The sequence below is a fragment of the Dysidea avara genome, chromosome 9 (genome assembly GCF_963678975.1).
Source record: "Dysidea avara chromosome 9, odDysAvar1.4, whole genome shotgun sequence".
Lineage (NCBI taxonomy): Eukaryota > Metazoa > Porifera > Demospongiae > Dictyoceratida > Dysideidae > Dysidea > Dysidea avara.
This window is the reverse complement of record NC_089280.1, coordinates 3,758,824-3,830,912: the sequence shown is the minus strand read 5'-3', so window position 1 is coordinate 3,830,912 and position 72,089 is coordinate 3,758,824. Positions and strand designations below refer to the sequence as shown.

Below are 72,089 nucleotides of genomic sequence, written 5' to 3'. Positions count from 1 at the left end.
GATGGACATCATGAAACAGGACCAGTTAAATAATTTATTGACATGTAAATAGTTTAAATAGCAATCAACTGTAGCAACCATATTAGGTGATGGTTAGGTAATGCATACTCAACAGTACGATACATAATCAATTTATGCATTCGTATGGCCTAATATTTAACCCATCAAAATAAATCAATTTTGTGCAAATACAAATCTGGTAAGCCTACTAGTCTTTGGAAGTCAAGAAAAAAAGAAATAGAGCATGAAGCAACTACATACCCTTAAGTCCCTCAATGTCTTGGCAATAGATGATACTCCACCATGACATACTGTCGGCAGTCCATTATATATATACAATTGGTTCAGAAAAAAAATGTACCGGATTTGTAAAAGTGGGCTTTCAACACACATACAATATACTGACTCAAGGGTGGGGCAGAGGAGGCATCTACAAGTTGGGTGGGCAACTGTGAGATTATACTTCTATGACCACCACCAGCATCATAGTTGTGCAAGCACAATCAGCATTTGCAGCATGCTTAGCAGAATTTTTTCACAAAATTGCTTTCTGAGTTGAATCTGGAGACAAATTCACATCTATAAAAATAATATGATAGCTAACTGCTAAAATATACTCTAACGGAATAAATAGTCACTGACTGCTCTATTAGGGTATTGCTGACTGTTCTATTAGAGTATCTTGAGTGATGATATCCAAAAGTGATCCTGGAAAACCAGACTACTTTCTATGGACTTGGTCAATAGCTACCACTAAAAGTTGGGTAGGCAAATCTGTTCCGTCACCCCTGTGACTGATGATTAGAAATAGATACTGACTTGAAATTTGGTCAGTAGTAAGTACCAACACAACTTAATAGATGGAGGAAATTTCAGGTTCATATGTTTCTTGATCACTAAGTTACGGTCTTCCCAACTCGTAGAATTGTATGTGTGTGAAAGACCCCTTTTTGCAAATCTGGTCACAATTATTATTATTCTGGTTTGGGCCACTTATTGTTGATCATGTGGCTCAGATCCCCACCCTCATTGTTATGTTTCACCATCTAAATTTTCATGACATCATGCAATATTTCATTACATCAATGCTTAAAGCTAGATTGTATGGGTGTAATGGAAATAATAAAAGCTTGTGTACATATACAGGCATAAAAGAAGGGCTAGATTTGCTGAAGAACCACCTCGATGTCAAAAATGTCTGCTTAAGGTCATATTGAATACTCAGTATGTGTATTAAAAAGGCAAACAACAAAAATCAAACCAGTATAGCATTCACAGGTATAAACGACTGTTCTATTAGAGTAGTTTGTCAGTAATTGTAGCTCTATTAGAGTAATTGAACTTTGCTCTGTATATAATCAGTAGGTTCACTACTCTGAACAAATTCACTAATCTGAACAGACTTTTGTCAACTTGAGAACAGAGCTGTCCGGATTACTGAGGATTCATTGTAGAGCATTCAGCTTACTTGTATATGCTTGCATTATGCTCCTTCCTACAAACATTTCAACCAGTGAATGTTCTATTAAAGTATTTCACTACAAAGCGACTGTTCTATTAGAGAGTATCGATTTATGGAGCTACATATGTACAATGCAATTGAGTGGTCTATTGCAGTTCGTATTTTCACTGACTGCTCTATTAGGGCGTATTAAAGAAAATAAGCTTGATAGTTTGAAATATTTACCTAATATGGTTATTATGCTGGCATATTTGAAGTAGTTGTAGCAGTGGTGGCAGCCTTGATCCACCTACGCATTATACCACAATTAAATCAATGTGTTTACTTTACTCCAATAAGTGAAAAAATTCTCCATGCAATCACAAAACACCTTCGCTGTAACTAAGGGTACGTCCATCATGAAAGCAAAAGTAACTGGTAACCTAAAGAGCTGATATCAAGATAGCTAACTGTAATAAGGCCATTATTTGGGTTTTTTGTCAAAATATCTCAAGTGTAGAGTGTGGGCACATTATCCATAGTACTTGCCACAATACAGCTAGCTAGGCTTATCAATTATCTGGATTGCCAGAAGTTAGCAAACTGGATAACTCTGCATATATTTTAGCATAATAATTATAGTCTAGCGACAAGATTCTGGTCCACTTCAAATGTAGCTATTCTTCATGACAGTTCAGTTCATTTCTTTACTTGTAAAATTCTGTGTATGCTTCATCGAGTTCACTGCATAAATTCTTACAATTCAATTTCTTGACTACAGTGGTTGAGATAACTACTGTACAAGTGTGGCAAATTTTGAAAACTGAACTGCACATACAGTGTAATTATTATTAACCAGACAAATAATGGTTAAATCTTTAATATTGGGGAAATACATGTGGCAATGAAAATACCGTGGCGTACAGATGAAAAACAGAATCGTTTGACTTCTATCATTGACTTGTGTTCTACATTCAGTCCTGTTATATTCCTAACTAAGTGAGAAATAATTTGGCGCTGAGGGGAATGGGCAGGCAAATTACTAGCCAATTAGGAATGCAATAAGATTGAATGTAGAATACCTGTCCATGGATAGATAGATAGAGAGAGCTAATGCTTACTGTATTAGCATCAGGAGCTTATAAGCAGCAAAGTTAGCATCCATTCTTAGCCGCTTCTGATATCAGTCAGCTCTTCACCTTTACTTTCATGGACATGCCCTTTTTACAGCCAAGCTGTTTTGCAGGGAGGGGGATGGGTAAAACTGGGAGTGGGAGCAGGGATAAAATCAGAAGAGTTAATTTCACTCTTACGAAGGGAAAGTGGAGCACTAGAGAGTGAAAACAGGAAATGAAGTTTGTCATATGTATCAAAATACTGTTTTGGCAGTCCTCCTACCAATACTCTAGTAAAACAGTCACTGAATCATTCTCCGTCACAAGACAAAGTTTCTGACTATTTCATTACTGACTTTCTGCAAAAATCACAGTAACTTGAAGCTAACTAACACACTGACTGCTCTATTAGAGAGTATCTTGATTATATTGACAGAAGCGTAAATTGCCAAAGGGTGCTTTGATGATGTAAAATCCAGCTATATCTGATTTCACTCCCTACTCCTTTCTTGCATGCTAACAGTGAACTAAACTCGTGTGGTATTCCACTATCCCACTCTCACTCCGGTTTTTACAAATCTGCATGGAGAATATGTTTAACAATATTTATTAGTAATCAGTAAAGCCCTAAATGAGGGTATCACACTGATTACAAAAATAAAATAAAACAAATTATTGAACCAAAACTCTTTAAATTCTTATTCAAAGATTGTTCCAACCTGATCGGAGAAATAAGTTATGATAAATGTTTGTCAGGCTTTGACAATGGAACTGAAGGTAGCTGGCTCTGGTAGTAGTTTATTACCATGTGGTGTGTAAACTCTAAACATTAACAATAAACGTGCTTGTATTCATCTGGTCTCAAATTGGCACCACTTTAAATTACAGCGGAACCTTGAACTAAATGGGGGAAAGGTATTTGTATAATATTCCATTCTTATATATACAAGGTGTTAAAGCATATATTTATTGACAAAATACTAATCAAGCAGTCAATTTGATGTTAAGATAATCGACTGTTCGGATAATAAGTGCTTGAATAATCGAGGCTCCACTGTACGTATGTAGCAATTCTGAAATATACTATCAGAAAAACTTCTCAACCATTGATAATTTAGCACAAAATGTGCTGCCTTATGCTGTACCATTTCTAACTGGTGGATTGGGCTTGTTTGTGTAGGTTCCAATCTCTAGGCCTGCTATTTTAGGTTAGGAGAACTGATTCTAGTACATTACCATTCATATTGTAAGAGGAGACACCTTTAAAACGTAATGAAATATGCATCACACCAGTGCAATGATGATTCATCACTCACATCGAATCCTGCAGTTTCTATGAGGATCCAAAATCGACAAACGACCGTTGCTAGGGAACTAAATTATAAATCTTTTTACGGAGATTTTGCGATGTTCCACCATTTCCGATAAAAACAGTTAGACAGCAATGTAAGACAGTAAAGAATAAGGCTGTAGTTGGTCGAGTCACGTCCTGTGCCTTAATTGCCGTCGCGCATGCGCACTCGCAAAGTGACGTCAAGTAGCGTTACCCACGCTATCTACATTTTGCTAGAGAGTCTTTAGCGAAAGTTGTGCTCTTTGTGAAAGCGATATTAACAGTGTTTAAAGCGAACCCATGGATCGTCCTTACAGCTCTAAAGTTAGGAAAAGTCAAGAACACCCTAACGACAAATTTGAAGCGTCTGGAGAGGCAAAAGCAAGTCTTTTCGGACAATCCAAGAAGCGTACCACGTCCTCATTCGCGGGAAATGCCTTGAAGAAGAATGGAGAAATCACCAAACGCAAAACACTTGTGTCCGGTGTTGATGAAGCCAGTTATGACAACACGTGTCGTGAGGTAAATCCCCTTAAGAAGATTGGAGTAAGACCAGCTGCTGATCACACAGAAAAGAGGGACAATTCGACTACTCCTGCCAACAAGAAGCCTCTTACACCATCAATAAAGACGCCGATTTATCCCTGTTCCCTTCTTCAACACCGGATCACTTCCTGTTCAGTGCGTCGGAAGCCATTATCCGAGCCTCTGGTGAAGACTCTACCACGCAGTCTTCCTGTTCGTGCGGCACCTGTTGGAACAGTAGTGAAAGCAAGTACCAAAGGGGACAGCCGACCCTCTACTACTAAGCGTAGTAGCAACACCAAAGTGAAGAGTTTGCCACCATCAAGTAGTGACACCAAGAAGCAGTCTTCTCAGAACAAGACAATCCAACTGTCTATCAATGCCACTGTTAAGAACACCAAGAAGATCACTGTTATTCAAGAGACTCCATTACTTCAGGAGAATTCCTCTACCATCACCGATGATACAACACTCATCCAGCCCCACCCTAAAATTGACGATGTAAGTTCTCGCGTCATAAATGCTAACAGTTAACATGTCTATTGTTTTACAGGTCAGTGAAGATAATGAGAAGACAATAACTGTAGAGGAGAAGTGTGTGCAACCAATTTTGTCCTCATCAGTTGTGAAGCGTATCTGTAGTGCTCGTGGTAGGGGTATTGTCAATCCCCCATCTAAACATGATGACACCTGTGATGATGAAGACAGTGATAATGAGTATGAAGAAGACTATGAGGATGAGAGTGATGGTTCACTTTCTGAGTCAGAAGGAGAAGAGAAGGATCAGCGAAGTCAAGCAGCATCTTCAGCTGATGATGACCAACACTCCAGCCCTGTTAGCATAGGCCAGCAACACAGTTCACAATCACCAGAGGGTACTGATGATGAATGCCAGTCTGCTGTAGAGGAAAATGAGACTAACAGTCCACAAGAAGAAGTACCATCACCTGTTAACTGTTCCTCTAGTACTAACATGGCTGCTTGTAACTCAGCAGCTGGTGGGGTAGTAAAGAGAAAGATACCACTGTACCGAAGAAAATCTGTTTTCCCCTTGTTTAGTTCAATAATGGATATGCCAAATCTCTGTTCTCTTCAGAAGCTGTCAAGGGAAACACCAGTACACACTGCAGCCCCACCCACAGAATCTACAAACGATGAAGATAAGCAGACAACTCTTGCAGCCCTGGATGAGATGCGTGAACAGCTAAAGGTGATAGCATCTGCCAGTGCACCAGGTGATGACCCAGATGATCAGCCAAATGTGTCATCTTCAAAGAAAGACAAAATAGATATCTACTATGACATGATCTGTCGATTTGACTATACACCTCTTAAACCAATAGCTGATGACCTGATACTGCTACACACTGACTTGCCACCTACTGAAGTCTGCCCCACACTGAACAGGTCTCCTTCCTTCATTGGTGTACAAAACCAAGATGATGGGTTATTGTCTGGACGTAATAGTCCCAAACTGGACATCCCCCACAACAGATACTGTGGTTATAAGATCCGTCAACACCCTCTAGCCAAGTACACACTGAAGATGGAGAAACCTGTTAAGGAAGAGCAGAAGTGTTCCACCATCAGTGGTGAAGGAGGTGTGGCTGCACAAGTTGCAATCAAGCAGACAAAGATAACTGAGCACCAACAAGTAGGAGAACAAGTTGAGGATCATCCATCGGTATCTGGTGAGGAGGAAGTATACAGTTGTAGTAGTAGCAACAGCGATGAAACTAGTGTTGGGAATGAAAAACAAGATAATGTGGAGACTGAGCAGCAACAAGTCGGGGAACAAGTTGAGGACCATCCAGTGATATCTGGTGATGAGGAAGTAACCAACAGTTGTAGTAGCAGCAACAAAGAGACCAGCGATGGGAGTGGAAGTCAAGATAGCATGGATGATAGTGGAAGTCAAGGTAGCAAGGATGATAGTGGGAGCCAAGATAGCAAGGATGATGTGGAGGTGTATACTCCAGAGGCTCTAGCCACTAAGTTTGGCAATAGTGTCAAGATGGAAAGTGAAACAAGTTCAAAGAAGGAGAAGAAACACAAAGTTGTATCCAAGTATAACTCATATGAGAAATGGTATGCTAAGAAGGTGGCACAGGAAAAGGCAGCACCTCAGCCATTGCCAGTCTTGAGGCATAGCAGTTACATGGATGCATATAGGAAGAAGATTTATTTGGAGAAGGTTCATAAATGTTATAGTGCTCCATTGAAGCTTCCTGTTCGATACAAGACTAGTTACACCCAGTTTTCAAAGAAATCAGCTCTTCCACCGATCAAAGTTAACCAGCAGCAGCAACAGCAGCACACAGTCTGCCGAGTACCCACACCACCAACAGAAGCTCCACCAACCAGTGGACCACTGATGGCAGCAAGAAATGTACGCAGGAAACAATACCAGAAGAAAAGTGTGCAGGAAGCAGTCAAGTTGGTACCAGCACATTTAAATTACATGCTAGATTCCCCACAGAAATGTTTAGATTATGTTGAGAATGTGAGTTGATTCTTATTATAGTGTTGACCATTAATTTATTATTACTGTACACAGTTAGAAAAGGTGAAACGTAAGCAGCAATACTCTGAGTCACTAAGGCAGAAGCAGTTGATGATATGGGCTAGCAAGGTTTGTTATTAAATATAAACTTCATTTACACATATTTCTTCACACACAGAGGCAACATTGTGCCAAAGCTCAGCCATGATGGGGTGGTGGTGATGGTGACATACTGGGTGGATGTGATCAAGCTGAGGTGGGAGGGATGATAATAGGGCAGCGGTAATCACGATGAGGTGGCATTTATCATGAGACTGGCCCCTATCATGATCATGTTGGCTTGTCCTGATCATCATTGCCCTACCATGATCACTCCCATCTTATCTTGATCACATCCACCCTGCATGTCACCTTTACTGCTACCACCATTGATCATCTGGTCACTGATCAGTGTGTTTTACTTTGACTACTATTGATCACAACTTGATCCTCTGCTGCTGTACTCCTTGATTGCTGCTTTTGCTTACAGTTGACCATTTTGACTAATGCTACTAATAATACAATTACAGAGATCACTGTCAAGCTGCCCTTACACATTAACTTGTACAATTACTGGTGGACTAGCTGCCAGTGCACAGAAACTGTACATGTATATCACTTGAGCTGCCAGTACACAGAAACTGTACATGTATATCACTTGTATTGACATGAAGATTTATTATTAAAGTTATTTATTGCATAATTTCTTGGAGTGCTAGCTGCTGGTGTAGGTTGGCACATGACATGGTTGATGTTTTGTATACAAATACCATTAGCTATGTAATCTTGTTGTGGAATGCAAACCTAATGATAATTTAGTGATGGCAATCAGACAAAAACAAAACATGGTGAAGTATACTGAATTGCCCATTTGTGAGTGTTGCTGGTAGCACAAAAGAGCAGTTAAATTGTCTATAATGCTGTTGGAAAGCAACCGTGACAGTTTTCAGTTTCAGGAAATGTCACTGCTAAACAGCTGGTCATTCTCGAATGATGTAATATATTAAAAAGATCAGGCAATAATACAGCTGCATGGGCCAAGGTGACAGATCTATCTACATAATAGGCAACTGTGAGATCATACTTCTATGACCACCACCAGCATCATAGTTTTGCTAGCACAATCAGCATTTGCAGCATGCTTAGCAGAATTTTTTCACAAAATTGTTTTCTGAGTTGAATCTGGAGACAATTTCACATCTATAAAAATAATATGATAGCTAACTGCTAATATATACTCTAATGGAATAAATAGTCACTGACTGCTCTATTAGGGTATCGCTGACTATTACAGTATCTTGAGTGATGATATCCAAAAGCGATCCTGGAAAACCAGAGCAACCAGACTGCTTTCTATGGACTTGGAACATGGAACATGTATGGCTCAATAGCTACCACTAAAAGTTGGGTAGGCATTTGCCTACCCTGTTCCGTTGCCCCTGTGACTGATGATTAGAAATAGATACTGACTTGAAATTTGGTCAGTAGTAAGTACCAACACAACTTAATAGATGGAGAAAATTTCAGGTTCATATGTTTCTTGATCACTAAGTTACGGTCTTCCCAACTCATAAATTGTATGTGTGTGAAAGGCCCCTTTTTGCAAATCCAGTCACAATTATTATTATTCTGGTTTGGGCCACTTATTGTTGATCATGTGGCTCAGATCCCCACCCTCATTGTTATGTTTCACCATCTAAATTTTCATGACATCATGCAATATTTCATTACATCAATGCTTAAAGCTAGATTGTATGGGTGTAATGGAAATAGTAAAAACTTGTGTACATATATAGGCATAGAAGAAGGGCTAGATTTGCTGAAGAACCACCTCGATGTCAAAAATGTCTGCTTAAGGTCATATTGAATACTCAGTATGTGTATTAAAAAGAAAAATCAAACCTGTATAGCATTCACAGGTATAAACGACTGTTCTATTAGAGTAGTTTGTCAATAATTGTAGCTCTATTAGAGTATTTGAACTTTGCTCTGTATATAATCAATAGGTTCACTACTCTCACTAATCTGAACAGACTTTTTTCAACTTGAGAACAGAGCTGTCCGGATTACTGAGGATTCATTGTAGAGCATTCAGCTTACTTGTATATGCTTGCATTATGCTCCTTCCTACAAACATTTCAATCAGTGAATGCTCTATTAAAGTATTTCACTACAAAGCGACTGTTCTATTAGAGAGTATCGATTTATGGAGCTATATATGTACAATGCAATTGAGTGGTCTATTGCAGTTCGTATTTTCACTGACTGCTCTATCAGGGCGTATTAAAGAAAATAAGCTTGATAGTTTGAAATGTTTACCTAATATGGTTATTATGCTGGCATATTTGAAGTAGTTGTAGCAGTGGTGGCAGCCTTATCCACCTACGCATTATACCACAATTAAATCAATGTGTTTACTTTACTCCAATAAGTGAAAAAATTCTCCATGCAATCACAAAACACCTTCGCTGTAACAAAGGGCACGTCCATCATGAAAGCAAAAGTAACTGGTAACCTAAAGAGCTGATATCAAGATAGCTAACTGTAATAAGGCCATTATTTGGGGTTTTTGTCAAAAAATCTCAAGTGTAGAGTGTGGGCAGGTCATTACCATTATCCATAGCACTTGCTACGGTACAGCTAGCTAGGCTTATCAACTATCTGGATTGCCAGAAGTTAGCAAACAGGATAACTCTGCATATATTTTAGCATAATAATTATAGTCTAGCCACAAGATTCTGGTTCACTTCAAATGTAGCTATTCTTCATGACAGCTCAGTTCATTTCCTTACTTGTAAAATTCTGTGTATGCTTCATCGAGTTCACTGCATAAATTCTTACAATTCAATTTCTGACTACAGTGGTTGAGATAACTACTGTACAAGTGTGGCAATTTTGAAAACTGAACTGCACATACAGTGTAATTATTATTAACCAGACAAAGAATGGTCAAATCTTTAATATTGGGGAAATACATGTGGCAATGAAAATACCGTGGGGTACAGATGAAAAACAGAATCGTTTGACTTCTATCATTGACTTGTGTTCTACATTCAGTCCTGTTATATTCCTAACTAAGTGAGAAATAATTTGGTGCTGAGGGGAATGGGCAGGCAAATTACTAGCCAATTAGGAATGCAATAAGATTGAATGTAGAATACCTGTCCATGGATAGAGAGCTAATGCTTACTGTATTAGCATCAGGAGCTTATAAGCGGCAAAGTTAGCATCCATTCTTAGCTGCTTCTGATATCAGTCAGCTCTTCACCTTTACTTTCATGGATATGCCCTTTTTACAGCCAAGCTGTTTTTGCAGGGAGGGGGGTGGGTAAAACTGGGAGTGGGAGCAGGGATAAAACCAGAAGAGTTCATTTCACTCTTACGAAGGGCAAGTGGAGCTCTAGAGAGTGAAAACAGGCTAATGAAGTTTGTCATATGTATCAAAATACTGTTTTGGCAGTCCTCCTACCAATACTCTAGTAAAACAGTCACTAAATCATTCTGACACAAGACAAAGTTTATATTTCTTTAATGACTTTCTGCAAAAATCACAGTAACTTGAAGCTAACTAACACACTGACTGCTCTATTAGAGAGTATCTTGATTGTATTGACAGAAGCATAAATTGCCAAAGGGTGCTTTGATGATGTAAAAATCCAGCTATATCTGTTTTCACTCTCTACTCCTTTCTTGTATGCTAACAGTGAACTAAACTTGTGTGGTATCCCACTATCCCACTCTCACTCCGGTTTTTACAAATCTGCACGGAGAATATGTTTAACAATATTTATTAGTAATCACCGTACTGAGGGTAACACACTGATTACAAAAATAAAATAAAACAAATTATTGAATCACAACTCTTTAAATTCTTATTCAAACAACCTGATGGGAGGAATAAGTTATGATAAGCGTTTGTCAGGCTTTGACAATGGAACTGAAGGTAGCTGGCTCTGGTAGTAGTTTATTACCATGTGGTGTGTAAAGTTTAAACATTAACAATAAACGTGCTTGTACTCATCTGGTCTCAAATTGGTACCACTTTAGATTACAGCAGAACCTTGAACTAAATGGGGGAAAGGTATTTGTATAATATTCCATTCTTATATATACAAGGTGTTAAAGCATATATTTATTGACAAAATACTAATCAAGCAGTCAATTTGATGTTAAGATAATCGACTGTTCGGATAATAAGTGCTTGAATAATCGAGGCTCCACTGTACGTATGTAGCAATTCTGAAATATACTATCAGAAGAACTTCTCAACCATTGATAATTTAGCACAAAACGTGCTGCCTTATGCTGTACCATTTCTAACTGGTGGATCGGGCTTGTTTGTGTAGGTTCCAATCTCTAGGCCTGCTATTTTAGGTTAGGAGAACTGATTCTAGTACATTACCATTCATATTGTAAGAGTAGACACCAATGAAATATGCATCACACCAGTGCAATGATGATTCATCACTCACATCAAATCCTGCAGTTTCTATGAGGATCCAAAATCGACAAACGACCGTTGCTAGGGAACTAAATTATAAATCTTTTTACGGAGATTTTGCGATGTTCCACCATTTCCGATAAAAACAGTTAGACAGCAATGTAAGACAGTAAAGAATAAGGCTGTAGTTGGTCGAGTCACGTCCTGTGCCTTAATTGCCGTCGCGCATGCGCACCCGAAAAGTGACGTCAAGTAGCGTTACCCACGCTATCTACATTTTGCTAGAGAGTCTTTAGCGAAAGTTGTGCTCTTTGTGAAAGCGATATTCACAGTGTTTAAAGCGAACCCATGGATCGTCCTTACAGCTCTAAAGTTAGGAAAAGTCAAGAACACCCTAACGACAAATTTGAAGCGTCTGGAGAGGCAAAAGCAAGTCTTTTCGGACAATCCAAGAAGCGTACCACGTCCTCATTCGCGGGAAATGCCTTGAAGAAGAATGGAGAAATCACCAAACGCAAAACACTTGTGTCCGGTGTTGATGAAGCCAGTTATGACAACACGTGTGGTGAGGTAAATCCCCTTAAGAAGATTGGAGTAAGACCAGCTGCTGATCACACAGAAAAGAGGGACAATTCGACTACTCCTGCCAACAAGAAGCCTCTTACACCATCAATAAAGACGCCGATTTATCCCTGTTCCCTTCTTCAACACCGGATCACTTCCTGTTCGGTGCGTCGGAAGCCATTATCCGAGCCTCTGGTGAAGACTCTACCACGCAGTCTTCCTGTTCGTGCGCCACCTGTTGGAGCAGTAGTGAAAGCAAGTACCAAAGGGGACAGCCGACCCTCTACTACTAAGCGTAGTAGCAACACCAAAGTGAAGAGTTTGCCACCATCCAGTAGTGACACCAAGAAGCAGTCTTCTCAGAACAAGACAGTCCAACAGTCTATCAATGCCACTGTTAAGAACACCAAGAAGGTCACTGTTACTCAAGAGACTCCATTACTTCAGGAGAATTCCTCTACCATCACCAATGATACAACACTCATCCAGCCCCATCCTAAAATTGACGATGTAAGTTCTCGCATCATAAATGCTAACAGTTAACATGTCTATTGTTTTACAGATCAGTGAAGATAATGAGAAGACAATAACTGTAGAGGAGAAGTGTGTGCAACCAATTTTGTCCTCATCAGTTGTGAAGCGTATCTGTAGTGCTCGTGGTAGGGGTATTGTCAATCCCCCATCTAAACATGATGACACCTGTGATGATGAAGACAGTGTTAATGAGTATGAAGAAGACTATGAGGATGAGAGTGATGGTTCACTTTCTGAGTCAGAAGGAGAAGAGAAGGATCAGCGAAGTCAAGCAGCATCTTCAGCTGATGATGACCAACACTCCAGCCCTGTTAGCATAGGCCAGCAACACAGTTCACAATCACCAGAGGGTACTGATGATGAATGCCAGTCTGCTGTAGAGGAAAATGAGACTAACAGTCCACAAGAAGAAGTACCATCACCTGTTAACTGTTCCTCTAGTACTAACATGGTTGCTTGTAACTCAGCAGCTGGTGGGGCAGTAAAGAGAAAGATACCACTGTACCGAAGAAAATCTGTTTTCCCCTTGTTTAGTTCAATAATGGATATGCCAAATCTCTGTTCTCTTCAGAAGCTGTCAAGGGAAACACCAGTACACACTGCAGCCCCACCCACAGAATCTACAAACGATGCAGATAAGCAGACAACTCTTGCAGCCCTGGATGAGATGCGTGAACAGCTAAAGGTGATAGCATCTGCCAGTGCACCAGGTGATGACCCAGATGATCAGCCAAATGTGTCATCTTCAAAGAAAGACAAAATAGATATCTACTATGACATGATCTGTCGATTTGACTATACACCTCTTAAACCAATAGCTGATGACCTGATACTGCTACACACTGACTTGCCACCTACTGAAGTCTGCCCCACACTGAACAGGTCTCCTTCCTTCATTGGTGTACAAAACCAAGATGATGGGTTATTGTCTGGACGTAATAGTCCCAAGCTGGACATCCCCCACAACAGATACTGTGGTTATAAGATCCGTCAACACCCTCTAGCCAAGTACACACTGAAGATGGAGAAACCTGTTAAGGAAGAGCAGAAGTGTTCCACCATCAGTGGTGAAGGAGGTGTGGCTGCACAAGTTGCAATCAAGCAGACAAAGATAACTGAGCACCAACAAGTAGGAGAACAAGTTGAGGATCATCCATCGGTATCTGGTGAGGAGGAAGTATACAGTTGTAGTAGTAGCAACAGCGATGAAACTAGTGTTGGGAATGAAAAACAAGATAATGTGGAGACTGAGCAGCAACAAGTCGGGGAACAAGTTGAGGACCATCCAGTGATATCTGGTGATGAGGAAGTAACCAACAGTTGTAGTAGCAGCAACAAAGAGACCAGCGATGGGAGTGGAAGTCAAGATAGCATGGATGATAGTGGAAGTCAAGGTAGCAAGGATGATAGTGGGAGCCAAGATAGCAAGGATGATGTGGAGGTGTATACTCCAGAGGCTCTAGCCACTAAGTTTGGCAATAGTGTCAAGATGGAAAGTGAAACAAGTTCAAAGAAGGAGAAGAAACACAAAGTTGTATCCAAGTATAACTCATATGAGAAATGGTATGCTAAGAAGGTGGCACAGGAAAAGGCAGCACCTCAGCCATTGCCAGTCTTGAGGCATAGCAGTTACATGGATGCATATAGGAAGAAGATTTATTTGGAGAAGGTTCATAAATGTTATAGTGCTCCATTGAAGCTTCCTGTTCGATACAAGACTAGTTACACCCAGTTTTCAAAGAAATCAGCTCTTCCACCGATCAAAGTTAACCAGCAGCAGCAACAGCAGCACACAGTCTGCCGAGTACCCACACCACCAACAGAAGCTCCACCAACCAGTGGACCACTGATGGCAGCAAGAAATGTACGCAGGAAACAATACCAGAAGAAAAGTGTGCAGGAAGCAGTCAAGTTGGTACCAGCACATTTAAATTACATGCTAGATTCCCCACAGAAATGTTTAGATTATGTTGAGAATGTGAGTTGATTCTTATTATAGTGTTGACCATTAATTTATTATTACTGTACACAGTTAGAAAAGGTGAAACGTAAGCAGCAATACTCTGAGTCACTAAGGCAGAAGCAGTTGATGATATGGGCTAGCAAGGTTTGTTATTAAATATAAACTTCATTTACACATATTTCTTCACACACAGAGGCAACATTGTGCCAAAGCTCAGCCATGATGGGGTGGTGGTGATGGTGACATACTGGGTGGATGTGATCAAGCTGAGGTGGGAGGGATGATAATAGGGCAGCGGTAATCACGATGAGGTGGCATTTATCATGAGACTGGCCCCTATCATGATCATGTTGGCTTGTCCTGATCATCATTGCCCTACCATGATCACTCCCATCTTATCTTGATCACATCCACCCTGCATGTCACCTTTACTGCTACCACCATTGATCATCTGGTCACTGATCAGTGTGTTTTACTTTGACTACTATTGATCACAACTTGATCCTCTGCTGCTGTACTCCTTGATTGCTGCTTTTGCTTACAGTTGACCATTTTGACTAATGCTACTAATAATACAATTACAGAGATCACTGTCAAGCTGCCCTTACACATTAACTTGTACAATTACTGGTGGACTAGCTGCCAGTGCACAGAAACTGTACATGTATATCACTTGAGCTGCCAGTACACAGAAACTGTACATGTATATCACTTGTATTGACATGAAGATTTATTATTAAAGTTATTTATTGCATAATTTCTTGGAGTGCTAGCTGCTGGTGTAGGTTGGCACATGACATGGTTGATGTTTTGTATACAAATACCATTAGCTATGTAATCTTGTTGTGGAATGCAAACCTAATGATAATTTAGTGATGGCAATCAGACAAAAACAAAACATGGTGAAGTATACTGAATTGCCCATTTGTGAGTGTTGCTGGTAGCACAAAAGAGCAGTTAAATTGTCTATAATGCTGTTGGAAAGCAACCGTGACAGTTTTCAGTTTCAGGAAATGTCACTGCTAAACAGCTGGTCATTCTCGAATGATGTAATATATTAAAAAGATCAGGCAATAATACAGCTGCATGGGCCAAGGTGACAGATCTATCTACATAATAGGCAACTGTGAGATCATACTTCTATGACCACCACCAGCATCATAGTTTTGCTAGCACAATCAGCATTTGCAGCATGCTTAGCAGAATTTTTTCACAAAATTGTTTTCTGAGTTGAATCTGGAGACAATTTCACATCTATAAAAATAATATGATAGCTAACTGCTAATATATACTCTAATGGAATAAATAGTCACTGACTGCTCTATTAGGGTATCGCTGACTATTACAGTATCTTGAGTGATGATATCCAAAAGCGATCCTGGAAAACCAGAGCAACCAGACTGCTTTCTATGGACTTGGAACATGGAACATGTATGGCTCAATAGCTACCACTAAAAGTTGGGTAGGCATTTGCCTACCCTGTTCCGTTGCCCCTGTGACTGATGATTAGAAATAGATACTGACTTGAAATTTGGTCAGTAGTAAGTACCAACACAACTTAATAGATGGAGAAAATTTCAGGTTCATATGTTTCTTGATCACTAAGTTACGGTCTTCCCAACTCATAAATTGTATGTGTGTGAAAGGCCCCTTTTTGCAAATCCAGTCACAATTATTATTATTCTGGTTTGGGCCACTTATTGTTGATCATGTGGCTCAGATCCCCACCCTCATTGTTATGTTTCACCATCTAAATTTTCATGACATCATGCAATATTTCATTACATCAATGCTTAAAGCTAGATTGTATGGGTGTAATGGAAATAGTAAAAACTTGTGTACATATATAGGCATAGAAGAAGGGCTAGATTTGCTGAAGAACCACCTCGATGTCAAAAATGTCTGCTTAAGGTCATATTGAATACTCAGTATGTGTATTAAAAAGAAAAATCAAACCTGTATAGCATTCACAGGTATAAACGACTGTTCTATTAGAGTAGTTTGTCAATAATTGTAGCTCTATTAGAGTATTTGAACTTTGCTCTGTATATAATCAATAGGTTCACTACTCTCACTAATCTGAACAGACTTTTTTCAACTTGAGAACAGAGCTGTCCGGATTACTGAGGATTCATTGTAGAGCATTCAGCTTACTTGTATATGCTTGCATTATGCTCCTTCCTACAAACATTTCAATCAGTGAATGCTCTATTAAAGTATTTCACTACAAAGCGACTGTTCTATTAGAGAGTATCGATTTATGGAGCTATATATGTACAATGCAATTGAGTGGTCTATTGCAGTTCGTATTTTCACTGACTGCTCTATCAGGGCGTATTAAAGAAAATAAGCTTGATAGTTTGAAATGTTTACCTAATATGGTTATTATGCTGGCATATTTGAAGTAGTTGTAGCAGTGGTGGCAGCCTTATCCACCTACGCATTATACCACAATTAAATCAATGTGTTTACTTTACTCCAATAAGTGAAAAAATTCTCCATGCAATCACAAAACACCTTCGCTGTAACAAAGGGCACGTCCATCATGAAAGCAAAAGTAACTGGTAACCTAAAGAGCTGATATCAAGATAGCTAACTGTAATAAGGCCATTATTTGGGGTTTTTGTCAAAAAATCTCAAGTGTAGAGTGTGGGCAGGTCATTACCATTATCCATAGCACTTGCTACGGTACAGCTAGCTAGGCTTATCAACTATCTGGATTGCCAGAAGTTAGCAAACAGGATAACTCTGCATATATTTTAGCATAATAATTATAGTCTAGCCACAAGATTCTGGTTCACTTCAAATGTAGCTATTCTTCATGACAGCTCAGTTCATTTCCTTACTTGTAAAATTCTGTGTATGCTTCATCGAGTTCACTGCATAAATTCTTACAATTCAATTTCTGACTACAGTGGTTGAGATAACTACTGTACAAGTGTGGCAATTTTGAAAACTGAACTGCACATACAGTGTAATTATTATTAACCAGACAAAGAATGGTCAAATCTTTAATATTGGGGAAATACATGTGGCAATGAAAATACCGTGGGGTACAGATGAAAAACAGAATCGTTTGACTTCTATCATTGACTTGTGTTCTACATTCAGTCCTGTTATATTCCTAACTAAGTGAGAAATAATTTGGTGCTGAGGGGAATGGGCAGGCAAATTACTAGCCAATTAGGAATGCAATAAGATTGAATGTAGAATACCTGTCCATGGATAGAGAGCTAATGCTTACTGTATTAGCATCAGGAGCTTATAAGCGGCAAAGTTAGCATCCATTCTTAGCTGCTTCTGATATCAGTCAGCTCTTCACCTTTACTTTCATGGATATGCCCTTTTTACAGCCAAGTTGTTTTTGCAGGGAGGGGGGTGGGTAAAACTGGGAGTGGGAGCAGGGATAAAACCAGAAGAGTTCATTTCACTCTTACGAAGGGCAAGTGGAGCTCTAGAGAGTGAAAACAGGCTAATGAAGCTTGTCATATGTATCAAAATACTGTTTTGGCAGTCCTCCTACCAATACTCTAGTAAAACAGTCACTAAATCATTCTGACACAAGACAAAGTTTATATTTCTTTAATGACTTTCTGCAAAAATCACAGTAACTTGAAGCTAACTAACACACTGACTGCTCTATTAGAGAGTATCTTGATTGTATTGACAGAAGCATAAATTGCCAAAGGGTGCTTTGATGATGTAAAAATCCAGCTATATCTGTTTTCACTCTCTACTCCTTTCTTGTATGCTAACAGTGAACTAAACTTGTGTGGTATCCCACTATCCCACTCTCACTCCGGTTTTTACAAATCTGCACGGAGAATATGTTTAACAATATTTATTAGTAATCACCGTACTGAGGGTAACACACTGATTACAAAAATAAAATAAAACAAATTATTGAATCACAACTCTTTAAATTCTTATTCAAACAACCTGATGGGAGGAATAAGTTATGATAAGCGTTTGTCAGGCTTTGACAATGGAACTGAAGGTAGCTGGCTCTGGTAGTAGTTTATTACCATGTGGTGTGTAAAGTTTAAACATTAACAATAAACGTGCTTGTACTCATCTGGTCTCAAATTGGTACCACTTTAGATTACAGCAGAACCTTGAACTAAATGGGGGAAAGGTATTTGTATAATATTCCATTCTTATATATACAAGGTGTTAAAGCATATATTTATTGACAAAATACTAATCAAGCAGTCAATTTGATGTTAAGATAATCGACTGTTCGGATAATAAGTGCTTGAATAATCGAGGCTCCACTGTACGTATGTAGCAATTCTGAAATATACTATCAGAAGAACTTCTCAACCATTGATAATTTAGCACAAAACGTGCTGCCTTATGCTGTACCATTTCTAACTGGTGGATCGGGCTTGTTTGTGTAGGTTCCAATCTCTAGGCCTGCTATTTTAGGTTAGGAGAACTGATTCTAGTACATTACCATTCATATTGTAAGAGTAGACACCAATGAAATATGCATCACACCAGTGCAATGATGATTCATCACTCACATCAAATCCTGCAGTTTCTATGAGGATCCAAAATCGACAAACGACCGTTGCTAGGGAACTAAATTATAAATCTTTTTACGGAGATTTTGCGATGTTCCACCATTTCCGATAAAAACAGTTAGACAGCAATGTAAGACAGTAAAGAATAAGGCTGTAGTTGGTCGAGTCACGTCCTGTGCCTTAATTGCCGTCGCGCATGCGCACCCGCAAAGTGACGTCAAGTAGCGTTACCCACGCTATCTACATTTTGCTAGAGAGTCTTTAGCGAAAGTTGTGCTCTTTGTGAAAGCGATATTAACAGTGTTTAAAGCGAACCCATGGATCGTCCTTACAGCTCTAAAGTTAGGAAAAGTCAAGAACACCCTAACGACAAATTTGAAGCGTCTGGAGAGGCAAAAGCAAGTCTTTTCGGACAATCCAAGAAGCGTACCACGTCCTCATTCGCGGGAAATGCCTTGAAGAAGAATGGAGAAATCACCAAACGCAAAACACTTGTGTCCGGTGTTGATGAAGCCAGTTATGACAACACGTGTGGTGAGGTAAATCCCCTTCAGAAGATTGGAGTAAGACCAGCTGCTGATCACACAGAAAAGAGGGACAATTCGACTACTCCTGCCAACAAGAAGCCTCTTACACCATCAATAAAGACGCCGATTTATCTCTGTTCCCTTCTTCAACACCGGATCACTTCCTGTTCGGTGCGTCGGAAGCCATTATCCGAGCCTCTGGTGAAGACTCTACCACGCAGTCTTCCTGTTCGTGCGCCACCTGTTGGAGCAGTAGTGAAAGCAAGTACCAAAGGGGACAGCCGACCCTCTACTACTAAGCGTAGTAGCAACACCAAAGTGAAGAGTTTGCCACCATCCAGTAGTGACACCAAGAAGCAGTCTTCTCAGAACAAGACAGTCCAACAGTCTATCAATGCCACTGTTAAGAACACCAAGAAGGTCACTGTTACTCAAGAGACTCCATTACTTCAGGAGAATTCCTCTACCATCACCAATGATACAACACTCATCCAGCCCCATCCTAAAATTGACGATGTAAGTTCTCGCATCATAAATGCTAACAGTTAACATGTCTATTGTTTTACAGATCAGTGAAGATAATGAGAAGACAATAACTGTAGAGGAGAAGTGTGTGCAACCAATTTTGTCCTCATCAGTTGTGAAGCGTATCTGTAGTGCTCGTGGTAGGGGTATTGTCAATCCCCCATCTAAACATGATGACACCTGTGATGATGAAGACAGTGTTAATGAGTATGAAGAAGACTATGAGGATGAGAGTGATGGTTCACTTTCTGAGTCAGAAGGAGAAGAGAAGGATCAGCGAAGTCAAGCAGCATCTTCAGCTGATGATGACCAACACTCCAGCCCTGTTAGCATAGGCCAGCAACACAGTTCACAATCACCAGAGGGTACTGATGATGAATGCCAGTCTGCTGTAGAGGAAAATGAGACTAACAGTCCACAAGAAGAAGTACCATCACCTGTTAACTGTTCCTCTAGTACTAACATGGTTGCTTGTAACTCAGCAGCTGGTGGGGCAGTAAAGAGAAAGATACCACTGTACCGAAGAAAATCTGTTTTCCCCTTGTTTAGTTCAATAATGGATATGCCAAATCTCTGTTCTCTTCAGAAGCTGTCAAGGGAAACACCAGTACACACTGCAGCCCCACCCACAGAATCTACAAACGATGCAGATAAGCAGACAACTCTTGCAGCCCTGGATGAGATGCGTGAACAGCTAAAGGTGATAGCATCTGCCAGTGCACCAGGTGATGACCCAGATGATCAGCCAAATGTGTCATCTTCAAAGAAAGACAAAGTAGATATCTACTATGACATGATCTGTCGATTTGACTATACACCTCTTAAACCAATAGCTGATGACCTGATACTGCTACACACTGACTTGCCACCTACTGAAGTCTGCCCCACACTGAACAGGTCTCCTTCCTTCATTGGTGTACAAAACCAAGATGATGGGTTATTGTCTGGACGTAATAGTCCCAAGCTGGACATCCCCCACAACAGATACTGTGGTTATAAGATCCGTCAACACCCTCTAGCCAAGTACACACTGAAGATGGAGAAACCTGTTAAGGAAGAGCAGAAGTATTCTGTGGCTGCACAAGTTGCAATCAAGCAGACAAAGATAACTGAGCACCAACAAGTAGGAGAACAAGTTGAGGATCATCCATCAGTATCTGGTGAGGAGGAAGTATACAGTTGTAGTAGTAGCAACAGCGATGAAACTAGTGTTGGGAATGAAAAACAAGATAATGTGGAGACTGAGCACCAACAAGTCGGGGAACAAGTTGAGGACCATCCAGTGATATCTGGTGATGAGGAAGTAACCAATAGTTGTAGTAGCAGCAACAAAGAGACCAGTGATGGGAGTGGAAGTCAAGATAGCATGGATGATAGTGGAAGTCAAGGTAGCAAGGATGATAGTGGGAGCCAAGATAGCAAGGATGATGTGGAGGTGTATACTCCAGAGGCTCTAGCCACTAAGTTTGGCAATAGTGTCAAGATGGAAAATGAAACAAGTTTAAAGAAGGAGAAGAAACGCAAAGTTGTATCCAAGTACAACTCATATGAGAAATGGTATGCTAAGAATGTGGCACAGGAAAAGGCAGCACCTCAACCATTGCCAGTCTTGAGGCATAGCAGTTACATGGATGCATACAGGAAGAAGATTTATTTGGAGAAGGTTCATAAATGTTATAGTGCTCCATTGAAGCTTCCTGTTCGATACAAGACTAGTCACACCCAGTTTTCAAAGAAATCAGCTCTTCCACCGATCAAAGTTAACCAGCAGCAGCAACAGCAGCACACAGTCTGCCGAGTACCCACACCACCAACAGAAGCTCCACCAACCAGTGGACCACTGATGGCAGCAAGAAATGTATGCAGGAAACAATACCAGAAGAAAAGTGTGCAGGAAGCAGTCAAGTTGGTACCAGCACATTTAAATTACATGCTAGATTCCCCACAGAAATGTTTAGATTATGTTGAGAATGTGAGTTGATTCTTATTATAGTGTTGACCATTAATTTATTATTACTGTACACAGTTAGAAAAGGTGAAACGTAAGCAGCAATACTCTGAGTCACTAAGGCAGAAGCAGTTGATGACATGGGCTGGCAAGGTTTGTTATTAAATATAAACTTCATTTACACATTTTTCTTCACACATAGAGGCAACACTGTACCAAAGCTCATCCTTGATGGGGCGGTGGTGATGGTGACATACTGGGTGGATGTGATCAAGCTAAGGTGGGAGGGATGATAATAGGGCAGTGGTAATCACGATGAGGTGGCGTTGATCATGAGACTGGCCCCTATCATGATCATGTTTACTTGTCCTGATCATCATTGCCCTACCATGATCACTCCCATCTTATCTTGATCACATCCACCCTGCATGTCACCTTTACTGCTACCACCATTGATCATCTGGTCACTGTGTTTTACTTTGACTACTATTGATCACAACTCGATCCTCTGCTGCTGTACTCCTTGATTGCTGCTTTTGCTTACAGTTGACCATTTTGACTAATGCTGCTAATAATACAATTACAGAGATCACTGTCATGCTGCCCTTACACATTAACTTGTACAATTACTGGTGGACTAGCTGCCAGTGCACAGAAACTGTACATGTATATCACTTGTATTGACATGAAGATTTATTATTAAAGTTATTTATTGCATAATTTCTTGGAGTGCTAGCTGCTGGTGTAGGTTGGCACATGACATGGTTGATGTTTTGTATACAAATACCATTAGCTATGTAATATTGTTGTGGAATGCAAACCTAATGATAATTTAGTGATGGCAATCAGACAAAAACAAAACATGGTGAAGTATACTGAATTGCCCATTTGTGAGTGTTGCTGGTAGCACAAAAGAGCAGTTAAATTGTCTATAATGCTGTTGGAAAGCAACCGTGACAGTTTTCGATTTCAGGAAATGTCACTGCTAAACAGCTGGTCATTCTCGAATGATGTAATATATTAAAAAGATCAGGCAATAATACAGCTGCATGGGCCAAGGTGACAGATCTATCTACATAATATGCATTCCAGTAGTTGATGTAACAGTGTAGTTACCACCAGATGTCCTAATATCTACTATTGAAAAGACTGAGTTAAGTAGTTAACAAGTTAACTGAGAAATTTAGATGTGTTATCATACTATCAGTGGACAAAGATATTGCTTAAGACCACATTGTGTGTGTGTGATAGTTAATAGTTGGTAGCTAACATTATGCACATTACTTGCAATTGTACATGATTATATTGGAGGGCCTTGCAATAGCTAGTGTAGAAAACTTGCATGGCATGTGTGGTCAGGGCAGCGGTACATAGTATAATAAAATAAAAGACAGATTGTAAAGTTGATACTATTGTACAATCACTATTCCTCAGATTAGCTATAATCAATTTTGGTAACTAGTCCTCTCTCTGTGTACATCAGTCTATAATGTGTGATATCTGCACATGGTGCTTCTATCTCTCTATGACCATAACACACATAACATGCACAGTATACATTACAACAATGACTCCTACAAACTCACAAGTGATCAAATAATACAGCTTTGTATAAACTGCACAAGGAAAATATGTATTGATGTTCTAACTTAATAGAATAATGAGTTTTTGATTTCCAAGTGACAACATCAATGCAATTGAAAATTGCAACATTGGAGCATCTATCACACTATCACCTATACAGTTGATGTTCATTTCACAATGCACACATGCTGGTATTGCTGCAAGTTTGACTCAATTGTGGTCACTGTACTATGATGTGCTTTATTGATGCATTCCTGCATGTGTGAAGAGTTGATATAATCTGACGGTGCCGAGGGGCAGATGGGTTAACACTAGAGATCTATTAGTCATTTACCAGGTAATTTAGTATGTTAAAGAGTTCTTGGTAATACTATGTTGATTTCATATGTACAGAGACATTTAATAAAATTAATATAATTACTACGTACTTTACACTGTATGATATGAGGCTATGGATGAAGTACTACTACATCTGATAATGGTATTTGATCTCCACTCTATATTGGGAACTCTTTTGCAATCAAGGTAACTGAAATTTGGCAAGTGATTATAGGGTTGCTCAAAGAGCACTTCTACCGCAAAAAGTGCTAGCAGGAGACAACCTTGCAAGTGGATGTGTTTATGATTGTAAGAAAAGCACCATGAGGTAGCAATTGATTGATTTGTTATTTAAACTTGCAGTATACTTGGCAAAGCTGTTCTTCCAGTACACATAACATTACGAACACATACACAGCAACACTATGTTATACAAAGTTATATACACACAACACATAAAAACTATGACAACTGTATATAGTAGTAAAATTTACAATGAGTCATGTAAGTACTTGAGCAGATCATTACGAAATCAGTAGTGTCATCAAATACACTAGATGGCAATGAATTCTACCACACTGTAGCCTGCAGCTGGTACCAAAAGAAGGTCTTGATGTAATCATAGCTTCCAGTACCCATGCATATATTGTGCAAACAGGTATACACTAGAAGGTGATCCATGTAGTTAAGATCCCAATGATACATGGTAAAGCAACATGTGTAAGCACAACTGAGCTTTTGTACATGCTAATAATACCCCATATTTAGCCAGGTAGGGTTTCACAAAGAGGTTCCAAATTCTCTGCAGTAGTAGTAGTAGTAGGGGGTCACCTTTTCCTTGTTCCTCGGTGTAGCAATCAGTGCTTGAGGCATTTCTTCAAGCCCTCGCAAAAGGGTCTAAACATTTATTAATTAAGTACCAGCACAAGCACAAATGATTCAAAAAATGTAAAAGCTTGAAAGCACCTCAAAATAAGTGTGCAAAGTGCTTGTCCCATGACTGCCTAGTGGAAAAGGAGCGTTACCAGTGGCATCAGCATTTTTTGTTTGTACAGGGATGATGGAATCAGTGGCAAGTAGGGCCAGTAGGCTGCTTTATCTGTGCTCTGCATGATGACACATATACAATATGTTTTCGGTTTACTAACAGCTGGGTGGCTGGAGTAATAAGGGTAGTTTCTTGCTCAAGGAAACAACAGTAGCAGTACGTCCTGGCCTGGAGATTGAACCTGGAACCTTTTGATTACCAGGCCAATGCCCTATACCACCTAGCTATTACTGCCCCCAATGCATAAACCATAGGCGGTGGAGGTGCCCCCCCCCCAATTTTTATGGGACACTGTTTGAAAGAAAAGATCGAGATAATCTAATAGAACAGTCGGGATTTGGATACTCTAATAGAGCAGTCACAGTATTCAGAGAAGCAGTGTAGCAAGCAACTTAGCTACATATGTGTAGTTATAAATAAGAAGATATAATTTGTGGGTAGTGACCTTTTTTGTTTTGGTCTTCAGCTTACAGCTGGCCTGGCCCCCTCACTTTTTGGCCTGCTCCACTACCCCTGGCATAAACTGTGACTGCATGTGACTGCATGGAATCGAGCTAGACATCTATATTGCATGAACACATACATGTGGCCACTTTAGAGTGCATATACTCTCTGCCAGCTCAGAGGTAAAACATTCAGCTGTATTAAGGCCACTATTTTGGTGACCTTTTTTCAGAAAATTCCGAAAGCAGAGTGTGGGCTGGTGGGTCATTGCTTTCCTGCAAGTATGCAAAAGATTGTGAATTTGACAAGTCAGTATACTACAGTATGGACTTAATAAATAAGTACATTTGTATGTTATATTGCGTGTATGTATTGTTCGGTGTTAAATGAACAGCATGTTTATGATTTTGTTGACATTTTAATATATCGAAACAAAGTGTTGCTGCAAATTTGATTCGGTCATGGTCACTTGACAGATGGCAATATATTTTATATGACAAATATTATTTCATGAGCATCAGCTGTGTTACTCTATAAAATGTGTCAAATAGTGTGCTAATATCATCTAAATGAGTTGACAGGATAAAGGTGGGCTAACACTACACCACAGTGATTGTGCCGAAGACCACAGATCATTAAGGTTACAGTATAGTCACGGGCAATCATTCAAAATTTTGAATGCCTATCGATACTTTTGAGAACCCATTGAAACCAGGCTAGCAGTGTGAAAAGTTTTAAATGAAGGTGAAGCCCTTCATATTTAATGTTTTTATGTAGCTACAGTGTAGTTTGAGGCAGGTGGAACACTACAATTTGTTGTAGTAACACAAGTAAGCCAGACATCGCTCAGCTCCAGCTGTCACTACCATGTTTTTCTGCTGCCAAATACAGCAAAAGCTGTAGGCTCTATTGGCATTTCTGGGGCATAGTGATACAGTATATTAAATTTATTAGCTCCTGTGGAAGCGTTTTTGGCATGTTTCTTCCCAGTGACTCAGATACAAGCCTTCAAAGAGCTTGTTTCATTTGAAAAAAAGTACTAAAAGGTCAATAAAATGTCTATACAACCAGTAACTTAAAAAATTGCTTTCACAGGACCTAGATATTTTAGTTGTTTAGTAGCTTGTGTTGAAATTATAAGGATTCAATAATCTGTTAGTCTGGTTTTTGGCACGTTTTTATTATAACACATGATCGCTCTATTGTGGACCACACACCCAAGAACAGTCGTTGTTCTGTAGTAAAAACAAACAAGCACAATTAGTTGTATTGCTAACACAACACAGTTGTTGAAATTATTTATCCCGGCTTGGGTTAAAGCAGGTTTTGTAATTTGTTCCGCTCACGCATCTTCATAACCTTAACCAACTATTATAGCAATGTGAAGAGTATGTAAGAGTCTTTGACTGTAGTTGGAAGCTATAATACTAATTTTAATTGCATGTACAGAGTATGATATGAGGCCAGATGAGGTCTTACATCTGATAGTGATCAATTGATCACTGCTCTATTATAAACCCTTTTGTGCGTAGTTAACTATATAACTAAAACTATATAAAAGTACTTTTAGTAAGGCAAATACGTATTAGTTAACTAAAACTATAACTATAAAAGCAAATCTGTGTTATAACTAAAACTAAATCTATAACTAAAAAGAATTAGACTATGGTACAGCTCATTTACAAGGTTACTAAATCACTTAGTCACCTGACATGCTCATTTAGTCACCTACACATGTTCATTTAGTAACCCGCCCTCAAGCAATTTTGTACGTGATAAATAATTATAACACGAAAGTTATAACACGAAAGGCACACTGCAGTACTTGATAATACTGTAATACTCTTCTTATCATGTTCCGCAAATAATTCTGGACAAATAGTAGACTGAGCAGCGTGGCTCAGTACTGTAGCTCTAGCTGTTACTCTGGTTACCAGTCGAATAATTATTTTTGTGGGCGCTGTAAGGACTTCAGGAAGAAACCGTTCTGATGTTCTGCACTGCTCTTTAACCCCACACTCATGCTCTGGCTATAAAGGTACTTACTTTAAACCATAGTCTAAATAAGTTAGACACCGCGACCAATGGGAACTAAGCGATTTAGTAACCCCTCTGGCCCTTAGTAGCGCCCTCGCTGCGTTTGGGACGCTACAGCCTCAGGCCATCAGGGTTACTAAATCGCTTAGTTCCCTTGGTCTTGTTGTCTAACTATTATTTAAGAAAGATAACTAAAACTATATAACTAAAACCAAAAGATTTTCTTACGCACAAAAGGTTTTCATGTTTTTAACTAAAACTAAAACAACAAAGACAATATAACTGTAACTAAATCTATAACTAAAATGAATTAAGAAGGATTACTATACATAACTAAAACTATTGAAGAAACTAGCTATTACTGTAACTAAAACTAAAACTCTTTACTAAAACAACACTATGTTGCTCAGACCACTGCCCATATAAGTTCACATATGTTCTACAGGTGGAACAAAGCACAGAATGAAACTGTACTGCTATATACAGCATCCAAACATCATCGTGTGACCTGATGGTGGTTTAGTTAGCTATAACTAAAACTAAATGTACTTTTAGTAAGACAAACATGTATTAGTTAACTAAAACTATAACTAGAAGCAAATCCGTGTTATAACCAAAACTAAATCTATAACTAAAATATAACAGAATATTTTACCAAAACTAAATCTAAAACTAAAAAGAATTGGAAAAGATCACATAACTAAAACTAAAAGATTTTCTTATGTACAACTAAAACTATAACTAAAACTAAAACGTTTTTAGAAATGTTACTAAAACTATTGGATTACTGAGGATTCATTGTAGAGCATTCAGCTTACTTGTATATGCTTGCATTATGCTCCTACAATAATCTTGAAACATTTTAATCAGTGAATGGCCTATTATTAAAGTATTTCACTATAAAGCGACTGTTCTATTAGAGAGTATCGATTTATGGAACTATATTATGTACAATGCAATCGAGTGCTCCATTGCATTTTGCATTTTGCATTTTTACCGACTGCTCTATTAGGGAGTATTGATCTATTTTAAACAAATTAAGCTTGATATTTTGAAATATTTACCTAATATGGTTGGTATAGTACTCTAGCCTATTAAGCTTTATTATGCTGGCATATCTGAAGTAGTTGTAACACTTGTGGCAGCCTTGATCTACCTACGCATCATACTGCAATTAAATCAATGTATTCGCTTCACTCCAATAAGTGAAATTCTCCATGCAATCACAAAACACCTTGGCTGTAAAAATGGTACGTCCATCATGAAAGCAAACATAACTGGCAACTAAAAGAGCTGATATCTTGAAGTACCAAGATAGCTAACTGTAATAAGGCCATTATTTGGGATTTTCATCAGAAAATCTCAAATGTAGAGTGTGGGTGGGTCATCACCATTATCCATAGTACTTGCTACAGTACAGCTAGCTAGGCTTATCAACTACCTGGATTGCCAGAAGTTAGCAAACTGGATAACTCTGCATATATTTTAGCATAATAATTATAGTCTAGCCACAAAGATTCTGGTCCAATTCAAATGTAGTTATTCTTCATGACAGTTCAGTTCATTTCCTTACTTGTAAATTCTGTGTATGCTTCACTGCATAAATTCTTATATACATTTTCTTGACTACAGTGGTTGAGATAACTACTGTACAGTACAAGTGCAGCAATTTTGAAAACTGAACTGCACATACAGTGTAATTATTATTAACCAGACAAATAATGGTTAAATCTTTAATATTGGGGAAATACATTTGGCAATGAAAATATCCTCGGGTACAGATGAAAAGCAGAATCGTTTGACTTCTATCATTGACTTGTGTTCTACATTCAGTCCTGTTATATTCCTAACTAAGTGAGAAATAATTTGGTGCTGAGGGGAATGGGCAGGCAAATTACTAGCCAATTAGGAATGCAATAAGATTGAATGTAGAATACCTGTCCATGGATAGAGAGAGGGAGAGCTAATGCTTACTGTATTAGCATCAGGAGCTTATAAGCAGCAAATTTAGCATCCATTCTTAGCCGCTTCTGATATCAGTCAGCTCTTCACCTTTACTTTCATCAATATGCCCTTTTTACAGCCAAGCTGTTTTGCAGGGAGGGGGTGGGTAAAACTGGGGGTGGGTAAAACTGGGAGTGGGAGCAGGGATAAAATCAGAAGAGTTCATTTCACTCTTACGAAGGGCAAGTGGAGCTCTAGAGAGTGAAAACAGGCTAATGAAGTTTGTCATATGTATCAAAATACTGTTTTGGCAGTCCTCCTACCAATACTCTAGTAAAACAGTCACTAAATCATTCTGACACAAGACAAAGTTTCTGACTATTTCTTTAATGACTCTCTACAAAAATCACAGTAACTTGAAGCTAACTAACACACTGACTGCTCTATTAGAGAGTATCTTGATTGTATTGACAGAAGCATAAATTGCCAAAGGGCGCTTTGATGATGTAAAATCCAGCTATATCTGTTTTTACTCTCTACTCCTTTCTTGTATGCTAACAGTGAACTAAACTCGTGTGGTATCCCACTATCCCACTCTCACTCCGGTTTTTACAAATCTGCATGGAGAATATGTTTAACAATATTTATTAGTAATCAGTAAAGCCCTAAATGAGGGTATCACACTGATTACAAAAATAAAATAAAACAAATTATTGAACCAAAACTCTTTAAATTCTTATTCAAAGATTGTTCCAACCTGATCGGAGAAATAAGTTATGATAAATGTTTGTCAGGCTTTGACAATGGAACTGAAGGTAGCTGGCTCTGGTAGTAGTTTATTACCATGTGGTGTGTAAAGTTTAAACATTAACAATAAACGTGCTTGTACTCATCTGGTCTCAAATTGGCACCACTTTAAATTACAGCAGAACCTTGAACTAAATGGGGGAAAGGTATTTGTATAATGTTCCATTCTTATATATACAAGGTGTTAAAGCATATATTTATTGACAAAATACTAATCAAGCAGTCAATTTGATGTTAAGATAATCGACTGTTCGGATAATAAGTGCTTGAATAATCAAGGCTCCACTGTACGTATGTAGCAATTCTGAAATATACTATCAGAAGAACTTCTCAACCATTGATAATTTAGCACAAAACGTGCTGCCTTATGCTATACCATTTCTAACTGGTGGATCGGGCTTGTTTGTGTAGGTTCCAATCTCTAGGCCTGCTATTTTAGGTTAGGAGAACTGATTCTAGTACATTACTATTCATATTGTAAGAGTAGACACCAATGAAATATGCATCACACCAGTGCAATGATGATTCATCACTCACATCAAATCCTGCAGTTTCTATGAGGATCCAAAATCGACAAACGACCGTTGCTAGGGAACTAAACTATAAATCTTTTTACGGAGATTTTGCGATGTTCCACCATTTCCGATAAAAACACGTAGACAGCAATGTAAGACAGTAAAAAATAAGGCTGTAGTTGGTCGAGTCACGTCCTGTGCCTTAATCCACTTCGCGCATGCGCACCCGCCAAGTGACGTCAAGTAGCGTTACCCACGCTATCTACATTTTGCTAGAGAGTCTTTAGCGAAAGTTGTGCTCTTTGTGAAAGCGATATTCACAGTGTTTAAAGCGAACCCATGGATCGTCCTTACAGCTCTAAGGTTAGGAAAAGTCAAGGACACCCTAACGACAAATTTGAAGCGTCTGGAGAGGCAAAAGCAAGTCTTTTCGGACAATCCAAGAAGCGTACCACGTCCTCATTCGCGGGAAATGCCTTGAAGAAGAATGGAGAAATCACCAAACGCAAAACACTTGTGTCCGGTGTTGATGAAGCCAGTTATGACAACACGTGTGGTGAGGTAAATCCCCTTCAGAAGATTGGAGTAAGACCAGCTGCTGATCACACAGAAAAGAGGGACAATTCGACTACTCCTGCCAACAAGAAGCCTCTTACACCATCAATAAAGACGCCGATTTATCCCTGTTCCCTTCTTCAACACCGGATCACTTCCTGTTCAGTGCGTCGGAAGCCATTATCCGAGCCTCTGGTGAAGACTCTACCACGCAGTCTTCCTGTTCGTGCGCCACCTGTTGGAGCAGTAGTGAAAGCAAGTACCAAATGGGACAGCCGACCCTCTACTACTAAGCGTAGTAGTAACACCAAAGTGAAGAGTTTGCCACCATCCAGTAGTGACACCAAGAAGCAGTCTTCTCAGAACAAGACAATCCAACAGTCTATCAATGCCACTGTTAAGAACACCAAGAAGGTCACTGTTACTCAAGAGACTCCATTACTTCAGGAGAATTCCTCTACCATCACCGATGATACAACACTCATCCAGCCCCACCCTAGAATTGACGATGTAAGTTCTCGCATCATAAATGCTAACAGTTAACATGTCTATTGTTTTACAGGTCAGTGAGGATAATGAGAAGACAATAACTGTAGAGAAGAAGTGTGTGCAACCAATTTTGTCCTCATCAGTTGTGAAGCGTATCTGTAGTGCTCGTGGTAGGGGTATTGTCAATCCCCCATCTAAACATGATGAGACCTGTGATGACGAAGACAGTGATAATGAGTATGAAGAAGACTATGAGGATGAGAGTGATGGTTCACTTTCTGAGTCAGAAGGAGAAGAGAAAGATCAGCGAAGTCAAGCAGCATCTTCAGCTGATGATGACCAACACTCCAGCCCTGTTAGCACAGGCCAGCAACACAGTTCACAATCACCAGAGGGTACTGATGATGAATGCCAGTCTGCTGTAGAGGAAAATGAGACTAACAGTCCACAAGAAGAAGTACCATCACCTGTTAACTGTTCCTCTAGTACTAACATGGCTGCTTGTAACTCAGCAGCTGGTGGGGCAGTAAAGAGAAAGATACCACTATACCGAAGAAAATCTGTTTTCCCCTTGTTTAGTTCAATAATGGATATGCCAAATCTCTGTTCTCTTCAGAAGCTGTCAAGGGAAACACCAGTACACACTGCAGCCCCACCCACAGAATCTACAAACGATGAAGATAAGCAGACAACTCTTGCAGCCCTGGATGAGATGCGTGAACAGCTAAAGGTGATAGCATCTGCCAGTGCACCAGGTGATGACCCAGATGATCAGCCAAATGTGTCATCTTCAAAGAAAGACAAAGTAGATATCTACTATGACATGATCTGTCGATTTGACTATACACCTCTTAAACCAATAGCTGATGACCTGATACTGCTACACACTGACTTGCCACCTACTGAAGTCTGCCCCACACTGAACAGGTCTCCTTCCTTCATTGGTGTACAAAACCAAGATGATGGGTTATTGTCTGGACGTAATAGTCCCAAACTGGACATCCCCCACAACAGATACTGTGGCTATAAGATCCGTCAACACCCTCTAGCCAAGTACACACTGAAGATGGAGAAACCTGTTAAGGAAGAGCAGAAGTGTTCCACTGTCAGTGGTGAAGGAGGTGTGGCTGTACAAGTTGCAATCAAGCAGACAAAGGCAACTGAACACCAACAAGTAGGAGAACAAGTTGAGGATCATCCATCAGTATCTGGTGAGGAGGAAGTATACAGTTGTAGTAGTAGCAACGGCAGTGAAACTAGTGTTGGGAATGAAAAACAAGATAATGTGGAGACTGAGCACCAACAAGTAGGGGAACAAGTTGAGGGCCATCCAGTGATATCTGGTGATGAGGAAGTAACCAGCAGTAATAGTAGCAGCAACAAAGAGACCAGCGATGGGAGTGGAAGTCAAGATAGCATGAATGATAGTGGAAGTCAAGATAGCAAGGATGATAGTGGGAGCCAAGATAGCAAGGATGATGTGGAGGTGTATACTCCAGAGGCTCTAGCCGCTAAGTTTGGCAATAGTGTCAAGATGGAAAGTGAAACAAGTTCAAAGAAGGAGAAGAAACGCAAAGTTGTATCCAAGTACAACTCATATGAGAAATGGTATGCTAAGAAGGTGGCACAGGAAAAGGCAGCACCTCAGCCATTGCCAGTCTTGAGGCATAGTAGTTACATGGATGCATACAGGAAGAAGATTTATTTGGAGAAGGTTCACAAATGTTATAGTGCTCCATTGAAGCTTCCTGTTCGATACAAGACTAGTCACACCCAGTTTTCAAAGAAATCAGCTCTTCCACCGATCAAAGTTAACCAGCAGCAGCAACAGCAGCACACAGTCTGCCGAGTACCCACACCACCAACAGAAGCTCCACCAACCAGTGGACCACTGATGGCAGCAAGAAACATACGCAGGAAACAATACCAGAAGAAAAGTGTGCAGGAAGCAGTCAAGTTGGTACCAGCACATTTAAATTACATGCTAGATTCCCCACAGAAATGTTTAGATTATGTTGAGAATGTGAGTTGATTCTTATTGTAGTGTTCACTATTAATTTATTGTCACTGTACACAGTTAGAAAAGGTGAAACGTAAGCAGCAATACTCTGAGTCATTAAGGCAGAAGCACTTGATGACATGGGCTAACAAGGTATGTTTTTCAAAACAAATTTCAGTTTGCTTACAGATTTCTTTCTGCACACAGAGGCAACATTGTACCAAAGCTCAGCCTTGATGGAGCGGTGGTGATGGTGACATACCGGGTGGATGTGATCAAGCTAAGGTAGGAGGGATGATAATAGGGCAGTGGTAATCATGATGAGGTGGCGTTGATCATGAGACTGGCCCCTATCATGATCATGTTGACTTGTCCTGATCATCATTGCCCTACCATGATCACTCCCATCTTATCTTGATCACATCCACCCTGCATGCCACCTTTACTGCTACCACCATTGATCATCTGGTCACCGATCAATGTGCTTCACTTTGACTACTATTGATCACAACTCTTCTGCTGCTGTACTCCTTGATTGCTGCTTCTTCTTACAGTTGACCATTTTGACTAACAGAAACTGTATATGTATATCACTTGTATTGACACGAAGTTTTATTATTAAAGTTATTTATTGCATGATTTCTTGGAGTGCTACTGATGTAGGTTGGCACATGACATGGTTGACGTTTTGTGTGCAATTTCTACTAGCTATGTAATATTGTTGTGGAATGCTAATCAAACTCACATTAAGATATAGTGGTGTGTGTTGCAATCAAACAAAAACAAAACGTGATAAAGTATACTATTAATTTTGTGATGCTGGTAACACAGAAGAGCAGTTAAAAGGTTTATATAGAGCAATCATGACAGTTTTCAGCTTCAGGAAATCTCATTGCTAAACACGTATATACAACTGGTCATTTTCAACTGACATAAAATCCAGGCAATAATACAGCTGCATGGGCCAAGGTGATAGATCCATCTACATAATATCTACTCCAGTAGTTGATACCACCAGTGCCCTAATATCTACTATTGAAAATACTGAGTTAAAATAGTTGATGAATTATTAGTTAACTGAGAAATTTAAATGTGTAATATAATCATACTATGGCCAACTTCCAGCATACAAAGATATTGTTTTGTGTGTGTGTGTGTGTGTGTGTGTGTGTGTGTGTGTGTGTGTGTGTGTGATAGTTAATAGTCGGAGGGCCTTGTGATAGCTAGTGTAGAAAATCTGCATGGCATGTGTGTGGTCAGGGCAGCGGTACATAGTATAATAAAATAAAAGACAGATTGTATATCTGATACTATTGTACAATCATTATTCCTCAGATTAGCTTTGGTAACTCTCCTAGTCTGTACATCAGTCTATAATGTGTGATATCTGTTCATGGTGAAGCTGTCAACTCTATCTCTCTACCACCATAACACTCGTAACATGTACAATATACAGGACAACAATGACTCTTACAAACTCACAAGTGATTTGAATAATACAACTTTGTATAAAGTGCACAAGGCAAATATGCTTGATATTCTAATAGAGCAGGAGGTTGTTATATGTTTATAAATCATTCGATTTCCAAGTGACAAAATCAATGCAACTAGTAGTATTGAAAATTGCAACATTGGAGCATTTATCACACTATCACCTCTACAGTTGATATTTACTTCACAATGCACACATGCTGGTGTTGTTGCAAGTTTGACTCAATTGTGGTCACGGTATTATGATTTGCTTTATTCTATAGATGCATTCCTGTAAGATGTGTAAAGAGTTGATATAATCTGAATGAGCTGAGGGGCAAATGGGTTAACACTAGGTCTATTGGTCATTTACCAGGTAATTTAGTAATGCTAAAGAGTATATACGAGTTCTTGGTAATATTATTGTTGATTTTATATGCACAGAGACATTAATAAAATTAATATAATTAATACTTTACACTGTATGGTATGAGGCCATAGTCTTGCATGTTTGAGGTCCTACATGTGATAATGATGAATAATATTGATCTCTATTCTTATTGTGAACTCTATGCAATCAAGGTAACTAAAATTTGGCAAGTGATTATAGGGTTGCTCGAAGAGCACTTCTACTACAAAAGAACTACAAGGAGACAACCTTGCAAGTGGACGTGCTTATAATTGTAAGAAAAGCTCCATGAGGTAGCAGTTGATTGATTTGTTATTTAAACTTGAAGTATAGCTACTTGGTAAAGCTGCATGTTCTTCCAGTACACATGACATTACGAACACATACACATGCAGCAATACTATAATTATACAAAGCTATATACATACAGCACATAAAAACTATTACAACTGTAGTAAAAAAGTTTAGGATATGTAAGTACTTGAGTAGACCATTACAAATGTCATCAAACAAACTAGATGGCAATGAATTCTACCACTCTGTAGCCTGCAGCTGGTACCAAAAGAAGTAGCCTGCCTGGTCTTGATGTATACTCATAGCATCCAGTACCAATGCATGTATTGTGCAAACAGGTATACACCAGCACCAGTGTTGATTCTACTCAGGATATCATTACATGCAGTAGTATTTTTACACAAATGACAGATCTATTCCAGTACTTGACTGGTTTTATCTTAAATTCTTAGGTGATCCATGTAGGTAGGTATATCCCAATGATACATGCATGAGTAAGCACAACTGAGCTGTTGTACATGCTAATAATATCCTAGGTAGGATTTCACAAGGGGGTCCAAATTCTTTGCATTATATAGTAGTAAGAATACATGAAGGGTTCACCTTTTTCTTGTTCCTCAGCGGGGCAAGTACTTAGCTCAAATGCTAGCTTGAAGCATTTCCTCAAGCCTTTGCAAAAGGATCTAAACTATTTTTAATTAAGTACCAGCACAATCACAAATAATTCAAAAATGTAAACTGAAAGCACCTCAAAATAAGTGTGTAAAGCATTTGTCCCATGACTGCCTCAACCCTGACCAGTTACCTATATATGAGGAAGCAATTTTAGTTGAGTGGAAATTGGTCAAGTACAGAATCTTTGGTAGGAGTCAGGGGGCACTAGCCCCAGCCACTATAGAACTTAAAATTGATTTTACTTGAAATATTTTAGTTGCAACTGAAAATTAATTTTATAGCTAACACCGAATATTATTTTGCACATAATCATTATGGCAAAGAGGTCAAAAGTTAATCTTATCTCACATGATCTCTTTGCTGTATTGTGTAGCAGAGCCTCACATTTGCATGTTCTATTAGTGTAGCTGATTGTCCCATTAGGTTCAATAAGTTTTATCACCTACGACTGGTTCTTAGAAGAGCTAACCCATTGCCTATACTTAGGTGCTTCACCCCTCTCGAATTAGTACAATTTGGAAGAGAGGAGCATATTATACATCTTTAATGTAGGATCTGCCATTGGTATAATTATGTGGCATTGACTCAAGAAGGATTTCAATAAAGTACCTAGTTATACTATAGCTACTCATTTACTTAATGGTTAATTTTTCTTTAACATGCATGCAAATATTATTGCCAACGCACATAATTACAGGGTGTATGTGTAAATCTGTCCTTTGCACACTTGTCAAAACTGCATTCCCAATCCACAGTTTAAGTTTGAAATAGCAGCAATAATGTTAATGTGATCACCAGCATTGTTAATAGCAAAATTAGCAACAAATAAGATCAAACTATGCAGTTAGCTGTGCAACAACAAATATAGCAGCACCGCGCAAATATTACGTAGATATTTATATAGACAGCATGTATGTGTGTATGTATGTCTGAGTTAGTAGCTGTGTATCAGGTATTGTTACCGTCATTACAACCACATAGAGTTATAAGTTCTTCTTGTACAAGGAAGAGATTATTTAACTTTCCCCATCAGATGCATATACATTACAGGCCACAGTTAAGGATGGAAGATCCTGGAAGTATCCACAATGCCCTTGATGTACATCACATCTTCCTTGACATAACTTGGGTTATCAAGGATTGAGAGCTCGGCAAATTCAGGGCAGCCACTGGCAACATTCATGTCACTAACTGGTCTCTTGAAACTGCTGGACTGAGCATTGGGCTTGAAGGTTTGGACAAGATGCTTCTTATGATCTTGGTCAACAAGAATTAGACTGACTTTCGGCTCAAAAGGCCACTGAAGGAGGGGGTCATACTCACCCCTCATTAGCACAAAGAAAATGGAGAGGTGTGTCCCCTCTCCACTACCATCACCATTAAGGTAAGCTCTGATGCACATTTTGTAACCATTTCTTCCTGTGTAAAATGGTGGGGAATAAATGCTGGTAATACGGCCAATCTTAGCATCTCGCATTCTTCGATGGACTTCAGGAATACGCCATAGGAATGTTCCATTGTGGGTACTAGCAAGAGAGGCTTGTAATTGTAGCTCTAATTCTGAATGATGCACATTAAGAACATTAAGTGTACGTTCAACTTCCAACACCTTGTCTTCAACTTGTTTGACTAACTCTGAGGAGGGTGGCTTGTCATATGGGACAACTTCACCACCATAAACAGATTTATGTTTGATGGCCACAGTTTGTTGTTGCTGTAGTTGAACGTTGTCTAACTGCTCCATTATCTGAGAATAGGTTTTGCTGTTTAAAGTTTTTGTGGAAGTCACTTCCTCTCTTATTGTGACCCAACTGCTCTCAAGCATCTTTATTTTCTGCTGGACCTGCTGCATTTTTTGATCACATCTGTTCACCTGTAGGATAAGTCCTTCTGTCTGATCATTGTTTCTTGGAACAACTGCTGAGAACATCTTTTCTTGCAAGTGTTCATTTTCCTTGGTCAGCTGGGTATTTTGCTTTATTATAAATTCAGCCTGTTTTTCAATAGCTTCAATCTTTTCATGCAAAGTTTTAACAGTTTTTTCATATTGTTTCTCAAGAATAGCCATTCTTTCATTTGATTGGTGAGCATTTTTCTCAAGTGCTTTGTGCTTTATTTCAAATTCTTCAAGTTCTTTGTTCTTCATCTCTAATTCTTCAATTCTCTTGACTGACAAATGGTACACTTCAGTCATATTCTGGAATGCCAGAGACATCTTGGAGAACTCAGTGATCATCGGTGCTAAATGATCAGCTAGTTTACTCGTATCCTCAAGATGAAGCTTTAATTTGTCACTGCCAACCTGCAAAATGATACTAGCTATTAAATACAATTATGCAGGCATTGCAGCAACTATGTGCAAACCTGTGCCACAAAATCATTATTTTACAAGTTGACTGTGTAAACTTCTAGAATTTGCACTTCATGACAAGTAAATAAAGAAACAAGCAGTGTATAAGCCATCTGTTTTCTCAAGATATATTTTTAATAGCTATAGCTGCAACACAAAACATACAAAATCATGCCACACTCTTTCATAAAATCATGTAATGTTTCAGATAAATAGTGCATTAAAAAATATTAATTTTAAAATGAAGTAGGGATCCAAGTGATAAAAAGTAGTGAAACACAAAATGGTATTACAGCAGCGCTTGATGGGAAAATCCCTTCATTAGCATGTTATGACCATTTTGCTTAATGTCAAAGTAGGGATTTTCCACTGAATCGAGCTATGCTGATACCATCATTCATCTCTTGTTTCACTACTTTCTATTACTTGGATCCATACTTCATTTTAAAACTATAATAATTTTTAATATACTAGTTTGTCTGATTTTTGTTATAACATACAGTTATACACATCTGACTGTTCTATTAGGGTGACTGCTGTACTAGAGTACGTACCTCAAGTCAACCTTTCACCTACCAGGGTGTGTGTCACTATTTAATATTTTCATTGTGCTAGCATTATGAATACAGCTAGACCAATAATAATGAGATGCGTCATTGTGATCAAGTAAATAGATTGTTAAGAGGCGTGGTCTTGGTGCTTGATCATTATTACTCAACTAAGATTGCATCAAGAGTTAATAATAAGAGAGGAGAGTGTCTAACGCCGTATAGTCCTGTAACAGATGATTGCGCAGAAATTAAACGGCTTCTTTTCTGCATAACGTACAGACTGGCTAGTATATTTTCGCATTCAACCACAGAGGCTATCCCAGATACAAGGGTGTGCGTTCATCGACATTCAAGTTCACCACGAAGAGCATCGCTATGTTGCGTAAAGAAGTGTGGCTGTTAACCTCGAAGATAACTCTGGGGGAGAGCATCTGAGAAACCAATAAACACTGAACCAAAGGCGGAGTACCGCTTCGAATTTTCACTGCGTCGCCAAGTTACCTTACCTTTGAGCATTCTTCAATTGAAGGAGCACTGTTCCCTGTACATACAGCTCAGTGTTTAGTTCAGTCTTCGAATATTCTCGAGGATTCATCACGGTGCGGCTAAACTAATTGCGGTAAGGAAACGAACAAATACTAGAAGCCTATACGTTACACGGAAAGGAAGCCGTTTAACTTCTGCGCAATCATCTATTACAGGCCTATACAGCGTTAGACACTCTCCTCTCTTATTATTAACTCTTGATTGCATTAATAGGTGTGGCATTGAACCTATCATGAAGTTACAGGTATCTACCAAGTGTTAGTGCTTCAATTAATTTGTGGCATCTAACTATGCTGCTCAAAGAAAATGTTGATAGGGAAATAATGCCTCAATATGGTTTCATTACATGAAGAAGAATGAAGACAACCCTGATTGAGTTTATGATATTGTACATGTACGTTATTGCATGTGACTACTACTACTACCTTACTTACTTAAACATATTATCAGAAATGGCTATTCAATTAAAAGTTGTTACATCCACTTTACCTCAAAAACTGCATCCTCCTCCTTACACACACACTTGATGACTTTGCAGTCATGAGTGATGTGGTGAAGATACTGTAAACAGCATACGAGATGTTAACCACAACATATCCTTAACACTTCCCATTTGCCATGGGCATTAGAACAGACCAAAGAGTGGGGGGACAACTTTAAGAGTTTAAGGTTACGGAATAGTTGAAAATGCGTGGGCGGAACAAATTACAAAACCTGCTTTAAACTAAGTGGGGATAAATAATTTCAACAACTGTGTTGTGTTAGCAATACAACTAATTGTGCTTGTTTGTTTTTACTACAGAACAACGACTGTCCTTGGGTGTGTGGTCTACAATAGAGCGATGTTTTATAAAAACACGCCGCCAAAAACCAGACTAACAGATTACTGAATCCTTATAATTTCAACACAAGTGGCTAAACAACTAAAATATCTAGGTCCTGTGGAAGCGATTTTTTAAGTTACTGGTAGTATAGACGTTTTGTTGAACTTTTAGTAGTTTTTTCGAGTGAAACAAGCTCTTTGAAGGCTAGTATCTGAGTCACTGGGGAGAAACACACCAAAAACGCTTTCACAGGACCTAATAAATTTATTATACAGTATCACTATGCCCCAGAAAAGCCAATAGAGCCTACAGCTTTTGCTGTATTTGGCGGCGGAAAAACATGGTAGTGACTAGTAGTGACAGCTGGAGCTGAGCGATGTACGGGCTGGCTTACTTGTGTTACTACAACAAATAGTAATGTTCCACCTGCCTCAAACTACACTGTAGCTATAAAAACATTAAAATGAAGAGCTTCACCTTCATTTAAAACTTTTCACGCTGCTAGACTGGTTTTATGGGCTTCTCAAAAAGTATCGATAGGCATTCAAAATTTTGAATGATTGCCCGTGACTATACCGTAACCTTAAGTATAATATGCCAAAGCATTGCCACAAGTGCTATAGAGATAATAAAGCACTCAGTGCTTAGCCTTGACAAAGCTCAGTATACAAAATGTGCTATGTTATGGTAGCTTACAAATAGTGGTTGAACACTTCCAAGCATGTGCTGACACTAGTCCAGGTGTATGTACAACAAGCCTGTATTTTTATTACTGTCACAACTGCACTTTATGAAACTTTGAAGTTTCATAAAGTACAACTGGTGGACTACAAAGTACAGCTCACACCACAAACCGTCCTTTATGAGAAACAAGTACATCCCTTATTATTTGATGCCACCCACGTAAAGTTCTTAAAATTTACATAATAGTGTAATATGAAGTGCACAAGAAGCATGAACTCTCATGGATCTGTAATGGCATGTCCATAATTGTGTGCATTGCATCATTGCTATATGAAGTGATATAAGATCAAAGAATGCAGTACAATACAAGTAGGGTAGTGCTTGTAAAGTGGCAACTATGTAAAATAGTGTTTGGTTAGGGCATGGGGTATGGGTAGTTGGAAAAGGCGGTACAGTTGGACACGGACGTGGACAGATATTTTCAAAAAGCACTTTTACATTTATGTAACAGTTATTCTTCATACTTAATGCTGTTTTTACAGCATTCTTCGCTTCCAGACCCAGGTGTTGATCCTTTCATAGCGCTTATCCATTTATAAGCGCACGTGCGAAGGACTAGACCAGCACTCCACAGCATGCCAAAGGTCATATAGTGTTGTACACATGCTCTAAAGTCTAATACAGAGTTATATAGTTGTAGAGATTAGCTTGTATACGCCCCATGCAACTTAGCTTAGCAGGCCAAATCCACAATCTTATGCCTTTTAGTACAAGGCGCAGGTGCTTATACTGAGTGTTGAGGGTTTCAAGGACCTGGCCTACGAGATTAAGTTGGGACATGCTAGATTAATCTTTATGACTCTGAATTAGATTTCTAGAGCATGTATACAACACTACAATGGTCTTTAGAGTGCTAGTCTATCCTTTGCACATACTCTTATAAATGGATAAGCGCTATGAAAAGATCAACACCTAGGTCTGGAAGCGAAGACTGCTGTAAAAACAGCGTTAGGTATGAAAAATAACTGATATATAAATGTAAAAGTGCTTTTTGAAAATGTCCGTGTCCGACCGTATCCGCCTTTTCCAACTACCCATGGGGTATTGGTCACCAACAAACCAGCAACAAATTGAGCAATTAAACACCAAAGACTAGCAGGCCTATACTAGTATTGCTATGTTTTCACTGACAATTAAGAGTTAATATTACCTCTTGATAACTGGTTAAGCTAATATAATCATAATCACATACCTGTGATGCTGGTATTTTCTTCTTACAGTTCCCACACACTTTAGGAGCATTAGGACACAGTTCAGTGTGTTCCTGTAAGTATCACCACAACACTACACTACTAGCTATCAAGAGTTAATAACAGTAGGGAGAGTGTCTATCACTCAATAGGCCTATATAAAATGAGAACGTGTAGGGCATCCTGGGTATTATTTCTTTGTAGTTTCGAATAGTCCTCTGTAAACATGTTTTGTATGGCTTTACAAAATCAATAGTTGGCTGTGACTCCAATGTTATGATGGTAACTCCAGTGCGTGATCAAAAAATCACAGAAAAATCAAGAATCTATCTTCCCAAAGGAAAGATTTGATCGTTATAGTAAGTTGTGAAGAATTGTCCTCAAAATTGCCTTCAGTAAGACTGCTAATAGAATTAATAAGTCCCACCATTGGAGAAGACATGACCAGCACAACAACAGCAGTTAGTCCCAAGTTAATTAAGTGTGTTTCAATTAGAACATGTATTTTCCATTAAAGGAATCATAGATAACAGATGACAGTGTTCACAAAACCAAATTTCATTCAAGGGGAGATACTATTGCCTGCTCTCTATAAAATCCAATTCAAAGGTATGGATGCCTGGCTTCTTCCACATTAATGGCACTCAAAGTGTATTTTTCCAATGCATTGCAGTACAAACACCATTAAAGCTTTAACTACATTAGTGAGTTATTTTCCTGTTCACAATAGATTAGAGCAATGCAAATGTATTACAAAGGTATACTTCACTAACTCAGTTAACAACTGCTTCAATTCTTGTACATGAGTAATAAAGACTACCTCAGAAAAGTCAAAACAGTCCTGCCTTCTTTAATAAGAGTGCCTATATCAATAGATCTTGTTAACAGTGGCGTAGCCAGACTTTTCGCCATGCCTGGGCAATGGGTGGGCAAGCCATTCCTATGTAACACACGTACGCATGCCCATCTTCATATGGACATCAATATAACATTTTTAAAATGCATTATGTATCATCCTACACTACTGTATGCAAGATGACTAATATCAACCTAATAGAAGCGAACGCCTAGCTAGCTATTGGCCTTCTAACACATTACATACATCTAGCAACATGTGTCTTAATACCAGACTACTAAGATTTTTGAATTAAAGCATGAGGCGCTCTATCACGTGATGACTATGCTCTGCACTACAGTTGTTAGCCTAGAAAAGTGGAAACAAAAAGAAAAGAATTGCTGACTGAACAAGTACTCCATACCGTTTGAACTGAGCAGTATCCACACGGATAGATGGGTGCTAATTTCACAAATACCTCTAGACTGCTTTGCCTGCCGAGTTTTGACCACACCAATAGCTACCGTGATTACTTAATCCAAATGTAAACCGTCCAGCCCACTATAGTGAAACCAATTCTTTGTCCTTCACTCCTTGCCACAATGCTGCGCGGTATTTTCTAATCACGTGATCTTGCTTCTATTTATTGCCTCCTCTATTTGTGCACAATCAAGTTACTCGGAGGGAAAATCCCTTGGATAACCCCATCTCTGTTTAGCCAAAAAGAAGGAAACCATCAGCGAAAATGGCACGGTGAGTGTTGTATAAGTTGTGCTATACTTATTCTTGTACAGTGACTATAGTTAAGTAACTTTAGCAAAATCTCGAGCTATCCAGCCCACGTCTTTATAATTACTCTAGGAGCTGATGGTGGGGCAAAGAAGTCTGATGCCCGGGCAATGCCCTGGCTTGCCCGGGTTTGGCTACGCCACTGCTTGTTAAATCTTACTAGTCTTCTTATACATAATCCGGTGCTTTTTTTAGGCAGGGATTCTTTGGATTGTGTTTCACTGTCATTGCTTTCCAGGTTGTTGTTTTTGTCAGATGCTTCTTTCTGGGCTGAGCCAGTACTTCTGCCTGTATTTCATCACTGCTTTTCTTTGTAGTTCTTCTCCTTAGGTTGAATCGTTTCTACTTTGGGTAGTACCAAGGGCTATTGATATACTGTGATCGCAAGATTCAGGCATGCAATAGTGGTATTGACATTGCATTTCTGCGTTGTGTCCTATTCTATGTCTCCTTTCATGCAATTAACATGTCTGGCCAAGAATCCTATGCACTCATTTTATACAGGCCTATTGAAGGTTATAGACACTCTCCCTCCCTAACTCTTGACAACACGCTACATACCTGTAGTTCAATGAAGAACATTTTCTTGCCACAATTCTTACACTGAACTTGTCGATAAAGACATTTCTCCTTCAAGTGAACTTCCAGTTCTGATAGTAACACTTGTTCACCACATCCAGGGTTCTTACACTCCATAGTAACAAATTGACAAGCATCTAAATGTTTCTGTGAAATTAAAATGTACACATACTATATAGCTTGTTGTACACTAGACATACCATCAGATCCTTGAACAATCCAGTCCAATCACATCCAGTCTCATAATTCTCACATTTCACTTTGAGATTAGCAATCTCTCGCTTCACTGCAAAGTCTGGCCAAACCTGAGGAGAACAGTACATAATCATAATTTCCACAAAATACTTTAATCAGAGCTCTAGAGCCCGTACTACTCTATAATACCTTTAAGTACAGTGATATTTCCTAGTAAGAATTAAATAGGATTGCCACTTCTTGCTAAAACATATCATACGAAACCAAGCTTTAATATCTTAATATGACAGTTTGATGTATTGGTATCCGGAGTTGAAATTACTAGTGCTAAAGATCAGACTAAACAACCCTGCTTCATCTGAGCATAACTTGAATACCATTCAGAAACTGTAGATTTGCTTTCTGATAGACAGACACCTCAAATATGTGTCTATATTTCTGTAAATACAATGAAGGATTACGGATTTATCTTTCATCCTTCATACAAAAAATTTACATATAGAATGCCTTTGATGTTTTACACTGTCATTACATCAAAATGAAACTGAAATTGCCTTTAATGTTTGTTTCACCCCTTCTAAAAACAAAAGTGGATGCCCACTTCATGCACCATTTCTCAAGTGTAAGCACAACAAAAGGATAAGCCAAGACACACAGTAATGTGTCATGTTGTGTCATGTATGCAAGAAATCTGGTATGTCATACTAATGTGTTATTAATAGGAATGTCAACACGCATGATTTATGTAGCTCCATTATCCAAATGGGTGCCGTGCCATGTAGAGCAGTCCACAAGCCCAAATTTAAATGAAATCACCTCATATAATTTGACACTTCAAGATTTTTGTTTCAGTAAACAAGTCAATTTTTGCTGTAAAAATATCCTCCACCTTTAGTAGTCCTCATGCTAATTGTGAGCTATTCCTGACACATAAACTTTTAAAGTTTTGGCTCATGTTTCCTCCTTTTTTGCACACTTACAAAAACTATAATCCAATTACTTGAAGGCTCAAAGGCACGTTAATGATTATTCACATAAAACTGTGTATACTGCATATGGAAATAAGGTGAAAATAGCACATGGATAGGTTAATGGTAACTCAACCCTTTGTAGTTTGAAAACAAGACAAATTGGAGAAATAACCACAGAGTTATAATGCAAACATACAAAACGATTGACACCTACAGGATAAGCAGATGAAAATCAGTGTATGGATAATCTACCCACTACAGCTTAAGCCTACAAATAAATCAGAGAAACAGAGTAATAGCTATTCATGCACATGTAATAATTCATGATTGAGATACTCTAATAGAACAGTCAGTCACTCAATAAAGCAGTTAGTAAGCAACAGTCAGTCACAGAACAGTCAGTAAGCAGTTAATTCTTTAAATATAAACAGTGTGCGTACAACAATTCATCCTTTTAACCATGACCACTTTGTTGTTCCAAAAAGCAAGCCCCAAAGCTAGTTATAATTTAGGAAGAAGTGATATCTGCCTATTATATTTCATGATTACATTGTGGTGGTACAAGTAAAATTCAAAAATCGTGTGCTTTAAGAGGGACCATGGACTATGAAAAATTCACTTTCTTTCTTCCTGCCAATATATCCAAGGTGTGGCACCCTGGTTTACTTGGCCACATCATTCAGTACCGTATGTCTTGATACATGGAAAATATATCCTCTGAAATTCCTTTGATAACTTAGCAGTACATTATCAGATCTTGAAATTTAAAAATATATATTAATGTTGCTGTGTGAGATGTTTCTAAATTTAAAGGCATGCACAAATTTCACGATATTTCGAAAAATAAGAAGGAAAACCACATAATTGGAAGAAAAATACAAAGAAAACAACAATAAGATTGACAGTAAAGGAATGAATGAAAAAGAAGTATGGTAGAAAATGCGATCAATGTAACTGCATGTTATCACTCTACAGCATAAACAAATTACAAATACCACTTACTTTATCATCTGGATCCAGCTCAGTGGTAAACTTAGGGTCACTATTGTGAAAAATACATATTGTAAATCGAATTGGACTACTGTACACACACAGACAAGTACTCACTAACTACACAATGATCTATCATATAGGAGGTTTTGCATAGCAGAGTTGAGTGAGAAACTTCACCATTGCAATATTTAGTGAGTTTCCACTGAAATTTGACAAAATTACAATTTACTTTTTATTGCAAAATATCTCTAATTACTTTGTGTGAATTGTATATTATGTACAATAAAGACAACACTAACTTTCGAGCTTTCTCAAAACATCCTTTACAGAATCTCAGTCCAGTTTCAGTAGTTTGTACAGCATCCTTCAACATCAGTTCGCAGTAAGAACAAGTTAGTCCATCACGAACATCTCCACCATCTTGTGGGTATACCCTGTATCCTGGCATGACTCAAAGTTGTCTTTTGCCTTTTGTGTGACCCCTGTCATTGACAAAAATTGATAATAAATAAATAAAAATTTAGAAAAAATTAACAGTGGAAGTTGGTGTTACTTGAACTAATGGAAATACAAAAGGAAGTACTATAATGTCACTACATATGCAAATGCTACCTAATGTGTGCTATATTAGGATGCTCCATGCTCATTATGCATATTCTACTGTCCTCATGTTGATGACCTAAGACCTATCATTATATACTTTTCAATACACATAGTGCCTGATACACTGTAACCTTGTAATATGGAGACCTTGGGACCAACCAAATGTAGCAATAAACAGGATGTCATCACTTTAGCAATACATCTTGGTCACCACCAATTTTGATTGAAGCTGCAGAGCGTATCATATATCTTTTATTATATCCATGGAGTCTTCCTGCAGCTTGTAACTGTTTAGTCACACAGATGAGGACAGACATGTGTAAAGACACAGTCAAGAAACTAGATGCACATGCAAATCATCTGACTGTGAGTGCTGATAAACACATGGGTGGGTAGGTAGATAATTTGTCATTGTAAAAGGATACAGGTCTTTAAAATTGGTAACAGATGGTGTTGGTTGCAAGTGGTTAAGAATACTATTCGTCATTTAAGAATATTTGTAGTTTGTCTGAGAATACAATTTCTGAGTTGCAACTTTAATCTGCCCTAGCAAGGCAATTTCAGCTCAAATTTGGAGGATTAGAGGTGGTGACATGTCTGTACAGTTTTGATCACAGCCACGTGCAGAGGAAATTAACTATGGTTCTACTGACAGCCAACAAAACAAATAACTCTAAGTGATGGTGTTGGTAGTAAATCATCAAAGTATTTATGTGGGATTACTAGCAGGTGTCAGAGAATACATGAAATTTGTCCAAGAATACAGGATTTCGAGCAGACACTTTGATCTGGTCTAGTACAACAACCAAATAAGATTTTAGACTCAAACTTGGGAGTCTAATTGGGCTTTATACAAGATATATCATAGGTGGCAGAAAGGGGGGGGGGGGGGCGGGGGCTAGGGGGCTGAAGCCCCTTCTCGGTCTGCTGAGGGGGGGCTTAGCCCCCCATCAGAATGATATCACACCAAAATTATCCTTTTTGGAGTTGGGCTGAAAACCATGATAAAGATCGAGATACTCTAATAGAGAAGTCACTCTAATAAAGCAGTCACAGTATTAGAGCAGTGTGTAGTGAGCCATATATGTAAGGATTTTTATGTAGTTTATCAGCTATAAGTGTGTAGCTGGTGAAGTAAGGAGCTATTGTCAGCTGGCTGTGACCTTTTTTTTTCTTTTTTGGTCTCACCTTACCAAACCAGGGACAATGTAGCTTTCCATAAGTCTGGATCCATCCCTGGTCAGCCCCCCCTAATATCAACTACTACCTCCGCCACTGACTGATATATCCACACCAATTTTCATATGATTCCATTCAGCAGTTTACGAGATCAAGTGTATACATGGTTTCCAAAAATAGATAGTAAGTGAAAGGGTTCTTTAAAACATAAGTTTTGTATGTGTTCACCAGATCTTTACTATAGTGGACATGTATATTATTTATGGGTCATGGAATTTGCCACGAGATTTATCAGAAATTTTCTAAAAATATTAGCTAGCTATACTTTAGGTCTTGGGGCAGGTATATAGAAGAAATTGGTACAACTTTAGTGATGTTTGTTAGAAGAGAAAAGGTTGTTTAGTATTGTAAACGAAGATCATTTAGCAGTATAGGTTGCATGAAGACAACTAAATGTATTTTTTTGAAAAGAAGTTTTAGGCCAAATGCGACGGTGATTCATTCTACAAGCCACAATTCAAAAGGTGCAGCCACCACACTTGCTACATAACACTGATTTCTATCCCACTGAAGCCATACATCAAAGTAAACAACTGGGAGTATTATATAGTTATACAACGGCCACGAGTGCTCTGCCTGATATAAACGCACGAGCCTGAGGGCCGTCAGGCCCGAAGGCAAGTGTGTTTATACAGGCAGAGCACGAGTGCACGTTGTATAACTGTTATGTACCACTCACCTAATAGGTGGGGAGAGTCTCACAAGACAGCTGTACTACTTATAAAGGCCAGGTTTCTAACATCGATTGTGGGTAACCAAGCCAGATGTTGCGATGACGTTCCCCCTGCAGTACTGCAGCCACCTGAGATATTGAAAGCTAGTACGCTATGGGTTATATCACTAACCTGCATTCGCTGTTCGACTCTCATCATGTAGTGCTCAGCATGCCAGTGTGCCATATAGACTAAGCACCAGACTAATCACCAGTGATTCTCTCGAGCGAAAAAAAGCAGCTAAATAGACGGTTTAAGTAAACAAAACCTAACTACTAAACGATACTAGTCTAATTCTTACTATTCACACTGGCTAAACTCGGCATGACAAAACTGGTTCCCACAATCGAACTAAAAGGTTAGTATTATTTAGAATATATTTGTTTTATTGAGTCATTGTCGAAGTGGACTACAGTTTAATCTGGGCTAAGATGGCACCAGACTAGTAAGGTGTATAAGTACGTTTATATATATGTAGACTAGAGTTGTGGCCACCCGCGTTGGCTTTTTCGATCGCCATTGGCTGCTTGTAAACATTATACGTATTGGTGATGTTATGGCCCACAATCGACCTTTACATGTCAGGCTATAAAAGAATTCGAGTGATCTGTGAAGTGTCTTTCCACCTATTAGGTGAGGTGTCGTAGTGGTCTTCATCACCGGCACTTGTGCTATGCTGCACAAAACCGCAGCTAGTGCAATATCTGTATATTGCACTGCGGTCGGTGCATTATAACTTACAATGCACTCGTTGTGATCTACAAAACCGCAACCAGTGTGTTATAAGTTATAATGCACTCGCTGCGGTCTGCAGCAGTGCAATATACAAATTATGGCACTGGCGGTGCCTTTGAACTGCCCACGCAGAGTGGTACATATGGTAGTTAAACCCCAGTACATATATGGAAATTACACATTAAGTTTAAAGAAGTGCAATCAAAGCAAATTGAAGCCATACACACTATAAAATCTACAAGTTCAGGAAAATTTGAAGCCATACACACTATGAAACTACCGTATGGAGGGAAACTTTGGCGCCGTTAAAATTTGGCGAATTTGGCGAATGACCATGAATTCGCCAAATTTTTCCCATCCAAATATTTTGGTGGCGAAGAAAATAGCAAACCAAGCCTTAAACTATTTAAATCAATTTTCTACTCGACCAAGGGATAGTGGGCCAGGCATGAAGCCAAGCCTACCTCAACTACCTCACTAGGTAGCTAGCTACTGTACACGTGGTATCCTCAAACTTCACCTCGAAATGACACAAAGATATTTTCAATAATTAAAAGCATATGTGATGTAACAAAACTCCAAATGGGCGTGATAAGCGAGTCCTATACCATATTAAGTACGATATTCACTATTCCAGAGGGTGTAGATCTACTGTCTATATAGTATTACCTCGAGTATTACCTTTTAGTTGGTAGTTGACTCCAGGCGCCGCTGAGAGGCGTGGCACTCTGCCAGTTCTCGCTTCAGGGCCAGGCACAGCAATTAGTAATCTAATTAATTAAATAGGGCGTGCGCTTTGCTAACAATTCGCCAAATTTTATTTTGCCAACAGTGATATTTTGCTTGATTCGCCAAATTTTCCCCCCTCCAAAGTTTCCCTCCGGTACATGTTCAGCAAAAATTGAAGCCATATCATTAAAAAAACTACATATTCAGCAAACAATTAAGCCATACACAACTGATATGCTTATTAACACATTGTTTTTGAACTTGACTACTTCAAAGTGTGGGATAGAAGCTAGTTAAACCCCACCTGCACTTGTAGGATATCTAGTTGTCAACACCTCGACGTCGCCTCAGTTCTACTTCTACTCGTGGTGGGGTTTAACTATAACATAAACTGTTAAACACTATGTCTCTGGTAGTTTTCAAGATGATAATAAAACGTCCAACATTTCATGCCCAGTAATCCATAAATTATCATGGCTATTCCCATGACATACGGTAATCCATAAATACAAACAAGTATTTCACAAAAATTTGGGATTTATAACTAGAGTAGGGACCATAGCACATCGATAAAAAGTACTGTAACAAGCTGGAGTAGTCCACAGTAGGGATATAACACTTCTTATTGTTTTACTGTGATTTAACATCGTGCACTACTCCAGGTTGTTTCAGTACTTTTATCGATGTGCTATGGTCCCTACTCTAGTTATAAATTCCAAATTTTTTGAAATACTTGTTTGTTAACTTTTTTTGTAAATAATTTTATTATGATTGGTGATGCATACTGCATTTGAAATGGTGCCGCATGCCCCAGCTATATCATCTGAAAAGTGAAGTGTCCATTACTGTGTTCAACCTGTTACACAGCAGTACGAATCAAGAGCTGTTCAAAAAGCATCTCTGCAACCCACGCATACCAAAAGAAAGGGTTGGTGCCTCATTCCCCAGTTATATAAATTATCATCTGAAAAAATGAAGTATCCATTACGCTTCATTGTTGGCTATGTTCAACCCATTACACAGCAGTACGAATCAAAAATTGTTTTAAAAACACCTCTGCAATCGAAGTAGCCACTGTGAAAAATATGGATGATTTTCGTTATGAAGGGAAGCCATCACGTGCTACCACCAAATTGACACTTTTCGCTGTCAGCAAAGATGAATGGGACACACTGGTAAGTCCATGAAGAATGTATTGTACGTACTGCGGTATGCCAAAAGGCACCTCTCGGGCTGAAGCGACGTCGAACAGTGAAAACATCACACCCGTAGCCTTAGCCGTTATCGAGCTATGTTTGTCTGAAGGTATTAGTCAGTCAGTAGAAAATTCCGTTGAATAAAAAAAATTTTAAATTCCGTAGCAACTTGTGGAAAGCGTTTCAGGTCGATCTGAAAGCTTGTTTGGGCTTAGTTTTACCTAACTAATACTGCCTCATCGTCGTCTGGGAAAAGTAAGGCTGTTTTTTGGGTGATGTTATTTTGTGGGCCACGCCTACTCCTTTGTGGTCCCTACTATACACTACTGTCGTAGTGTATGATATGTGTTCTCCGATTTTTTGAAAGACTTCAGGGTTGGGTGCCACCAGACTAATGACAAGTCTGGTGCAGCTGCTCCTTTGCTTCCTATGAGCATAAATACTATACTAATAACATGGGATTGGAAACTCCATTTGTGGACTCAATATATAATGTGTACATTCTGAGTACACACTCCTTGTAGTTTCATGCATTGTCTTTCAGTTTGTGAAGGGCTACAAAAGGCTTTAAAAGTCTGGTTTTTAAAACAATGCTTACTTTGCCAAGGGTTGTGCAGAACTATGGTAAGTGCCTTGGATGAAATATAAGCGAGTAGTTTTACACTATTCAACTGCAGTTGTCTTGCAGTGCAATGTTACACAAGGAAAGTTTTGTATGCCTTGCCATGTCTTTCAGGACATAACAATAAAACTAGTGGCATTGTGCAGACAGGTTTAGCGCAAAGGCATGGTCACCTTACATAACCTAAAAAATCACATGAATCATACGTCCACCATTTTTGTAGGGCAAAAACATGAAGCTTGAAATGAGTGAATGAATGTTCACAATGCTGTCCAGTTGTTGTGCTATTGGATATCTATGCAACGAGAAAGAAAGGAACATGGAATTGCTCCTAAAGACCCCAAGACTCGCCCTGAGAGGACCCAGCACTGGAAAGAGTGGTTTTGGGAGCCAGCTGGAGCCGAATTCAATGATTCACTAGACTCTGTAATGCATCAGCTGCAGCATCTGATCTGTTTGAGATTAAATACTATAGTAAATTCCATCACAGGAATGCAGGAATCATGCCAGTGAAGCTAAAGAATGAACAGATTAGTGAGCTATTTTGAGCCTGACTAAGTATCAAGTTTTATTATATGCTGCATATCTAGAGGGTAGCAATTTGGATTATCACGGATTGTTGGTTTATTCTACAAAAGCAGCTGCTGCCAGAGAAAACTGTCATAGTAGATGCACCCAGTACTGAATCACCGGTGTTTTACTTAAAAGTATATAGTCTAAAAATAATCTTGTAGAAAGACATTAGCTATACACATGCATGGTGGGGTTGAGACAAATAGTTTAAGGCTTCGAAGCTTCATTTGGTTTCGGATGATGCTTTACCTCACCAAAGCTTCATAACCATGGATACTAACAAGTTAAAGCAGTTACACAAGTATTGTCACTCCTTGTGGAAGCTGCCATTTACGTATTTTTTGGTTAGTTAAGTATAGTTTAAACAATGGTTGTACTAGAGCTATAACAAAGTGTAGTAGTTTGTACTACATTGTACAGTGTACACCCTCATATCTATCAATCGTGTTCATTAATTGTTGACATGACATTTGTAACAAAGTTTCAAAGCTTTGGTAGCATTTTCAAAAGAAGCTTCGGAGGATGTATTTGTACCTTTGTTCCAACCCTGCACAGTTTAACTTTGAATGTGTTGTGATCAAGCATATGTTTTGTTCTGGTTGTAAAAATAGTTATATGTTTGGCTAAATTTATGTAATGAAATTGACTGTGTGACAAATCTGTTTGTAATTGTTTGTAGCACACAATTAAGTGTAACTTGCAGCCCTTTTAAGATCATCATTTGACATGCAACTTCGTCTGGCTTGGGATTAATAATATAACTCGCTTTCACTGATCAGTAAAACTGAATTGCTGCCAGTGTTGGGCGTAACACGTTACTTTTGTAATGTGGTACATAATATTATTACTTAATTCAGTAGTGAAGTAATATAATGCACTACATTTCTTATGCTAGTAATATCTAACAGATTGTTGCTTTACATAAGTTATAACGTTACTAAAGTAGCGCATTACTACTCGCTACTATAATATTTTTCTAACGAAGCACTAATGCGTTACTTAACTAGCACGTTACTGTAATATTATTATCTAATGAAGTACTAACACGTTATGCGTTACTGTAATATTATTACCTAACGAAGTACCTTTATACATTGTGTAATATGTATTGCTAGTTACTTTTTAGCTGAAGTAATATATAACTGTAATGTGTTTTCATCGCAGTGGCAGTAACGAGTAATAACTAATATATTATTTTTTTAAAAGCACCAGCCCAACACTGATTGCTGCGTAGTCATATCCTTCCAGCACTTTGCATGATAATAGATGCTTATGTCACTGTCTTGAATAAAATGAGATATTCTTCCATAGGTGAATCTAGGAGACACTGCTAGGGGGGCTGAGGGGGGCAAGAAGTTATAGGACAAAACAGTGTTTATTCCACTAAGAGGAGAAGAATGGAATTCTAGTACATGAGTTGTATTCATTTACATAACCTTGTTTGGTATAGCTGGATGAATGAAGAGCATACACTTTTAAAAACTCTAGTTGGATATCTTATGAGAAAATTTAGACTTCCTAGATTTGAATTTGGGAGCTTTTTTGATAGCTAACAACATGCTTGTTTTGCAAAGCATATTATTGGTAAAATCTGTAAACAAAATAAGGTAGCATTTACAAAAAAAAAATTGTCAGTTAATGACATTTGATTGTGACTGTTCTATTAGAGTAGTGACTGCTCTATTAGAGTATATCAATTCTTGGCACAAAAATTCAACATTATTTACCTCATTTTCTTCACAGTGTGTTTATCACTCTAAAGTACATTTATGACTGTTGTCTTCTATTTGTCTATTGGCTTTCTGTACCCATAAATACACAGGGCCGTAGCCAGACTTTTACCTGGGTAGGTTCTTTAGACAAAAAAGGTGGACCTTTTGGGTGGTTTACATCACAGAGTGGTAAAGAAGTATCTGAGATTATGGTCCTCTCCAGGAAAATTTTTTTTGAAAATACATGCCAAAAAGGCTAAATGTGGTGACATTTCAGACTTTCAGTCACTAAAATGATAAAAGTTTGGACTTTTATACTAAAATTATGGACCTTTCTACTAAAACTGTGGACTTTTTTTACTGAAAATGTGGACCTTTTTACTGAAGAGGGGGGTTCTTCAAAACCCTGAAGAACCCCCCTTCCCTATGGGTCTGATACAGTGTGAATGCACGATTGCTGTTTAGGGGGGGCAAAGCCCCCTTGGCCCATCTTCAGATCCACTTATGTATTCTTTTCTTGGTAGAATGAATCCAGAATATATAGCTTGATGGCACACATGATCATGCCTGCTAGTGCAGAGGATGCAAACAGATATGCCAGTATTAGCTATCAAAAATCAGTTTGTAATAATAGTGTGAAGAATCTAGCTGTATAGCATTGAAAAGCATCTTGAATTTTTGCCCAACACAGTCCTAAAAGCTTTCTTATGATTACTGTATAAATAAAAAGGCACAGCCTGTATACCGGATCAGCACATAACAGTACAATATTAACTACAAGTACAAGGAAAATTAGGAATTTTATGCTCAATTAGGGATCATAGAAAAAAAAGTTGGGAATAGGCTTTAAGTCTATTATGCTCCAAAATCTTCCTATTATTCTTTCTGGCACTTCTTTCTTTATTCACCTATTATGCTCAAATTTATTCCTGAGTCTACCTATTATTCTCAAATTATCCCCAAATATGTGTGCCAAATTAGTATTTTTGTTAGGGTTTTTAAACAAGTGACTGCTCTATTAGAATTATGGACTCGAAGTTGACTGCTCTATTAGAGTAAGTGACTGCTCTATTAGAGTATCTCGATCGTTTTCACTGTTTTTATGCTTGCACTGTTTTGGTAGTAAATCTAAAAGATTTTTATACTGCACCACAACAAAAACTTATAATTTTGCACCAATTATTCTTAGAATTCATCCGATTATTCCGGAATATTCCCCAATGCTTTTCAATACCTATTATTCCCGAAATTATGCCGGCATAATAGACGCATGCCTAGTTGGGAAACAAGGGAGGTTGCCTACACTTGCAGATATACTAGTGAACATTTAATCTCTAACTCATTGGACTCAATTATGGATTAAATATTCACTAGTATATCTGCAGGTGTAGGCAACCTCCCTTGTTTTTTTCTAACATTTTTTCTATGATTCCTTATCAAATTTAAAATTCTTAATTTTTCTTATACTTGTTTGTTTGCTTTTTTGTAACATTATTATGACTGGTGAACCCGTGTGCTGGCTGCTCAGTAATAATAAATTAAAAAAAAAAACTGCATCAAAAGAAAGGATGGTGCCAGAAATAAAGTTTTCATCAGAACCCAGTTATCAATTACTGAGGAGTGTTCATTATGCTTCGTTTTCAGCTATGTTCAGCTCGTTATACAGCGCTACAAACAAAGGAGAAGCACCTCTGTAGTCCGAGCTGCAATCAATCCAGTCACCACAAACAGTATGGACAATTCGTGCACCCCAACTATCAATTACTGCTTCCAAGTAAAGTGGTCAATTGCTTCGCTTTCACCTATTTTCAGCCCTTTGCACACTGTTACAAATGAAGAACACTAAAACAGTCTCTGCAATCAATCCAGTTACCATGGAAAAATATGGAATATTCCTGTTTACAAACATCGGGAAGCCATGCGCGGATTGACACCTTGGGCTGTCAGCAAAAAAAGAAATAAGGAGGACAAAGGTAAGTCCATGATGCATGCATTGTATGTACTGCGATATGCCAAAAGACGCATCTTTGGATGAAGTGACATCAAACAGTGAAAAAATCAAGCCCGTAGCCTTAGCCATTATTGTGTTACGTTTGCCTGAAGGCAGGCAGGCAGGCAGGCAGGCAGGCAGGCAGGCAGGCAGGCAGGCAGGCAGGCAGGCAGGCAGGCAGGCAGGCAGGCAGGCAGGCAGGCAGGCAGGCAGGCAGGCAGGCAGGCAGGCAGGCAGGCAGGCAGGCAGGCAGGCAGGCAGGCAGGCAGGCAGGCAGGCAGGCAGGCAGTAAAAAATTTCATTGAATAATTTTAAAAAAACAATTTTCATAACAATCTAATGGGGGCAGTTAGGATTGTACTGAAGGCACTTTTGGGCTTGATTATACCTAACCAATACTGCCAAGGTGCCAGGATGGTATTCTGAAGCTGTGATATTAAAAATCCAAATCTCCATGATCCCTAATATACAGCTGTATGATTTATGATTAATTTTATACAAAAGTAAATCTAGAATCAAGTAAGTAATTATCTATAAGGAGCTAAAACTATTTACAGAACTACAATTGCAGGCAAAGTATTCCAATCATTCAATTAACCTATTAAAAATATTTTGATCTATAGTTTAATCTTGATTGATCTTCAACAGTTTGAACTGGTGTCCTCTGGTGATGGTGGTATTGGAGTAGGTATATAAGTAGAAAAATCTGAAAATAGTCACAGCTAACTCTCGAAACTACTGCATTGAGATGTTTTCTCTTGGAGTCTTTGGAAAATCCGCAAAGCTAAATTCCACACTTCTTACCTTCTCATTGCATGTAGATAACAGCACAAGGCATTCTGAACATGTATTCACTCATGTCAAACTTCATGTTTTTGCCATACAAAAATGGTGGACGTATAATTCACATGATTTCTTATGTTACATAGGTGACCATGCCTTCTTACTATTAAATTTGAGACAATTTCAAATGGTTTATGCCATGCGTTGGTACAGCTCAACACTTCTCCAAAAGTTTTTTTAGTGCTAACCAAGCAATATGTCACATAGTTTCTGTACCTGTTTCAGGTGCTTTCTGAGCATCACATCCAGACAATTGCTGAAATTATGGCAAAGCTAAGTGATTCAAGAGTGGCTTAGTGTAGCAATTACAGTTCTTTATTTTATACGGATGAATTTACAGCTCATGGAACAAGTGCCAATTCCCATCCTGTGATAACAGAGCATATAGTGCGAGACATCATAAACTTCCAAAAATGACACACTTGGAGTTTTCTTTCATAACTTTAGTTCAGAGAAACGTAAAACCACCAAATTCGGAACAGGTGTTCTGTACTCATTGTTTTCATATTGTGTCAATTTTTACACAAAATTCTAATTCTCTCTACTGTTACAGCACCAAGTGTATGCTTTATTAGAAAATTATGTTTTAAATTTTTTTGAAAGTTTGGGTGTGTCTGCCAACTATTTACTAAACCTCAAACTACCTATAGTTGAAACAAAAATTTCCACTGTAAAACATTTGCAAATTTATCCTTAGAAAACATGATATAGCAGTGTTTTGAAAGTATGGACTGTAAAAAATCTGGTGAGTATGGCTCTGAAATTTATGCTATAAACAGTGTACACATATTGTACAATTTTAAAATTCTAAAATTAAACTAAAAACTAGACTATAAATTACCACCGCCCATGCAATTATAAATCTATTAGTATCATAGAGCCATTCCATATTTGAAACAAGCAAAAAGTGTTTTTTTGATGCATTGTCTTATGAGTACATCATAATCCTAATATGTGACCAGATTTTACAGAACCGAACCAAATCGCACACCAGGAAAAATCAAACTAACACCACCAGTGGATAGCTACACTATCGTACTACAAGTTTTGACCCTCAGCACTACTCAAACTACACGAGGCTGGTTTTAACAGACGTCTTTACTGGGTGGTGTGGAGTGCTCAAATGGCGGTTTCAGGCCTTGTGAAGGACCTGGCTTGGCAAGAATCAGTGGTTTACTGGTGGAGAGCCTTATAATGTTGGCCAGATGTGTTCTCTGTAGATTTTGCTACATATCAGCCACAAAGGAGCCAGCACAGCCCTGTAATCTCGTGTCTGGACTCCAATCGTGGTCTGCCTCCATTTTGAGGTCTATCTTTTGCCCTCCCTGCCACCCCCCAGCCCCCACCCCTTTGTGAGCACTCGTGATGCTACTTCGCTCGTCCAACTGCTCAGATTTTCTATCTTATTTGGCAGGAAACTGTACAAGCAACTACAAGTACTGGAAGTGGCTAGAAAGGTAACAGATTGATGCATCTTTTGTGTAAATTTCATACGCGTACTTGCTATCCTTGGAGAGTTATGCTGGCTTCAATTCTTTAAAACCGTTTATCTCGAAACTTCTAATGTGCGATTTGGATCGTTTTTCCAAAATCCAGTCACATATAATATTTTGATAAATGTTTTAAAAATTTTCCCTAAATTTTGAAGTTTTGGAAGTTTATGATGTTTTGCACTATAGCAACTGGGATAGCAATGTAACAAATGACATGATGCAACCATTAAATTAATTACTTCTGGTACAATGAGGAGCGTGAAACGGAGCTTCCAATGCCGTGTTTGTAGTATAGTATCTATACTAAAAGTGAAGGAGTGGCTGCGCTTAAGGCCACTCCAAATAAATTATTCTCTGTTTCCCATCCACCACCCGCATCTGGTAACTGTGAGCTCTAAACATTCCATATTCCATATTCTAACTATTCTTCCATTATTTTCTGGTTATTTAAAAAAAAAAAATTAATTAAGGCTTTACAGCACAAGTGCTGAAGGTCTGTGGGACACCTGGTCCTACAGCCTCTTGAAAGTTGTTACAGAAAGTGTGTTTGAAAAGGTGGAGAAAGGAGAAAAAAATCTATGACAAGTTCAGTAAAAACTATCTCGAAACAGTGTCAGCTTACGTGTCAGAAGTGCTATCAAGTTGGCACAAATTCATGTTTGTGTCATTTTTTGCAACTTAAAAAGGAAGGTACAAGCTAACCATGCTTTTATGTAGCTTTTTATGGTTGTGCCAGGCAAATAGTGGCTTGAAAAGGCTGCCAATCTTATAATGAAATAATGGAAATGGGCCACCTGCCCACATGCAAATATGCCTGAATCCAGGATGGGAAACAGAGAATTTATTTGGAGTGGACTAAACATAGGAAGCACAATGAAAGAAAGCAAATGCTACTTTCAGGGAGGAGATACAGTCCATAAGCAGCACACCATATACTGTGAAAAACCTTTAACTAATTGTTCATCTGAGTGCACCCAGTTTCCCAAATCAATTTGGACCGGGCTCAGTTGACTGCCTTTTCTCACTCTTCTGGCACCAGTAGTGGCTGGCTTAAAGCTATTCCTTCAACCTCTCTTGGTTTAGCTATCCCTGGTCCAGAGTTCATTGTTAGTTCGCATCTATGGCTTGGAGTTTCTTTGTTTCCCATTTCCCCATTGTGCACATGCCTCTCTTCTATAGATGGCTTTGGTGACCATCTTTTAGGCTGTTCTCATGGTCCTATGAGAATCCGTTGCCATGATGCCTTAGTTAACATCCTTCAACATGCCTTATTACAAGACCATCCGAGAGTTCTTAAAAGAGCAACATGCCTCTTTTGATGACAGTTCATGTCCAGGAGAGATTTTCCATCCTGATTATCAACTTGGTTGTCCTGCCTATTTCGATATCTCTGCCAACAGCACTACTTATCCTGCTCATATTTCTTCCTCTGCTTCTTGTGCTTGGGTGGCTGCTGCGAGAGGGGGCTAAGGATGCAAAACACCTTGCTATTGTGGAGAAGGCAGGAGGTGATTTCATTCCACTAGTTGTGGAAAGTTTTGGGATATGGACACTTTTTGCTTGGTCGGTTCTTCATTCTATTGCTGATCGTACCACCACCTGTAGTGGCATTTCACTTGAAGTGGCCAGAAGAAATTTACTTCAACAACTTTCTGTTCGTTTATGGTTGAATAATGCTTGAATGATTTTAAGGTATTGGGCTCCGCAAGGTGGTGATGATGACTTTCCCCTTTCCCTGTAGTTGTTCTTTCTTTGTTGTTCCCCTTTCCTCATAGTTGTATTATGTTTGTTGTGTTATATAGTTTGTTTTGTAGATTCTAAGTGTAGCATTTGTTGTCATGTGTGTAAAAAAAAATTGTGCATGCAACTATAGCCAGTATTGGGCTCATGTACACTCAAATATTATTATTATTATTATTTATCTAGGCCCGGGGCAAATACAACCAAGTAAAATCACCAACGGGACAACCTACTAATGGGGCATGTACAAACAGTGCATGGCCAACACAGTGTGTGCAGATCATGTAGAAAAGATGCACAGGAAATGATACATATGCACACGTACACAGTCAAGAGAGTTTAACTGGCATCAGAAAACCACAATACTAAAACACAACTGACACAAAAACCAAGTTAAGTTAGCTATATTGAAAGTTTATCTTGTAGATGTGATGTGTCTCTGAAAATGACTCAGTAGTGAAGTGAGGCTATGCAGAACAAGGGACATGGTGATGGCCAGTGTTGGGCAAGTTACTTTTTAAAAGTAACTAGTTACATATTACATATTACTTGCAACTGAACTATTTAGTTACAGTTACATATTACCCATAAAATAAAGTAACTGTAATAATATTACATATTATATTACTTTGTGTCCACAACCTTAAGCTGTCACGTGCGAAACTACCACCTTATCACGTGACACGATTGCGTCGTTGGACAATGTGCAAATCTTGATTATAAGTAAGAAGCTGGTGAATAAGCCTCATTTAGTAGGCTTCATTACTTCGTTGTGGCTAGGCGCTACTCAGTGGATTACTAACGAGATTAGTAACTTCGTTACTTGTAGTAATAATATTACGTAATATTAGATTCGTTACAGTAACTATATTACTTAGGTAGCGCGTTACATTTGTAAGTAAAGTAACTTGAGTTATATTACTTGTTTTTATAGCATATTTCGTTATATTACTTAGTTACCACAAAGTAATAATATTACGTAACGTGTTACTTTTGTAACGCGTTACTCCCAACACTGGTGATGGCACAATTAGCAAATGATCCCAGTCAAGCCAATATGGCACAACAGACTCTATTGTAACTAGAGGCCACTGGTGATGTGCCAGTATATCAGCGGTGTGGCATTGGCACTAGTTGGCACAGTGATTAGTCTAAAATATTATGTATACAGTCATGCACAACATACAGGAGATAGTTACACATTGTTGTATATGCAGCAATGCATCTTCTTGTTTATTACAGACAGCAGAGTAGCTAGTAGTTAAGTCAGGTGGAAAATAATTCTAGCTGCTAGCAAGCCAGATGAAGGATGAAGATTACAAGTATTACATTACTCATTATCTTGTTGTTCACGAGTGCATCAGCTGGTTGTTCACTGGAGTACATATCCTGCATACAAAATACACAGTTACAAACATTTAAACTTACTTGTAATCTTGTTGTTTATGTGTAAAGTGGCCTCTGGCTCTCCTGCTATCACTCCGCGAATGTTTAATAATCTTCTCCTTTGCGCAATCTGTAATTAAGCAAGGGTGTGGTACTGGGCATTATATACACATACGGTCAAGTCATCAGCACGAACAGGCGTACTTATTATACGGTTGTGCCTTCATTTACAGGCGAATCTATCCCCACTTAGTTCATGTCTCTAGGCCTTGTAGTTTTCTCAAACATTATTTATTTATTTATTATTTATTTCATTCATTATTACATAATTTTAACCGCATTTCATATTATTCTTAGTACTTGGTTGTATAATTATAGGTAAATTTGCAGCCTGCTACACCTGATCAACAGGAAAAAAAGTACAAGTAAACTAATTACATACATTATCTACTTTACCAGTTAGGCATATACATAGCTAGTGTTAGATGAATAATGGTCAATCAATTTCTTAAAATCATCAACTGATACTGCAGACTACTTCTTGGGGTAAGTTATTCTGGGTTCAACAACTCTTCTTGTAAAAAAAAATTGCTGGCATCTGTTCTTGAAATTACAGTATAGTAGAAAATTTTCGAGGGATGAAACTTTCGCGAGACTGTGTAAAATACTATTTTCGTGTCTTTTAATTCACGAAAGTCTTTTTTGTTTTATTCATGGAAGTTTTAAAAAACTTTTATTTTATATTCACGAAAGTCTAGTAGTAAAAAAAGTGTAGTAAAGTAGTAAACCTAAAACATTTTCCGATTATATTTTCACGAAGCAATCATTACTCGCAAAATTCACGAAAGTTATCATTCTTTGAAAGTTATCATTCTTTGAAAATTTCAGGCGATAGAAAGTTACGCGTGGGAAAAGTTTCGCGAATTGCACTCTTCTGTGTATACCTGCTTAAAAGTTTCGCGATGCTGATTGTGCACACTAATTTTTTACTGTACAAATACGAGCATGTCCAGCTACCTGTGTTTCAGGTAGTTGTGTACCCCTGACTCTAGGCCCCCCTTACCTTTTATATAGCTATTCCTGTATGTTTTACTATGATTAAAGTACTTGGTAAAGGCAGAGCCTGTATACCAGAAGGTCTTATAAAGGCCTAAGATGTTTATATTAACTGCACTAAGTATGTTTGAAAAGTAGGAGAAAGAAGAAAAAAATCCATGACTGGACCTGGTCAGCCTCGAACCTGCAGCCATCCGATTAACACTTGAACACTTACAGGAGTCTGCCAGGTTGTCAGGATATTTTCTTCTTACTATTTTCATGTATTTGTATCCATAGGAACCCTAGAGAGTGACTTATTATCTCTAAGTACCCCAAGTCAACCAAATGGACATTGTTTTATTATGATTAAAGTACTTGATGTTGTCATTATCATGACGTTCACTACTACTAGACAGATTAAGTACAGTTAGCACATTTGTCGAATCACGTTTTGTGGTTGTCGATGTTGGTGGCATCAACATTTATATTTTTGGCAGGTGGTCAGGTTGTTTCATCACGTGATCCGGTGTCACGTGATCCCCTCTCAGCGCAGGTCGGTGACAGGCGCGTAGCTGCTTTTCGAGCCTTTGTTGTAATCTGTATGACTCGATGTTGGATTTTTGGCCCCTGCAGCTAACTCGAGCCTATCTGGGCGAGAGTTCCATAGCCCGTGCCGTAGAGACGGGTCTGACCTTTCACCTTATTCCTTGTCTATTAGGAGTAAGGGAGTATGTGGTGGAATTTGTAGAACAGGGTTGGGAGTGGGCGGGGCACTTTTACGCACGACAAGTTGAAGTTCGATCACACGAGTCAACAAATGGCGCATTCTGCATCACGTGCGTGATTGGCTGGAGGCGTGCATGATTCTTTGTGTGCTAACCACGGTTAAGCTTTTAACCTTCATTTAGCACATTTGTCGAATCACGTTTTGTGGTTGTCGATGTTGGTGGCATCAACATTTATATTTTTGGCAGGTGGTCAGGTTGTTTCATCACGTGATCCGGTGTCACGTGATCCCCTCTCAGCGAAGGTTGGTGACAGGCGCGTAGCTGCTTTTCGAGCCTTTGTTGTAATCTGTATGACTCGATGTTGGATTTTTGGCCCCTGCAGCTAACTCGAGCCTATCTGGGCGAGAGTTCCATAGCCCAAAGAAAGCCCATAATGGGGTAGTACGGGTTATAACTAAATGGCTAGTTGAAGTGTAAAATGATCATGTTTGAGCTTAGTTCTCTTGTTGTCCAGATGAGGTCTTGTCACCTTTGGTAGGCGCTGTTAAGTGTTAGCATGTGTGTCTACCTATTCGTAGTTGACCTGGCCACCTCGATGCAAACCATGCCAGCAGTGCCGTTAGGAGCTGCAATTAGGTAATGGTTGTTGATACTGACCAGCATAGAAAGGCCAGATGTTTCTGCCACCTTTATTGTAATTGATATGGTCTGATGCCACCTCCTCTGTAATTGATATAGTCTGATGCTAACAGTATAAACTGTATGATGTTACTGGTCTAGCTGTCTTGTTCACTGCAGCTGATCATGGTGCAGTCTGGTGATGACATAGCTGAGGTATGGTTGCTGTGCTGATGTTTCTGCCACCTCGTTGTGACCTGGTCCGGTGCTAACGATATAGCTGATATGTGGCTGTAGTTACAGTGCATGGTAATAATGTATAGCTGTCCCAATTTTTTGCCACTGATGTAGACGGACGTTGACTGTATAGTGTTGCTGATGTAGCAGTCACCTCAACCGCAGCTGATGCCTGCAATATAGCTGCCGTGTAGATGTGTGATGACAGGTCACATTGACTGTGATTGATAATTGGGTAGCTGATGTGTGACTGTACTGTGATATCCACGTTAATTTTACTGGGATTGATGCACCCAGGTACTAATGTCGTAGCAAACGTGACTGAGGAGCACTACCAGCAGTATCACATTTATTGCAGTCAGCTGCAGGTGTTACCAGCATTGCTGAAGTGTGAGTGTACCGGCTGAGTTACCAAAGTAGCTGTCCTATATTTACTGCAATTGATGCAATCAGACACACGTAGTAGATGTGTGATTGTAATGTAGTTGTCCCATTTAATGCGGCAGGTGCTGCCAATTGACATTGCTGATGTGTGACTATGAGCTCCCAACTTGCATGTCTGTGGTTGATGCAGTCAGGTGCTACTCATCTTACAAATGCTACTGATGTAGCTCATGTTCGCGTGTTACTGACATAACTCATGTTACAAGTACTACCGAGGTAGCTTATGACCATGTTAGTGTGTAGCTCATATTTGCGTGCTACTGACGTAACTCATGTTACAACTTACAAGTGCTACTGAGGTAGCTCATGTGTAGATAGTTCATGTTTGAGTGCTACCAGTGTAGCCCTTGTTTGAGCACTGACGTAGCCCCCGTTTACCAATGTCGCTCATGTTTGAGTGCTACTGAGATAGCTCGTGTGTGAGTGCTATTGACATCACTCATAATTGAGTGCTGCCAACTTCCATCATCTGAGTGTTACCGACATAGCTCATGTATGGGAGCTACTAACGTAGCTCATATCTGGGTAATACCATTGTAGCTCATGTTTGAGTGCAACTGACATAGCTCATGTTTGAATGCTACTGATGTAGCTCGTGTTCGAGTGCTACGGACGTAGCTCGTGTTTGAGTACTGCCAACGTAGCTCAAATCTGAGTGCTACTGATGTAGCTCATGTTTGAGTGCTACTGATGTAGCACATGTGAGTGCTACCAACATAGCTCACATTGCGAGATGTAGCTCATGTTTGAGTATCAACTTACCAACATAGCTCATGTCTGGCTACTACTGATGTAGCTCATGTCTGAGTGTTACTAACATATTGAGCGCTACCGCCATAGCTCAGGTTTGAGTACTACTGGCATAGCTCATGTGAGTGCTACCGACGTAGCTCATGTGTGAGTGCTACCGACATAGCTCATATTTAAATGATACTAGGGAAGCTGATTTATTTTTTATTTTTTAGTGCTACCGACGTAGCTCATGTTTGAATACTGCCAACATAGCTCATGCAAGTGCTACTGACGCCGCTAATGTGTAAGTGCTGCTGGTGTAGCTGATGTTTGAGCGCTCCCGACGTAGCTCATGTTTGAGTGCTACTGACATAGCTCATGTGTGAGTACTACCAACATAGCTCGCATTGCGATATGTAGCTCGTGTACGAGTACCAACTTTCCTCATTTCAGTACTACCAACATAGCTCATGTTTGAGTGCTACTGACGTAGCTTGTGTTTGAGTGCTACCGGCATAGCTCATTTTGAGTTCTACCAACGTAGCTCCTGTGTGAGTGCTACCAACGTAGCTCACATTGTGATGTGTAGTTCATGTTTGAGTCCAATCTTACCTCATTTTAGTACTACCAGCATAGCTCATGTTTGGCTACTATCGATTTATCTCATGTCTGAGTGTTACTGATAGCTTGTATCTGGGTGTTACTGACCTGTTGAGTGCTACTGATGTAGCTCAGGTTTGAGTACTACTGACATAGCTTGTGTGAGTGTTACCGACATACCTAGCCCATGTGTGAGTGCTACCGACATAGCTTATGTTTGAGTGCTAATGGCGTAGCTGATGTTTGAGTGCTATCGACGTAGCTCATGTTTGGGTGCTACCAACGTAGCTCATGTTTGAGTGCTACCAACGTAGCACATGTGCGACCAGCATAGTCTGCACCGCAAGATGCAGCTCATGTTAAGTACCATTTGAGTGTAGCTCCCATTGTGATATGTAGTTTACGTTTGAGCACCAACTTGCCTCCTTTCATCAGTACTACCAACATAGCTCGTGTCTGGCTACCACTGATGTAGCTCATGTCTGAGCGTTACTGACGTATTGAGAGCTACTGGCATAGCTCATGTTTGAGTGCTACCAATGTAGCTCATGTGTGAGTGCTACCAACGTAGATCACATTGTGATATGTAACTCATGTTCGAGTACCGACTTACCTCATTTCAGTAGTACCAACGTAGCTCATGTTTGAGTACTACTGACACAGCTCATGTTTGAGTGCTACTGACATAGCTCATGTGAGTGCTACCGATGTAGCTCATGTGTGGGTGATACTGACGTGCTCATGTTTGAGTGCCACTGACGTAACTCACATTGTGATATATAGCTCATGTCTGAGTACCAACTTACCTCGTTTCAGTGCTACCAACATAGTTCATGTTAGAGTGCTACTGACACATCTCATGTTTGAGTAAAACCAACTGAGTGATACCGATGTAGCTCATGTGTGAGTGCTACTAATGTAGCTCATGTTTGAGTGCTACCAGCGTAGCTCACATTGTGATATATAACTCATGTTTGAGTACCAACTTACCTCATTTCGGTACTACCACCATAGCTCATGTTGGCTACTACTGATGTAGTTTATGACTGAGTGTTGCTGACAGCTCATGTCTGGGTGTTACTGACAGATAGAGTGCTACCGATGTAGCTCAACTACTGACATAGCTCATGCGAGTGCTACCGACGTAGCTCATGTGTGTGCTACCGAAGTAGCTCATGTTTGAGTGCTACTGATGTAGATCATGTTTGAGTGCTACCGACGTAGCTCATGTTTGAGTGCTACCGACGTAGCTCATGTTTGAGTGCTACCGACGTAGCTCGTGTTTGAGTGCTACCAACGTAGCTCATGTTTGAGTACTACCAACGTAGCTCATGTTTGAGTGCTACCGACATAGCTCATGTTTGAGTGCTCCAGGCATAGCTCATGTTTGAGTGCTACCGACGTAGCTCATGTGTGTACTACCGATGTAGCTCATGTTTGAGTGCTACCGATGTAGCTCATGTTTGGGTGCTACCGACATAGCTCATGTTTGAGTGCTCCAGGCATAGCTCATGTTTGAGTGCTACCGACGTAGCTCATGTTTGAGTACTATCGGCGGACCTGATGCATAAGTGCTACAGACGTAGCTCACATTGTGAGATGTAGCCCATGTTTAAGTACCAACTTACCCCATTTGAGTGTTTCCAATATTGCTCACATTCTGATATGTATTGATACAGCTTATGCATGAGATGTAGCTCATGTGTGAGTGCTACCAACGTAGCTCATGTCTGTGAATGCTACCACCGACATAGCTCATGTCAGTGAGTACTACCGGCATTGCTCACATTGTGATATGTAATGATACAGCTCATGTGTGAGTGCTACCAACGTAGCTCATGTCTGTGAGTGCTACCACCGATGTAGCTCATGTCTGTGACTGCTACCAACGTAGCTCGTGCCTGTGGGTGCTACCGACGTAGCTCATGTCTGTGAGTGCTACCGACGTAGCTCATGTCGAGTGCTACTGATGTAGCTGTCAATCCACCTGTCCCTCACTGAACCAAGCCTAGCTAACATCCCCTTTATTTTATTCCCCTCCTACGGGCTAAAAGCACAAGAAATGTGGAATCCAATTTAATTTGTGGTCAGCTCATGCCTAAATTCCTTTAAAAAGAAAATTCCAACAACCTTACCCTAATGCACCTATCAATGTCAAGCCCCACCCCCCCCAGTACGGGCTATGTGGGGCGTTAGGAGGGGATTTGAACTTAAATTTTGCCCCCAGGGGTGGGGAATTTGAACAAGCGCTCTATAGTAGCATAGATCCTTTACAGTAGTTTTATAAGTGAAGCGCGAGAGAACACTGCGTGATAAAACTGTAGCACCTCGTGTACTTTATCACTGTGCCTTCTGTTTTTACAACACGTTGGTTGTCAAATCCCCTTCCTATCCCCACCTCATAGGGTGGGACTATGTGGGGATTTGACCTGATAATTCACCCCCAGGTAGGGGAATTTGACTTTCCACTTGATCAAATCCCCACTATATCCCCACCCTCCCCGTACTGGGGGGGGTGGGGCTTAACATTGATAGGTGCATAACAGGCCAGGTACCCTCTACACCTATCCCAGGATTTACTATATTTCACTCCCTTCCTGTGTGAAGGCCGGGAGGAGGCACGGTATTAAACCGGTGACTGGTTTGTGGGGACTTCCGGTGGTAGGTTACAACTCACCCGGCGGGACGATACTGGGGGATCGATCGAAATAATCGGTTGTTGATCTGTTTGTGTGTATCAGTGCCACCACGGCCAGAGCACTATCGATTAACTAGTGAAACTTGCTTGAACATCTTTATGGTCACAATCTGACGGCTGTCACAGTGGTTCACGGGGAGACAAAAACCTACTGTAGCGTGTAGGATAGCGTGTAAGATATCGTTCCGCTTCAGTGAGGTAGAAATGCCATTGTTCTCCGTCTCACACTTTTACGCACGACAAGTTGAAGTTCGATCACACGAGTCAACAAATGGCGCATTCTGCATCACGTGCGTGATTGGCTGGAGGCGTGCGTGATTCTTTGTGTGCTAACCACGGTTAAGCTTTTAACCTTCATAATATTTAGTATAATTATGGTTTTAGCTCACATGATATATGTTGTAATTAATCCTGTAGACAGATTAGCAAGCTACCCGGTAACGGGCGTAAAAGTTTCTCGATAGCTACTGCAATCGCGAAACTTTCCCCACCTATGGTATGCGGTAAAGACGAACAATAGACTTGCGGGATTAGTCTACTTCTAAAACTGTTACAGTACTTCCAGGTATTTGGAACTACGTTGGTTACGTGTAATAACAAGGTACTTCCCTTAAGTCATGTGAACGGTAGTTGTGCTTTACTGTAGTATACTGTTTTGGCAACTAGCTACGCAATCACGATGAGGGTCTTTTAAACGCATTACAATTTGAGCTAACGCCAAACCACATATTTTTTAGGGTTACAATTAATGCTAGTACATGCATCGACCTACTGGTCATCTCATAAACTAAGCGCACGTACGATATTCTGTGAATGCCATGCCACGTATGGATCAGAACAAATATACCAACCCTACAGTTCCGTAGTAGCTTCTGCTGTCGTATAAGTAGCTATCACTACTCAGAATCTTTCAGTCTGCAAACGATCGATGATCATACAACCTATATCATAGAGCAATTCAACTGGCCGGATATGCATGACAAGGATCACAAAAACCCCGGTTGTAACGTAGCCCGGAACGTATAGCTACCACAAATATAACACACAACATGCATATCAAACTGTACCCTACCTGCTTTCAAGCAACCCAACGCTGAACCGCCACCGAGAGGCACGGTAGAGTGGAAAAGGGGCGTTACCAGTGGAGTCAGCATTTTTGTTTCTACAGGGATTTTTTATTTATTTTTATTTTTAATGTTATTTAGACAGGGAGACAGCATCAGCAAAAGCTGTTTTTCAGCTGTGCCCTGAACAAGCATACAAAAACAATATAGGTACATATATACACACAATTAACTAAATATGACTTAAATAAGCTAGCTTAAAGCTATTTAATGAGTTCATCTCGGTGATTGAGGTAGGCAGGCTGTTCCATATAGTTGTGCCACGATAATATAGACTTCGTTTGCCATAGTTTAATCGCACAGCAGGTACATACAAACGATGGACATTGCGCCCTGCACGACCTGTGACGGATAAAGCAGACCTGAAGGTGGAAAGTAAGTAGGAGGGTGATAGCCTTTTTAAGATCTTGTATACTTGTATGGCAATATGAAATCTGCGACGTTCAACTAAAGTAAGATTAAATGCAGAAGATCTGGCAGAGTCATATGATGAAAACCGTGAATGAAGTCTTTCCAGTCTCTTAAGATGGCCAACATTAGTAGGTACCCATACAACATCACAGTAGTCAATTATAGGTAAAACATGGGCCTGATATAATAATTTCAACACAGTAGGAGTGAGTGGCTTAAGGCGATTAAACTATGACGGCATCAACCAAGTACAACTCTGCCCTGACGACGGCGGCATCAACCAGGGATGACGGCATCAACCAAGTACAACTCTGCCCTGCATGATACATATACAATATGTTTCCGGTTTACTACAGCTGGGTGGCTGGAGTAATAGGGGTAGTTTCTTGTTCAAGGAAAGAACAGTAGCAGTAAGTCCTGGACTGGAGATTGAACCTGGAACCTTTTGATTTCCAGGCTGATGCCCTACCATCTAGCTACTACTGCCCCCAATGCATAAACTGTGACTGTGCATGGAATTGATCAAGCTATATAAACATCTATATTACATGAACACATACATTAGAGTGCACACTCACTGCCAGCTCAGGTGTAAAACATTCAGCTGTATTAAGGCCACTATTTTGGTGACTTATTTCCAGAAGCAGAGTGTGGGCTGGTGGGTCATTACTCCACTAGTTCTCACAAAAGCTATAGGCTATGTCCATTTTCACAAAACCACTGAGTTTTGATGTAGCTAACTACAG

The 72,089-nt window shown here is 39.2% G+C and overlaps 5 protein-coding genes across 6 annotated transcripts; 4 read left to right on the top strand and 1 right to left on the bottom strand.

Annotated features, from left to right (window-relative positions):
- The first annotated feature begins 4,178 nt into the window (after positions 1-4,178).
- Positions 4,179-7,648, top strand: LOC136265443 (dentin sialophosphoprotein-like). Its single transcript, XM_066060292.1, has 4 exons — positions 4,179-4,915; positions 4,968-6,917; positions 6,972-7,046; positions 7,096-7,648. The coding sequence occupies exons 1-4, from the start codon at positions 4,190-4,192 to the stop codon at positions 7,123-7,125; spliced, it is 2,781 nt and encodes a 926-aa protein (XP_065916364.1). The 5' UTR covers positions 4,179-4,189; the 3' UTR covers positions 7,126-7,648.
- A 4,097-nt stretch (positions 7,649-11,745) lies between these two features.
- Positions 11,746-15,204, top strand: LOC136266558 (dentin sialophosphoprotein-like). The gene is made up of 4 exons (XM_066061561.1): positions 11,746-12,471; positions 12,524-14,473; positions 14,528-14,602; positions 14,652-15,204. The coding sequence occupies exons 1-4, from the start codon at positions 11,746-11,748 to the stop codon at positions 14,679-14,681; spliced, it is 2,781 nt and encodes a 926-aa protein (XP_065917633.1). The 3' UTR covers positions 14,682-15,204.
- Positions 15,205-19,301: 4,097 nt separating this feature from the next.
- On the top strand, positions 19,302-22,771 carry LOC136266556 (dentin sialophosphoprotein-like). The gene is made up of 4 exons (XM_066061560.1): positions 19,302-20,027; positions 20,080-22,008; positions 22,063-22,137; positions 22,187-22,771. Exons 1-4 carry the CDS (start codon positions 19,302-19,304, stop codon positions 22,214-22,216), a joined length of 2,760 nt encoding a protein of 919 aa, XP_065917632.1. The 3' UTR covers positions 22,217-22,771.
- An 8,190-nt stretch (positions 22,772-30,961) lies between these two features.
- LOC136265442 (dentin sialophosphoprotein-like) lies at positions 30,962-34,356 on the top strand. Of its 2 annotated transcripts, XM_066060291.1 has the most exons (5): positions 30,962-31,234; positions 31,277-31,746; positions 31,799-33,748; positions 33,803-33,877; positions 33,932-34,356. In XM_066060291.1, exons 1-5 carry the CDS (start codon positions 31,021-31,023, stop codon positions 33,959-33,961), a joined length of 2,739 nt encoding a protein of 912 aa, XP_065916363.1. In that variant the 5' UTR covers positions 30,962-31,020; the 3' UTR covers positions 33,962-34,356. The 2 variants fall into 2 exon arrangements, with proteins under 2 accessions (XP_065916363.1, XP_065916362.1); XM_066060290.1 differs by having other exon boundaries at positions 30,962-31,746.
- A 2,998-nt stretch (positions 34,357-37,354) lies between these two features.
- LOC136265447 (TNF receptor-associated factor 3-like) lies at positions 37,355-70,970 on the bottom strand. Its single transcript, XM_066060300.1, has 8 exons — positions 70,881-70,970; positions 47,439-47,621; positions 47,149-47,188; positions 45,181-45,285; positions 44,963-45,127; positions 42,780-42,851; positions 40,509-40,580; positions 37,355-38,874 (listed from the first exon to the last, which is right to left on the bottom strand). The coding sequence occupies exons 2-8, from the start codon at positions 47,585-47,587 to the stop codon at positions 37,630-37,632; spliced, it is 1,848 nt and encodes a 615-aa protein (XP_065916372.1). The 5' UTR covers positions 47,588-47,621; positions 70,881-70,970; the 3' UTR covers positions 37,355-37,629.
- Between the last annotated feature and the right edge of the window lie 1,119 nt (positions 70,971-72,089).

What these genes read in the sequence shown, in the direction of transcription:
- LOC136265443 (XM_066060292.1), top strand. Translation starts at nt 4,190, where the DNA reads ATGGATCGTCCTTACAGCTCTAAAGTTAGGAAAAGTCAAGAACACCCT. An exon ending in CCCACCCTAAAATTGACGAT is followed by an intron (nt 4,916 to 4,967) that starts GTAAGTTCTCGC and finishes ATTGTTTTACAG; the next exon opens with GTCAGTGAAGATAATGAGAA. An exon ending in TGATGATATGGGCTAGCAAG is followed by an intron (nt 7,047 to 7,095) that starts GTTTGTTATTAA and finishes CTTCACACACAG; the next exon opens with AGGCAACATTGTGCCAAAGC.
- LOC136265442 (XM_066060290.1), top strand. Translation starts at nt 31,021, where the DNA reads ATGGATCGTCCTTACAGCTCTAAGGTTAGGAAAAGTCAAGGACACCCT. An exon ending in CCCACCCTAGAATTGACGAT is followed by an intron (nt 31,747 to 31,798) that starts GTAAGTTCTCGC and finishes ATTGTTTTACAG; the next exon opens with GTCAGTGAGGATAATGAGAA. An exon ending in TGATGACATGGGCTAACAAG is followed by an intron (nt 33,878 to 33,931) that starts GTATGTTTTTCA and finishes TTCTGCACACAG; the next exon opens with AGGCAACATTGTACCAAAGC.
- LOC136266556 (XM_066061560.1), top strand. Translation starts at nt 19,302, where the DNA reads ATGGATCGTCCTTACAGCTCTAAAGTTAGGAAAAGTCAAGAACACCCT. An exon ending in CCCATCCTAAAATTGACGAT is followed by an intron (nt 20,028 to 20,079) that starts GTAAGTTCTCGC and finishes ATTGTTTTACAG; the next exon opens with ATCAGTGAAGATAATGAGAA. An exon ending in TGATGACATGGGCTGGCAAG is followed by an intron (nt 22,138 to 22,186) that starts GTTTGTTATTAA and finishes CTTCACACATAG; the next exon opens with AGGCAACACTGTACCAAAGC.
- LOC136265447 (XM_066060300.1), bottom strand. Translation starts at nt 47,587, where the DNA reads ATGCCAGGATACAGGGTATACCCACAAGATGGTGGAGATGTTCGTGAT. An exon ending in TGTTTTGAGAAAGCTCGAAA is followed by an intron (nt 47,189 to 47,438) that starts GTTAGTGTTGTC and finishes TTTTCACAATAG; the next exon opens with TGACCCTAAGTTTACCACTG. An exon ending in AGGAGGATGCAGTTTTTGAG is followed by an intron (nt 38,875 to 40,508) that starts GTAAAGTGGATG and finishes ATCATTTTGCAG; the next exon opens with GTTGGCAGTGACAAATTAAA.
- LOC136266558 (XM_066061561.1), top strand. Translation starts at nt 11,746, where the DNA reads ATGGATCGTCCTTACAGCTCTAAAGTTAGGAAAAGTCAAGAACACCCT. An exon ending in GTTTAGATTATGTTGAGAAT is followed by an intron (nt 14,474 to 14,527) that starts GTGAGTTGATTC and finishes TACTGTACACAG; the next exon opens with TTAGAAAAGGTGAAACGTAA. An exon ending in TGATGATATGGGCTAGCAAG is followed by an intron (nt 14,603 to 14,651) that starts GTTTGTTATTAA and finishes CTTCACACACAG; the next exon opens with AGGCAACATTGTGCCAAAGC.